We start from the raw sequence: 72089 nt of genomic DNA on the forward strand, positions 1-72089 counted from the left end.
GAGGAAAACTCTCGTTTTAGTGACAGTATGAAAAGAAAATGGCTTCACTCAGTCAAAAAATAGATAATTTAGGCTGCGTGAAACCAGGAGCTACGTTTTGATTTGTTGAGGATACTGTTACAGTTTTATTTCTGAAGGGTTCATGCATATGAGCCAGCAGCTGATTAGCCTAGCTTGGATTTGTCTAAAAAAGCTAGCAGCCTTTAAAAGTTTTTTTTAAAAAAGAGAAAGAGATGTTAAATTTTGCTGATTTTATAAAAAAAATTATATATATATATATATATATATATATATATATATATATATATATATATATATATATAATATATATATATATATATATATATATAATATATATATATATATATATATATATATATATCTAAAGTAGCTCTGATTTTGTCCTGTTGTGTAAAAGCAGCATCATTCTACCTATTTTTGTTAATGAAAAACCATCTTTTTGCTAACGCAGTTAGCACTTAGCATGATTGCGTTTGCATAGAGCTAACTGAAACATAAGGTAGCAGCTAACTTTTTATGCCTTTGTTTTTTGAGTTTAAGTTCTGTCTGCCAGGCGTTAGCTTAATTTTAAGCCTTTGTTAAGTACTGAAGGAAATATTTGGACTTTTAACTGCTAAATTCTCAAATTTTCCAATTAGCTACATGCTAAAGTTGTCTACCAGATGTCTGATTTTGGGTATGGAGTGCACAGTGGGTTTTAAGAGCCTTATCAATGATAACTATGAAAGCAGTTAGAAGATATTTCAAAAATATATTTTAACAGGGAGTTCTTCCTCCCCACCATCACCAACTGTTTTGCACATATTATATCTATTGTAGGCACTGCAATATATATATATATAGATCTATATCTATTGTAATTATTTGATTTTTGGGACTTGTGTACAGTGTCATTATTTCTTAGAAATGAGCACTAGGCATTATTGTATTTTAGTGTGACCCAGTGTGATATCAGGAAGTTTATGTTGCCTGAAAGAGCTGCCCATTCAGCAGACTGGGAAGCTTTGGGCTGCTCCACATCAGCCCCCTTTTGGCCTGTGTTCACTCACCCCAAGTCCATCTGCATAACTGCATCTTTCATGAGCTGTGGTCAATGCCTAATCCATACTGTATGGGAGTGTGTGTGTGTTCAGGTGAACTCCTGCATGTTCTCTCCTGGTCACGCGCTACATATTTTGTCTCGCTGTGACCCATAAAGCGAAGACTCACATGTGCTACATGGACAGACACAAAAGCATTAATGCGGGACAGAACTGTGCAGTCTATCATAGAGTAATCGTTCAGGTCAGCAAATAATGATCTCTCAATCGCTTAGCTGCGAATTAGCACTCTCACCTGTGTCTCTTCATCACCTTCATGGCTCCTGCTAGTGGCACCTTGTTTAAACCCAGTCAGTATCAGCAAAGAGAAATGCGGATGCCGGCAGCAGGTAGAAGACCCCTGTAGTTCTTATCAGGTAAAGTGGTTTTTGATTAGTGTTAATGGCCGGGACTAAATAGCGTTCAGCTTTTCCAGCAGCTATGCTTGTTATTCGCGAAAATGTGTGTGCGTGTTGTGTGTCTGTGTGTTGTAGCTCAGCTCAAGGACATGCTGGCAGTTCATCAGGTTGACAAAGCTATATCTGCTCTGCATCGACGAACAGGTTTTATGTCTGTGCCTGACCCTAAACTTACACCATCAGGTTGCTTCTAGCTATTTTGAGAATGCTGCTGGATAGTGTTCTGGACTGCAAAGCATCTCCCCGCAGCAGCAGTGTCAGTGTGTCAGCACCGCCTCAATAAGAATGAGGCTTTTCTCGTTGTGCACGCTCCAGAGCCACGATCCACTCGTGGCCTAGAAAGACAGGCTTGCAGCACCCGCCCTCCAAAACGCTCGGCATCTGGTGCAACAGACAGCCTTGCATGTTAATGCCGAGTTAATATTATTCTTATGAACTGCGAGTGACTTCGCATGTTAGTGAGCGCTCTCTCTCAAATTTATGTCACTTTCATTAATGCCGCCGTCTATTTCACGTCACGAGCACGTCCGGGCCCATGCACTCCCCCACACACACACCCACACACACACACACACACAGTACAACCTCGTGCACTCAACTCAACGCTGGATACACACGGTTGTATCCAGCGCACGCCTTTTTCTCCACAGAAGCAACAGAGAAGAAGAAAATGAATGTCCTGACTCATTTATCACATAGCCCCAAAAGTACAGATGAATCCAGTGATGAAAATCTGTCCTGAGAAATGTCAGGAAGATATTAACTCCAATACATCAAAGAGGAGCTGCGGTCTCTGAGCTGACTGCCAGCCGATGCTCCCAGCCTTTTTGGTTAAATAGGCGGTTGGGGGGGATGGGGGTGCACCACACACCACACACACCAGCACCGATGTAATTTTTGCCAGCTCTGACCGTTTGTCACACAGAAACGAGTAAATAAAGACACAAGTCACTTCCGTCCACAGATTAACATCCGAAATGATGCAGAGCGAATTTCATTAGTGCGCAAATGCCATTCTTTAGATCTGTCTGATCTCAATGAAGTGTGAGAGAGTAAGGGGAAAGAAAAGAGGGGGGGAATTGCCTTTTCATGTAGATTTCACTAATCGCTTCCCTAACAAAATACGGCAGACTTGTACTAATAAGTAAGTTAAGGCTCAGTGGACAGATAGAGTGAAACACGGCACAGAGGCTAATGGAACTGAGAGCTTTCCATGCCTCCATGGGTGTCTTAATTGTCAAAAAGAGGAGATTCTCAGATGAGCATTTCAGCCCTCGCCCGCTGGATTGTGGGAAGCCTAAATTGGAGTGCGACTCACTGGACTTGTTTTAAGGCAGAGCTTCTCTGGTGTGTGCGAGGCGGATCAAATCCCTTATCCTATGTCTGGAAACGGTTCCTGTGATTCACTCCTGTTTATTTTGCAGCCAGCGCCGGCACAGTGTGAGCTTCCCATGCAGCCAACGGGGACTGCAGTAGGCTCATATCAAAAATCTATAACTTCTGCTCTTCTGTGCTTTTTCATCTCGCAGCGAATGTATTGTGAGCTCATCTGTTTTTTGCAGGGCTCCTCTGGTTCATAAATATTCATCCCCGCAACGTCAAATAGGTGATTTATCTGAAAGCAAAAATATGGCTTTTTTGGCACCAGCCAGCTTGGATTTGTTGGCTCTTGTCGCTACTGTTACCGAGGCACCTTTATAGCAAGTTATGTTAGCATCGCACCTCTAATGCTAGTTGTTACAGCAGTAGAAATTCCAACCGCTGCGGTTCATTAGTAGTGAAACCGGAGTGCACTCCATGAGAGACGGAGAATGCACTTTTAATCTAAAAAGGTCAATGTGCATGAGCTATTTTGGAGATTCACTGCGAGCTTATAATTGGAGGCCTGCCTGAAGACAACTTGGAATTAAATGAAGACAAAGTTACCGAGCGTGTGGTTGGCCTTTGATGAGAATCGGGGAGTGAGGACCCTTCATTTGCAGCCTTTAATCAGTCCAGTGAGATCAGATTCACGTGTGATTGTAGGAGAAGAGAAAGGAGGGGAGAGAAATGAAATGGTAATGAGTATTGATTACCTATGTGCATATGACCCTTTAGTCTCCCCTTGCATTCTTAAATCAACCCAAATTATTGAATTTTCTAATTTCATGCTCAGAGAGAAGTAGCCGGCAACATGAAACTGCCTCCACAATGAACCATGCGCCCATTGGGGTCTGAGCAAATTATAGTGAAGAGAAACAAGGCGTCTTTTTGTGCAGAGGCGTGGGCGTGAACCTGAATTAAACGCGCCGCTTTTAAGTTATGGATGATAATTATTCTGGGAGGGTCTGTTGGGAGTAAAGGTGATTCAGGTAGCTTTTTCTTCAAATTGCATTTCACGTCACGGCACTGTCGCTAAGCGATGGCCTCAGCACAGCCATATATGTATGTAATTACTTGCCGTTAAGTTGGAGGGAAAAAGGTCCGTTTAGGCTGGAAAAAGAAGCCCAATTACATGTATACACAATTAATACACCCATGGGAAATTGAAATTTTCTTTCAAATGATAAGATTAATTCCTAATTATGGCCTCACACACACGCGCACACACACGTGCACACTCACACAAGGCCTCACGCAGCTAATCTACTTTAGTAATAAGCTAGTGTACGCTGAAATAGTGAAGAGAGAAGTGGACAGCAGCTGATGGAGGGAATCCGCGTCATAGTGGACTCAGTGAACCGGGGCACAGCGCAGGCCTGACGGTCCTCTGCTGCCATCTGCTGGCTGTAACGTATATCATGGTTGGTGCAGCACAGAGGGCTTTTAGGAGTTTCTGTTTACCTCCTCCATGCCTGCCATCCCTGCATTTACTGAAGAGAAAAAGTGCATAACAACGATTGGCCCGTCAGTGTGCCATCCCTCATGATGTCCTGTGATCAGTTACAAACCCCATGTCGATGCACGTGTGGTTAGCTGGCACCTTGTAACTGTTTTCAGTCTCTTTGAAGATGCTGTATGTAGGTGCAACCACACGTGTGTACTATCGATTTGAATTACTTTGGCTCTTTTTGTGTCTCCCTTGTTGTGCTTCTCTTCATGCTTATATTTGCTTCTCTGTAGATTATGGTGGATTTTTCCTTTTCTTTGTATTTCTTTGTAGTTTGTCGTTACTTTGCATCCTTTATTGTGTTTGAACATTTTGCTTCTCTTTACAGTTTGCCTCTTTTTTATCTTGTTTTTCTATTTGTGGTGATTTTATTATGTATTGTTTGTTTATTTTGTGTAATTTAGTCTAAGGAGCTTAGAAAGAATGGTAAAATGGTAAATGGCCTGTATTTGTATAGCGCTTTACTAGTCCCTAAGGACTCCAAAGCGCTTTACACATCCAGTCATCCACCCATTCACACACTGGTGATGGCAGCTACATTGTAGCCACAGCCACCCTGGGGCGCACTGACAGAGGCGAGGCTGCCGGACGCTGGCGGAACCAGACCCTCTGACCACCACAAGTAGGCAACGGGTGAAGTGTCTTGCCCAAGGACACAACGACCGAGACTGTCCAAGCCGGGGCTCAAACCGGCAACCTTCCGATTACAAGGCAAACTCCCAACTCTTGAGCCACGATCGCCCCTAGAAAAGCGTCTGGACTTCTTTGAGTTGCTTGAAGACGTTTCACCTCTCATCCGAGAAGCTTCTTCAGTTCTAGGGTCAAATTGTGGAAAGTCCCAGATTTAAACCCTGTGGGAGTGTCTCCCAAGAGGGACATGGACCCCCTATTGATCCTCTACCTAATCACACGCGCCAGGGTGTGAAAACGGGTGTAGGCGCATAGTGAAACCTGGCCCAACCCTATCATGTGATTTCCTGAGGTCAAATGGCCCAGGATGTGAGTGGGCGACTGGGTGACTGAGAAGTGGATGCAGACATTGTGTTAATTTCATTAGTTATTACAGTCGACACTATTGCCTCACAGGAAGGAGGTCCCGGGGCCTTTCTGTCCAGGTGCTCTGGCTTCCTCTCACAGTCCAAACACATGCAGGTAGTGGGGTGAGGGGAACTGCTTATCTAAATTGGACATAAAGGCTTAATGTGACCGTGATGGCTTTGTGTCTCTGTGGTAGCTCAACACACTGGTGTCCTGTCCAGGGTGTGTCCTGCCTCTCACCCTTCAGCCCCTCCATGACCATGAATTGGATGAAGTAGTTTGTCATTAGGTTAACTTTGCAACAACAAATATTTACACAACTAATGAATGGCTCATTAATCTGACACTCGGGGCCACGAGCCTGCTAACTGGCTCCACTAATCTTCAGGCTTCACCAAGAGTCAGTCAACTGAAAGCGATTTTGATTATACAAGCTCTAGTTAAACCCCAAAAATGTCAATTAAATGACTGGAAGAAGAACTGTAATAATCCCAGATGAAATAAAAGGACATCGTTTGATGGAAAGTGACAATCGTGACTCAGGCACATCTCAAGTATGATTTTATTCTGTGGGTCTCATATACATCTAACTCTGTTGGTGCAATATAACAGACAGCTACTCAGTACAGCAGTGCCTACATTTTTAATATATCCACATTTACAAGCAAAAATAATTTTTAAAAGATAAATATTAGTTTCCTTGTTAAAGCACAGAATGGAGTTCTCTTGGCTTGCAGCAAAACTATATTGCATCAGTCTCATATAAATATGCTTAACCTCACACTCGTTCTAAGAAGATACGCACTGGTTTGTGCTGCAGATAAAGTGCCTACTCTGCAGCTCTGCAGTCAGAGAATGTCGAAGCAACTCAAGACACAGAAAGTGCAATTTAAAAACACTAAAAAGATCCAGGGCGACGAGGACACACAGATGCATGGCAGGACAGCTGTGTGTGTGTGCATTTAATAAGAGGAGGAGAGAGGCTAGACTACAGTTGGTGAGTTTTTTAAAACAAAACTGAGAGGAGCGCCACTAAAGGGAATGACAGAAACAGAACATGAACACAGCATGTGGCCAGAAAAAAAAAAGTTCATGTTGTAACAGGAGCTCATTTACAACACAAAGACCGACACCTCACAAAATTTCCATCATACACAAAGACTGAACTCAGACCGTCATACAGCGCAGGCCTTCACATGGCCACCGAAGCGTCCGAGTCTTTTGGTCGATTGTGTACGACGTGCTCGAGCTGTCCGGAGTCGGAGACGTCGTAGCTCGTCTTGTACTTAGCCAAGATCTTCATCAAAGGACGCAGCTTCAGCCACCACTGCTCCTTGGGGATCCTGTGACTGCACACAGACGAAGAAACGTCAGTGTCAGCGTTTATTTCGGCATTTCTTTCTCATTTTGGACTCCCGAGTTCTCTTTTGGACTAATCTCCCTGTGTCCCAGCGAGCTACTGTGATACATACACAAAGTCAGTCTCATCCTTGAGTTGGACCACAGGCTGGAAGACCAGAGTCCTGCGGCGCATTCCCAGCAGACAGCAGGAGTCCTCGGCGTTAGCAAACACTCGGCCTGCACACAAACACTGAATCAATCAAAGGTGCAAACACAGGAAGTCCCTGATCTTACAAACATGCATTAGGGTGGAATTAAAGCCACTGGAAACCCAAACCTACAACAGCGTTCCAGCTGTACCTTTTAGGGTCTATACAGTGCCGTTATTTTGGAACTTTTTGATCACTAGGTTTACACCTACACCTCTGTGTGTCAGTGATTTAAAAGCCCACTGATGAAAATGACTAGTGTCATTGTTTTTGTTGGAGAAACAGTGGACTACACTGGTGATCAGGGTTACCCTCACATCCCCCCAGAATGTGCAAACGTGGAGGTGGATAAGGATAACTGCTTCCCTTCTTAAAGTCGGGGATTTTGTTAGTTGGCACCAGAAAAACTAGTCGTTTCATTATTAATATTTTGTTAATGTATAAAGCGAGTTAACTGTAGAGTTGAAGCTGCGTCTATGTAGCCAACCACCAACAGCCACAGCTGCCTTACCAGCAGATGGCAGCAGCACCCCACCCTCCCTCTCTGTGATCGGTAGCTTTAAAGAAGATCAATCACAGCAGAACATACGACCCGATGGCCAGAACCGGACAACCAAAGGGTCCATCCTGACCTGCTTTTGCATTTTGCACCTTTAACTGTATTTTAATCAGTTTTACAGGCCTGTTACTGTGGCTTATTATACGCCACAGTAAGAAAACAAGAAAATAAGGGAAACTTCTTCTGTATTATCAGTAGTCAAATTTCTTTTTTAAGTCTCTATTTTGTATACGGTAAAAAAATTCAGAACTTTTGAACTTTTCAATTCACAAATAATTTCTGTTTTTTAATTACAGTCCTTTTTTTATTAAAGTGTAACCCCAAGTGAGTGAGCTCAGTTTTTAATGTTTTTGGACTTTTTTGTCTCCGAGGACTCACCTAAACTCTGATACCATTTATAATTGTTATGATTTTGGCTAAATTCCCAGTGGCTTTCACATTGAGAGGTATCTGGGGTGGTTCACAGTGATTTATTTCTACTAGCTAGTGGCTATCTGAAACATCATCATAAATGAAACAGCTGCAGTGTGGTTTAAGAGGATGAGAAAACTGAAGCACAAAGAGGTGTTGATATGGAAGCCATGAAAAAAAGCAGCTGAATTGAGATAAAGCACCGCACACTACCAAGAAAATGTGAGAAAAGCAGGAAAAAGAAATGTGCGTGTGGCTCACACAGCCCATGCTTGCACATTTCCATTTCAGAAAGGACCTGGAAAAAGCACTGCATGGTGGCTGCCGGTAAATTTGGAAGGCATGGGCAGATTGCATCCAACGTGTGTGTAACACAACAGTGAAAATGACACACAGAAACACACACACACACACTGGGAGTATGGCGCTAAAATGAAAACACAGGATAGGAGCTAAATATGTAGATGGTCATGGAGCCAGCATGAAGAAGAGGATTTACCTTCATCTTATGTCATCCGAGTGTAAGAGAAATGGACACAAAAAAACAAAACAAAGAGGAGTTTTAACTTTAATGGCGGCCTTAATACACAAACAGTGTACAGGTCGGTTGTGTCGTATCAGATGAGGAAGTGTGTCGGTCCTCATTAAAATGCTACATTGATGAGTGTAAATGATCAATAATTCATTTTCTTTGTGAGGATAAACATACATCAAAATGTCAGACAGAGTGACTCCATGACAGATCTGCTTCACAACGGCCACGCCTCTGCAGGGAGGGAGGATCGGCTACCGCGGGTCTAATTACAGGCAATAGGAACATTAACCTTACCTTGTCTGAACGTCTCAACCAGCTTTTTGGAGACCCACTGCATGGCCTTGGCTGAGATCTTGGTCCCAAAGTTCCGGTCAAATGGAGATGGTGCTCCTCCCTGTGGAAAAAATTAAGAGTTTTCACTCATCCACCAGATCTTTCCCCCCTTTCTTCTTAATTGAACACATGTTTGCTGATGTGGTTTGCTAGCTGTGCTATCTTTAAAACAATCCACAATTCTATTCCTTTGCTGCATTTCATTACAAACTAGATTTTCCTCAGAGATCATCAAAGTTTTGTGTGTTCCAGTTTTTTTGTGCTAATCTCAAGATACACAAATCCAAAATACAACAAAGATCAGCCATGTAAACTGAGAACATGCATATTCATGATACAAATATGGAAAATTGGCACTTCTGTACTCTGGAGGAGACGTTACCACTGATTATTTATACAATGGGAAATCAGCCCACCTGCTGCATGTGTCCCAGCACATTCTTCCTGCAGTCAAACACCCCCCTGCCTTCTTCAGAGTACAGCTGATAGATGAAGTCTGTTGTGTAGTTCTCATTGCAGTTCTCATTCCTGACAGCCACACAGTGAAAGTGTTAGCAGAGGCACACTCACGATGTGTTTGGTTGACGCTCACGCTAGCTGGACGTCATCAGTGGGAGCCGGATCGTAAAATGTCAGCACTGTCAAAACTGTCGACTTCACCACAACATTTGTTTACTACACAAGGAGCTTCGAGTCAAACACAGAGGGATGGAAATGCATGTTTACACTGCAGCTCATTACAAAGAGATGCTGGCTGGAAATTTAAGGTGACTGTCATTTTCTTACCTGAGGACCAGACCTCTCTGAATGCTCGTCTTCATTTTCTCTGTCAAATGTTCAACATTGGCCTGTGGGAATAAGTAGTGCATGTGGCTGATGTTAACACATAGGTGGCTCTGTAAGGTCTGCCTTAGAACTAGAGTAGGGTGACATCTAGTGGATAAAACCAGGAATGACATGTAAAGAACTGAGCCTGAAACCCAAAGGGGACCTATGTTGCTTTACCTTATTTACTGCCATATACACTAACGGCCACTTTTTTAGGTACACCTCTTTTGCCTTCAGTGCTGGTACTAAAGTTTTCCAAGAAAATCCCCCGACACCATTACACCACCAGCAGTTAATGTGGTGACTTTATGTATATATATATATATATGTATATATATATATATATATATATATATATATATATATATGTATATATATATATATATATGTATATATATATATATATATAGTACTATTCTTAGTTAGCGTATTGTCTGTCTTGTTAATGTTTGTTTATAATGGAGCACTGTAACATAAAATAATTTCCCCCAGGGATCAATAAAGTATTCTGATTCTGATTAATGCAAGGCAGAATGGAGCCATGCTTTTATGCCGTTTATGTCAAATTCTCACCCTGCAGTCCCAAAGCTGTAGCAGAAATAGGCTCGACAGCCCAAGCAACATTAACTGTTGCTTCAACTTGCAGTTGTAAGCTGACAGCAGTGGAACCTGCTGCTGTAGTTTGACTTGTTGTGCATCCAGAGATGTTCTTCTGTAAACCACGGTGGTAACGAGTGGTTATTTGAGTCACTGCTGTCTTCCTATCAGCTCAGAGCTGTCTGACTATTCACCTCAGACGTCTGGCATCAACGAGGCCCTTTCACCAAGAGGACTGCAGTGTGTCTGGATGCTTTCTTATTCTTTGATCGATCTCTGTAAATCCTAGAGATGGTTGTGGGTTCAAATCCCAGTAGATCAGCAGTGTCTGCATGCCAGATGCAATGAGTAATTGTCATGTGATTGGCTGATTAGATATTTGGATTAAAAGGAATTTAAACTGGTGTACCTACAAAAGTGGGCATTAAGTGTATATACACTATAAATATAACAGATTCCATCATTATTATTATTATTGAATGTTTTTGTTTTCATACAGGATCGTTTTCTTTTTGCTGCTGTTTGTTTTGTTAGAATGTTTTATTTGCTTGCTTACTTCAGTGTTTATTTCGGAGCATTTATATAACACTGTTTGTTGTTCATTGGACAATACGAAAATAACTGTAATAAGGGGAGAATGTCCTTGGAGAGAGAGGAGCCAAAACTGTTTGTTTGTTTATTTTGGAACTGTGACTCATGCAAAGCTACTTCAGTCCAAGAATAAAAAGCTGGTGCTGAAATGACCATCACAGGTCTACTTTAAATAATGAATGCATACTGGTTCTGTGGTTGCGTCTTACCTGCAGTTCTTTGATGTCAAACGGCTCCTCGTAGATGTAAGCAGCATCAGCCCCTGAAGCCAGGCCCCCCACCGTGGCCAGATAGCCACAGTAGCCTCCCATAGTCTCAATAATGAACACACGTCTCTTGGTCCCACTGGCTGATTGCTTGATGCGATCACAGGTCTGACACACGCACATGAGCTCACAAAGTCAGTACACATTCAGCACTCATGTGTCAAAGCTAACCTCTGTAACCCTGAGCTCATATTTGTCCATCAAAGTAAACATAGAGATTAGAAGTCATGAAGTGTTAACTTAAGACTTTCCACACAGTAGAACAACGTATTTAGCGAATAGCTACATTTCAACAACAGATTCATCTAAATGCTGCTTTCACCAGACAGACTGGATCCTGCGAAAGACGACAGAACACATCAGATGGTAATATTAAATTCAGAATTCATATGCAAACACTTGGTTAAATTCTATGTGGAAACATTTTTTTTTCCTGTGCTAGATTTTTATTTGGATAGCCCAGTGCTGACAATCAGCTAAATATGAGATAATCTAGCGTCAGTTTAGAAGTTGCAGCAGTGGTAAAAATATAAAAATATGTGTTACTGTGAATTCACGTGCTCTGCAGAGAGCCTGTCTCCCAAAAATGGGAAATCGTTCTATTGTGTATCCTTGTGCTTTTAAATGAGAATGTGTTGAAACAGCACAGGGCGATCGTGGCTTATGAGTTGGGAGTTCGCCTTGTAATCAGAAGGTTGCCGGTTCGATGTGTGCAGGCTTGGACAGTCTTAGTCGTTGTGTCCTTGGGCAAGACACTTCACCCTTTGCCTACTGGTGGTGGTCAGAGGACCTGGTGGTGCAAGTGTCTGGTGGCCTCGCCCCTGTCAGGGTGGCTGTGGCTACAATGTAGCTGCCGTCACCTGTGTGTGGATGACTGGATGTGTAAAGTGCTTTGGGGTCCTTAGGGACTAGAAAAGTGCTATATTTTTATAGCTGCTTCCAATAAATAAACTCTTGCTTTAGCTTTTAACAGGGTTAGCTCTAAGAAGTAACATTTGTAACAAATCTGTTTCTCTGCATGGACACAAGCTAACAGTTTCCTGGAGCCCTCAAAGTGCTTCAGCATATCATATATTTAATGTTAGAAAACAACACTGATGTACTTAAATGTGCAGAATTTTACTTCATGCTTTCATGTATGATTTAAAAGAACTGAGAAAGTTGTGCACCAAAGTTTTCCATCTTTCTCAGCTGTTTTGATGATGTGAGTGGGATCAGTAGGAAAACACTTTTTTCCAATTTTTCGCAGCAGCACATGAATGCACAGTTCATGTTTGAGTTAGTGTTCGGGCTAAGTTTAGTTCATTGACTTTTGTTGCCTTTACTGTAAGCTAAATCCAGAGAACATAGTAGTGTAGCACCTTCTGTAAGCAGACAGTTTGCTGAGTATTAGCACTGGACCACAGTTTTATCTCTTGCACTTTCATATCATGCCTCACGTTCGGTGTCTTTGCACAAGCATCTTGAACAAAGCGCTCAAAGCTCTGCTGGCGGCGGTTTGACTGCCTTACCTCCACAATGGCATTGAGGGCTGTGTCTGCCCCGATACTTAGATCGGTGCCGGGTACATTGTTACTTATGGTGGCAGGCAGCATACACATCGGGATGCAAAACTCCTCATAGTTGGCGCGAGCCTCATACAGCTGCAGCAGACTCTCAAACGCCTGAAGCAGCAGTATACAGAAAAACGACCGGTCACTTAGAGAGAGAGGGGTGAATCTCTCTCAGTTTGCAAGAGAGTATCCCGCCATTCCGGCATGTTCCGTGTGATAGCGGCTATGGCTTCCCTTTGGCAGAAAGGACGGGAGGATGGGATTGTGAACAGAGTGGTGGAGAAAAGAAAATAAGAACAGGAAGAGTGGCAGAGCAGAGTGGGGAACGTGTAATCAGAGCAGGAAGTTGATGTGCAGAGAGAGAAAACAGAGGGAAGGATGATAAACAGGGACAGACAAAGAACAGATGAAGAGACAGGACAGAGAGATGTGTGTTTGTTGGCTTCAGAATCTGCTCCACGGTGACGCGGCATATAACAACCACATGACAGCCAGATCTGCTTATATTCAGCAGGACAAGCAGGGCCAATCGAGTCTGCATACACAGCAGGAGGACATGAAGATGGCCAAGCTGCGATTCCAGTTTGAAACAGCACACGTTACCTGAACTACAGGCTGTTAAGCTTGTGTTCTGGCGATGTGTAGACGTCAAAACCTGCATGCAGCCAGCCACTCATCATGACGTGTCAGAGGACACTATCGCAAACACACAGACAGGGAGAAGGGCAAGCAGAGCAAAACATGGCGGCCACAACACGTGTGCACCTCACAGCATGCCTCCATGTTGACACTCGCTTACTTACCTGAAGGGAGCTTTACGTTTACCAGTCACGCCTCACGGTGCTGACATGACTCACTTTGTCTGTCTGAATTTCTAGTTTTTAGGGAGGCTTTTTGTGCCACACGTGGCTGACAGATGCCACCGTTACAAGAATTTCTTCCGAATGATCCCCTGACAGGCTGGTGACTGGTAAAACACAACACTGTGGGTTTTTTCCCCTTGTTGAAACACAGCTGGCTGGCTTGTAAAGTGAGCGGATGTGTTTGTGTTTGTGTGTCTGTGTCATGTCTGTCTATTCCTGTTGGCAGGCCCCATCACTTACAGTAGTGATGGCGTTCAGAGCCGTGTCAGCGCCAATGCTGAGGTCAGAGCCCGGCACATTGTTGGAGACAGTGGCTGGGACCATGACCATGGGCACACAGAACTCGTCATATTTCCCACGAGCCGTTAACAATTCCAGCAGTGACAGGAAGGCCTGCAGGGCAGAGCCAAGTGCTTTAGTGTCTGCGAGGGGTTTGGAAGCTTGGTCTGGAAGAGAGGTGCTACTTGCCACAAAGGAAAGGGTAAGACATAAGTGGAGGGTGCCAAGGGGAGGAGCCAGGTCTATCACAACGGACAGCAGCGAAACAGACAGGTACCACTCCACATTCACCCTCAAAAAACACACACGTACATCATACACAGGATAACTCATTTACTTGCATTCATCAAAGGAAAAGTAAAGCTGGTGAGCATCTATACAGGAGTGCGTGAAATGGCTGAAGAAAAGCAGGTGTTCTCTGTCTCCAAATCAGATCAAATCGAGTCAACTTCAGTTAAATAATCCAAATACATCATGTTAAGGAGTCTTCTTTCTCACTATATAGCTATACATATATATCATATACCATTTAACATTAGCTACATATTAGCTTCCAATATTGCAGTTCTGCAGCTCTGCTTTTAGGCAGAGAATTGAATTTAAAGCATAGTTTTGTACACAGCTATGCATGGAACCATACAGAGGTGTGCTGAAATGAAGTGGGATAAGGCTGATGGAAACATTATACTGTTTACTGTAACATGTCATAAATATTCATCATTTAAAAGCTTTTAAGCTTGTACACAGACTTAAAGATGAGAAGCATCTACTGACAGATTCAACAAGTTAAAAGCAAAACGAGCAGAGACAAAAACAGAGTCGGAAACTTACCTCGAATCCACCGATAATCAGCAAAGCATTTATATTGTGCTTTCGCATTTGCTCGGCAATTTTCTCCACGTGTTTTGCAGGAAGTGTTCTGAGGATTACAAAATGAGTATTATGAAAAAACATTATGGAAATATACAAAATCATTGAAATATAAAGTGCATGGCTGGGAATTTAGTTTCTTAAAGCTATCTATGAGGAAACTCTCTGGATACACTGGTACAGTGCAGATACAGACGCCATCACCTTTGTAGATATCTCAATTTAATCATTATTTTATAAGAAAAACTGAAGACTCTTTACCTTTTTGTCCCCAAGAGGGAGCCACCCTGTCCTGTCCAACCTCCGACATCACCCCATTTCACCTCCTTAATCTGATGGTAGATGGATGAGACAGATACGTTAGCTATTACTGATGGGTGGAGTCGTTCACAGGATGCTTTTATTTATTTTGTTTTGTTTTAAATGTTCTAATTTAGTGCTCTTCTAACCTGCAACGAGCTGAAAAGCTCCAAAAGCTGGTGCCTTTTTCTTTCTTTGTTGTGTTAAGAGTTGCACAGAGACTAATGAATGTAGTCCCAGTGTGGAAGCTGTTTTCTCCCCAGTTTATTTTCTTAAGTTTGCATCTCTCTCACAGTTGTGTATTTTCTGTCCTATCCTCCTGGTTCTCAGGGCAGACATTGCAAACACCAGAGTTAATTTGCTGGACAATCTCTTTCATGTAGCAGCAGAAACTAACAAAGCGTGTAGCAGAGAGTGCTTGAGTCCTGAATAACAGAAATCCATTATTCCCTCTGGTCTAATCTTCTTGGGGTCAGTAGGCACAGTCTGAATCCAGGTCTCACAGAGGATGTTTAACTAAGCGGTGACAGTGGAGACATTCTGATAGAGATAAATGATCCGATTGTTTCTTAAGTGCTGTTCACTGAGCCGACCCCACACTCTGAGCGGTTTCGTCAAAGGAGGCTAGAGGAGAGAAACTAGTTATACCAGTCAAGCAACAAAGAAACGGTATCACCTCAGATTACATATCAGTACAGGTTTTCATTGTTAAAAGTCACACAGGTGCTGCTTGCTTTTACCCTGTATTCATAAATCCTGTGACTTTGTGGTGATAAGTAATGTGAGAAACTCTTTGACTTATCAGTACAGAGCTGTGTTTCTCAGCCCAGGGAGAACAGTCTGTTTCCCCCCACTGGATAGTTGTGGTACTGCATCGTTTCGACTAAGCCGAGCAGAGTGAGCATGAGGAAATTGGTTTACATTAATCTGGACAGATTATCCCCCGGGTTTCTCTGATTATGCTTTAGTGTGACTGTGCACTGTCTGACTCTCATCAAGCTAAGCCAATTCTCTCTGACATATTGATTAAAAAATTGGAGTCACACACACAGAAGATTTTTATTAAGCCTCGAAATTATGAATGCATTTAAATAACATGAAATCTCATTAGTTTCTGGCCGATTACAATGACATGCAGTAGTGCAGCAGCAGTGCTACAAGTCTCACCTGTCCTTTGTAGAATCCCTCAAAGCCATCACTGACGGCAAACATCTTGTGCCCCTCAGAGATGCCCACCCTCACAGCTGAACGGACAGCAGCATTCATGCCGGCTGCAGGGGCCCCGACATTCAGCACTGCCACATTGAAGTTGCTCTGAAGACATAAAATTCACAGCAACAGGTTATCATACGTTCTGGCTCTGGAATAATCCCACCAAATGATAAAGTGTGTTTTTGAACATGGATGATCACGCTCTACAGAAGAAATCAATAAATGCTTTCTGGGGTACTCTCAGCCACATGCTGAGCTTACAGTGGTCATTATCACAGAGGCAGAGGGTGGAGTCAGACCCTAAGGCAAGCTCCACAGCATGGAGTCTGCCAGGCTGCCGCTACACTTCGCTGATTTTCAGTGTAAGCTACCTCCTATGGAGCTGCAGCTCCTTGCAGGGATGATCAAGTCCAACCCTCAGAGGGGGAGCCAGGTGTGATCTAATATCACTGCACAGCAACAGTGGCCCCATATGAAGCCCACGCTCACTAAACCTTAAGGCTTCACACTAAACAAGAATAACACGGGTAATTCAATTCAATTTTATTTATATAGCGCCAAATCACAACAAAAGTTGCCTCAAGGCGCTTCATAGATACAGAGAAAAACCCAACAATCATATGACCCCCTATGAGCAAGCACTTTGGCGACAGTGGGAAGGAAAAACTCCCTTTTAACAGGAAGAAACCTCCAGCAGAACCAGGCTCAGGGAGGGGCGGGGCCATCTGCTGCAACCGGTTGGGGTGAGAGAAGGTATAACAAGTATTGGGTAGAAGTCAATACTTGTTCTTATTATGTGCACTTTTTATCTTTTTATTAATGAACAGCAGGGAACCACTGACGCATATGACTGCTGAATACTAATGCCCTCAGCCTGATGTCACACACCTGTCTACAGGACAATGGTAATAAGGTTACTCCCTCAGAAGGTGTGCAACGCAGGCTCCATAGCTCAGTGGTTAGAGCACTGGTCTTGTAAACCAGGGGTCGCGAGTTCGATCCTCGCTGGGGCCTGGGCAATACTTTCTTATTTGTTTTTGCCTCCACCTCTAGATAAATAAAGTATATGGATTTTGTTTTGTTTTGTCAAAGACAGCTCTTAAAATAGCAGCAGCAGCTGAGTCATTATTTGTTGGGCAGAACCTTAGGCTGACTTGGCTCCCTAAAAACAACCTGCTCTACAGGTATTCTGTGGGGGGAGGGCTCTGTCCTTTTTCATTTCTGTGTGAGTGTTAAGTGTGAGCAAGCAAAGCTGACACCATCACTTACAGTCGGCAGCTCGGATTCTGGTTTACGATGAGCCAGCAGTTTGTATGTCTTCAGGTTGTTTTCAAAGCTCCTGCAGAAAAACCAAGTACAGTGAGTTCATCTGTTCCAACACTTCAATACACAGTAAACACTTCAAAACTAAGGGAGGTGTATTTGAAAATGAAGTCCATGATCCTGATTCTTTCCCTCTTTCCTCATCCTGCTGAACACTGAGTGTAAACAACAGACTGATGGTGTTCTAAAATAGCACCTTGATCCACTTTCCCTGTGTGCACTTGACTGAGTGAAGTTCAGGTCTGTCGGTCATACCTGCCCCGAAGCTTAACGGCCTCCTCAAAGCGTTTCTGGTCCATAGCTTTCTGGACCTCTTGAGTCTGGAGAAAAAAGAAAGGAGATTGTTTCATTGCTTGAAATCTGCATTTAGACACGGCAGCACAAAAGTACTTTTTCAATTTGTTTAATCTACACGATTTGGGAATAAACATCTGCATGAAAGTCTGTGATCTTTGAAGTGTCACAACTGCTGCATGGAGGAGAAACTGCCCTGAAGTGTGGACAGAGGAAAAAATAACATGTCATTGTGTGTTTGGGCAAAAAAGGTGACTAATATGTCACCTCTAACATTTCCTGCTACATAACGTCAGTGAGGTCTTCACTGTGAGCTCTGTTAAACCCAAACAAGGAGTGAGAACGACAACAAAGCTTTTTTGTGCATTTCTATGGAGGCACACATCATCATAAACAGATAATGATTAACCAGTGGCTCCACCTCAAACAATGCACTTCTCTTGTGGACACTATTGCCACTCCAGACTCTGTGCTGTCTGAAATCATTACTTAAGCTCTTTGTCTTTATGGACTCTGTCTGTCTCTCCTCGGCTTCTCTGGTTTTGTAAATATGTGTGTGTGCGTGCCTATTGAATAAGTGAAGGTCTTGGACTGTTTCCAGCACAGAACAGCACTTACCATCTGCACACACTCCATCAGCGGCACGCGCACCGATGTGTTCCCACACAGAGACACCACACAGGCCGGCGTGTTGGCCGTGGTCTCCAGAAGCGCGAGAACAGCCTCGACACCCATACGGCTGGCCTGTATGTGAGACGCACAGATTAAACTGCATCTTCCTCACTCATCGTTTCTATGCCAACACATTCTTCCCCTGCTCAGGGTTTCTTTTGTTCTTTTAAGTTTTATTTACTTTAAATCTAAACTTAAACATCCATCATTCTTTTGTTTTCATCTTTAGACGTTTTGTAGTAAACGGGAAGGGTTCCTGGGATACACTTGCTCGTGTGCAGAGCCACAAATCTGTTAATATGCTTAACGTAAAACCTGAGGGCAACGCTCCTCAGACACACGCGGGATTGAACAGGAAATGTTCTGGACAACTCCTCAAAACAATACTGCGGACAGGGAACATTTATTCTCAATTCTCAAAAGACCATCTATTGAAATTGTGAAAATTAAATCATTTCTGATAACATAATGGCTTTTAAAATTAGGAATAACACTTTAAACACTAATAAATATGCTGCTCAAAAACATAAATGTGCCTATAAACTGCCAAAATAGTCAAAAATGTCAGTTGCAACAACCTCACGTGTTAAATTTAATAACATGGTTTATTTGACAGGCCAAAAGCAAAAGATACTGCTTGGAAAAAAAATGAATCCTTTTTAATCAGAGTAAAGCATCAAGTCAGTTAAAGTTGTGGGTATTGATCTGGTCAGTTAAGTAGCAGAGGAGGTTGCTGATCAGTTTCAGCTGCTTCGGTGTTAATCAAATTAAGAACAGGTGCAAGAGCATGGAGGAGATCCCAGGAGAAACTTAGTTACTCTAGGAGAGCTGGACGGGGGCGTAGAAGGTCCTTAATCCATCAGCAGGAGTGTTGTCTACTCCTTTGTGCGAGGAGGAACAGGATGAGCACTGCCAGAGCTACAAAATGACCTCCAGGAGAACACCTGTGTGGATGTCTGTGACCAAAAACAAAAACAGACTTCATGGAGGCCTGAGTGCCTGATGTCCTCTGGCTTCCCCTCTGTGTTCACTGCCTGGCACCGTGGAGCCCGACTCACATTTGCCATAAATACTAAACCAGGCAGGGCTACCACCGATGCCCTGTGCTTCTGACAAATGAGGACACGTTCACCCTGAGCAAATACGACAGACAAGAAAGGATCTGGAGAAGCCACAAAATCGTTCAGCATGACTGGTTTGTTGGTGGGACAGTGATGGGCTGGGGAGGCATATCCATGGAAGGACGCACAGACCTCAACAGCTTAGGCAACTGCACCCTGACTGCCATTAGGTATCAGGATGAAATCCTTGGACGGACACTCAGACTGTCCAGGAGTTCAGTGGCACTCTGGTCCAGCTCTGGGAGTAGATTCCCCAGGACATCATCCTTTGTCTCACGAGGAGCTTGCCCCGTTGTCAGGAATGCTGACGAGATTGTGAAGGTCACACAAACTACTGAGAACCATTTTTAACTGCAGTAATTTGATTTTTAGGGTGTCTACTGGAGGTTGAAGTTCATTTCCATCAAATGATCTGGCATCATTTAATTCCTTATTTTTAAAACAAATTTTATTTAACCAACAGGCCAGAGGCAACGTAGTTTGACAGAGAAAAATTAATCCTGCTTTTTGAGCACGTGAACCCAACAAATGTTTGATATTTTGGCCTCTAAAGTAATTCAACATTTAGCAAAAAAACATCAGAGCACTGGCTCATAAGTCAGGAGGGTGGACCTACCAAGATACGGTCAAAGGCAGATGGGGTTCCTCCTCTCTGCACGTGTCCCAAAATTGTCACTCGTGTGTCGAAACCCAAGCACTTGACCACGAGCTGCGAGGAAAAGAAAAACAAGTTTGAGCAGATGGCCTGGCATCACGTCATCAATATTCTCATGAAAATAACAGCTGTTCATTTAGCTAATGAATCCTTAAAGAGGCAGTTCACCCTAAAATCAAATGTCTGTGCTTTCCTCAGGCCTGTGCTGCTGTTTATCACCTATATTTGCTTTGGTGTGAGTCGCTCAGCTCCAATTAGTAAGTCTGTTTTCTCTTGAATATAATGCAATCAGATGATGTTTGCCAAGTGCTGATCAGAGAAGCAAAAAATTAAATAAATACATGCATTTAAAATAAACCTCACAGGTACATGCATTCCACATAACGACATAACTGTTAGTCGGTTAAACAAAATAAATTAAACAATGTGCGTGTGTGTTGAGGGGGTTCAGTGTTTGTTTTTTTAAATAAGCAGTCAAATGCTGAGCTTTTTAAATGGATTTTGAGCACCACAAATCGACTGAAGAGAAGGCAGACGGCAAAGTCATCTAGATGAATAAACAGCACAAGATAAATAGGACCAGAGAAAAGGATGTTTATGGGTGAAGTGTTGCTTTACTGTTGTCTAAATTAATCTAATGCATATTATATATACACTAATAAAGGTATAACTGTGTCACTAATATATACAAAACAAAGGTATATGCAAAAACACATGTAAACAAACTGGCACGTCACAAACTTGAACATCAACACGATCTGAAGCTGAAGAGAAGGGGAAACAACAAAGCACAAGCAAGCCGTTCTAATTTTTCAGTCATGTTAGAAACGAGCTTTTAATTTGAAATCAAAAATAATTACTTTAATAAAAACAGAATCTCCAAATAAAAATGTTAGTAATAATTATATAATAATATCATCATGATTCACAATTTACAGTTAAAAAGCCAATTTGTAAGGAAAAAGAAGGCTATGTGTGAAGCAGCTATAAGTAAATGCTATAAGACCTATAATAGCTGTGAGGTTTAGAAAAGGTGTCTTGCAGTGCTTTGGCAGTACAGTGTGGTGAAAGCCCTCTTACCAATCTAGCAAGTGTGCTTTACAGAGCATTCCAGAAACACAGCAACAAAGCCACACCAGGGCAGCAGTACAGTAGTAGAGGTCATTCAGGAGGGAGTCAAAGCTGGAACTGGGTACACTCTGTACTTACATTCTTAACATATTCAGTGGTAATGGATTTGTTGTTACGATCAATCGCCCCTTCGGCTACAATTATGATATTCAGCCTTTTCATCCCTGCTCGGTTCTACAAGGAGGGCGTGGTGGAGAAACAACATGACAGAAAAACTGAGACTGTGGCTGTGACGTGGGCTTTCAGAAGCACGGGGAGGGAGCCGGACGACGACGGCAGCCTGGGAGCACAGGACAGATTTGTTCACAATAAAAGCCTGGGTGTCACCACGGCTTGTGTTCACACTTAGTTATCAGGTGTATCCTGTCTTTATTGCTGCTTGTCCACACTTTGTTATTACGGGACTGAATGTGGATACTGTAAGAAAACTGTAACCAAAGATTTTGGCGGTGTGTAGCTCAGATGGCTGGCTTGCATCAGTCAGGTCTCCGTGCTTCTGGCTTCCCCTTTCTTAACACTCAGGTACTCACATCCTTGACAAAACTAGAGGTTATAGGCTTCCCGTGCCTGTCAATGGCTCCCTCTGCAACTATGATTATGTTCAGCCTTGTTCCCCTGGAACGGGTCTAAATCATAGAACATTGGCATTTTTTTCAAAGCAGAAAAAACACAAAATCTCACAAAAGTCTTTCGTGATTTAAAGTCTGTGTAGAAAAACAAAGAAAGGTTTGGAACAACATGTTGTCAGATTAAATAAAACATTACATCTCATAGAACAGCCCAGTAATACTACACTTCACTGAGTAAGTCTGACTGTGTTACCGCGGATAGCTTCTGACACATCTTCTCCTCCCAGCCATCCTCTGGAGGCATTTCAGGGATCAGCACCCAGTCTGCCCCGCAAGCCAGGCCGCTCACCAGGGCCAGGTAGCTGGGAAACACACACAGGTGATAAAGGTCTGTGTCTCTGACTGAGAATTGATGGTTCTGGATCTGCTAAGGTTTATCTATTCTTACCCACAGTGTCTGCCCATGACCTCCAAAACAAATGTTCTCTGGTGACTGAAAGATAAGGAGAGGAAATATGATGTAGGAACGCTGATGTACCCGAGAGCAGGTGTAGAAGATACCATGATAGTTTTTTCCTGCGTTAAACTTTTCTCAACTTCAAGGTGAGTGATTGAAACAGCTGCTGGTAAGAGTGAAGGATTATTATATTTGAAAGGTACCCTGATAATTAAAGCCTGAACTAGCGACTGACTTGTCACATATGCAGCAAACGTTCACACGTGAAGCTGCTAAAGGTGCTTATGTTGACTGCTCACCTCTGTGCAGTTGTCATAATTGCGTCCACCACCTCGATGATTCTGTGCAAAGCCGAGTCGGTGCCAATTGTCATGTCAGTTCCACAGAAGTCGTTATCGATAGAGCCGACCATCCCCACAATGTGAAGCGCAGAGTACTTCTGGACGGCATCGGCCTCAATCGAACCTGAAAGGAAAAGAAGCTTAGAGCAGGACTGGGCTTTTGTCTGAGTAACCACTCTGAGTCACAGCTGCTCCTACAAACACAAATCTCTGATATTACTGGCAGGAGATACGGCTTCTCAGTATGGCACCAAATGACTCCAAGCTCCACATGCTGTGCAGAATTGTTCTCAACAGTGTAACCATGTCCTCAGAATATATAAACTGCATTTTGTCTTGATTGAAAATAGGAAACACAGAGCCATAAAGCCTCCACTACCTTGCTCCACCAACTCATTCAGCAGCCCGCTCCATTCCTCCTTGAAGAGGTTGGCTCCCGTCAGACTGCCGTCTCCACCGATCACACACAGGTTGGTGATGCCGTGCTGCACCAGGTTGTGGGCAGCCTTCAGGCGCCCCTCATGAGTGCGAAACTCTTTGCAGCGAGCGCTGCCGATAACGGTCCCTCCCTGGTGACGATAATGGGCACGTTTTAAAAGTGTCTCCTGCCCATATCACATGGTTATTCTTTTGGTTTGAACTCCTGTGTTTGTTCTTCAACAGGAAAAGCACCACTGATAAGACACCGCCTACTGCGATGTTAGAGGTTGTAATCTTTCACCACTAAACAGCCTTATCGTCTGTGTCACATGACTTACATGTTCCTCCTTTGTGCATTGCTTCCTGCAAGATAAACCTAACTTTGATAAATACATATTTCAGTGTTTCTCCACACTTTTATATTTTATTTATGGTGGGTAAAGAGGGCATGTGGATGCATTAGTCACGCCATAATAAAAATGATAATAATTCCAATTTATAGTAAACGTCTCAAGCAGAGGTGTGGACTCGAGTCACATGACTTGGACTCGAGTCAGACTCGAGTCATTAATTTTATGACTTTAGACTTGACTTGAAAAAATGTTCTAAGACTTGTGACTTGACTTGGACTTTTACACCAATGACCTGGGACTTGAATTGGACTTGAACCGGTTTACTTGAAAAGACTTGATATTTCACCCCAAATATAAAATTTAACACGCATATTATATAGAAAGTGTGCACCATTAATTCAATTCATTCATTCATTTATTCCAACCACACTCCGTACGTATGTGTGCGTGAGCTGTAGCACAGCCAATCAAATTAACCAGATTTTTTAAAAAAAGAAAAAGAAAAACGCTCAAAGATGCTGCAAGTAGCCTATGAAGTAGTCAACAAAAAAACGAAATGCAATATGCAAAACATGCAAGAAGAGAATCACAGACAGAGATGGAACAATTTCAACTTTCTCCGACAGTTGAAGTTGCATAAAGAACAGTAGGTGGTCCTTCTCTTCAAGGACTTCAAGAATTATTCTTGGAGCTAAGTTTAATTGAGGTGCAATTTCACAATTTGTGTATATTTTCTAAGTTCACTATTTTGTCATGTGTTGAGAAAAACACAGATTTAAAAATCACATGGTCTAATATTTATATTTAGCATAACTGCAACATTCTTTTTTTTTTCTTTTTTTTTTAAAGACTCAAAAGGACTTGAAATTCAAAGTTTCAGACTTGTGAGTTTACTCTGACTTTTACACCAGTGACTTGAGACTCGACTCTGACTTGTCTGACATTACTTGAGACTTGACTTGTGACTTGAGGATAAAGACTTGAGACTTACTTGAGACTTGCAAAACAATGACTCTGGTCTCAAGAAATAAATCTGATGTGAGGTTAGGTTATTTATTTATTATTAAACATGTCAATATGAAGATTGTTCCTCTGCAAAGTGCTTTGAGTAAAATAAGCTGCTTATCTAGTAAGCATCCCATCCTGCAGATGAACTCTAACTGCACTGTCTTGAACTGCAGCTGGTGACAATACTCCAAAGTCGCCTCTGCAGCCTCGGTGGACTTCAAAGCAATACATCAAACGGGTCTCCACTTGCTCCAGGTTCTAGTTAGAATGGTTCCTCAAACTCACAGAGGACAACCGGAGTAGCACAAGGATACTATCCCCAGCTGCAGTTCAAAACAGTGGAACTGGAGTACATCCAAATGGACGTGATCCTCTCTAGAGAAAGCAGCTGAATAACGCTGATTACCATCACAACAGTAGCCTGGTCAGAGAGCCAGGAAGAAAAACGATACAGGAAGGGCCAGCCAGAGTTAGCTTACTGAAGATGATGAACTTGCAGAGTGAGAAGATCATAAATCAATCACACATCAAGGCGTTCCTCCACACAAATAAAAAGCTAAATGAGTTTTTGGACAGTTATTAAAACACCTGCCAGCCAATCCAAGTAATGTTTCCATGTGGGAAACACTGCAGTCCAAGAACTGCAAAAGTACTTATTACTTTCAAATGTTTCCGATATAAGCCGGGAGCCCACAGGAGAGAGAACACCTGCTTATAAAAACCTCACTCTGTGTATGTTACATGTGTCTAATACAGACCATAATAATTACTCACCAACTGTAGCATGCTGGACACACTTTCCCATGTGGCTTCCTTTATGTTATCCCCACCATCCACCATACCTTGATATCCCTGATTACAGAGAAAAAAAAAAGAATATACATTTAACATTTATGCCTAAAATTGTGGCTTTAACTAATTTAATTAGATATAAATTACATGTAATAAACATATAAATTGCCCATGTAACTCTGTTACATAAGTACAATATGAAATGTTACATTTAACGGAATCTGGGCAAATGAAATTTACTCAAGTAGTATACATTCAGTTTATTTTCCTTACTAATTATTTATTTGAATACATGACCATTTCATTTCTGTTGCAATTTCATGGTTATGAGGACAAAGAATCATCTTTCTGAGTGTTGCACGAGCTAAGCAAACAAACACACACTCCAAATAACCTCTGGCTAACAGCCCAAAATACAACGCAACGACATCCTATTGTCATCATGACTTGAAATAATCAAAATATTTCCACGTAATTCAAAACCAATGAAATTTACATCGTTAACTATAAGACTTGTGCATCGTCATACTGTGCTACCTTAGCTGGGTGCAGGGTATTCATATGAGACATCTAAAGCCTCAGTTATGTAACATCATACTGTGAGTGAGCAGAAGCCACACGTACACAGATGTGCTGGGATCACAGGATGAGCAGACAGAGCATGTCTCTTCCCAAAGCTCTTTTAACATCTGCTTCATGAAAACAAAATAAACATCCCTGTATGATACCGGACCCCTGGCTAGTACTGTACACAAATCCAACCATTAAAGTTGGGCTTAAATGTCCTCCAAATACTTTATAGTGATTTTCCTTGAAAATGCTACTATAGTCCTAAAGATAAATTTATGGCTCACCTCATGAATGAAATAAACCTTTGCCCCCACATACAACCCCATTCGAACCACAGCACGTACAGCACCATTCATTCCTGAAAGAGAAAGAGTTAAAAGAAGAAATCTTAATCACAAAACAACTTTTTTTACAAGGTCAAACTTTAAACTATAGAGAGGGAAAACACGTGTGTCTCAACTGCACAAAATTATTGTAAAGCCCCAATTTGTATGGCTCTTCCAGGGCTTAAGCTACATGGATATTTATTTAATCTGGGTGCAGCTGTAAACTTTTATTTATTTATTTTTTATGAGTATTTCTATGTCCTGGATGTGGGAGATAATGTGTGGAAGCCCAGCCTTTGCGTGTTTATAGTGTCTGTATGTCACTTGTGGAATTTTTTTGCCCCGTCAGAAAGCCCTGCCATGTTTGGTCAAAAAGCTTTCCTAGCTCCTCCTACAGCTTCTCTGAGTCTGAGTGAAAATACTAACCAGTAAGACCATGCTCTGTGGTTTTAATGTCAACGTCGGGGTTAGCTTCAACACAGATGGAATAAAAACGTAAAGCTTTACCGATAGGAAGGAGGAGGATGGGAACTTGGCTAACTGGAAGAGTTGTAAACAAAGGGAAGAAAGGACTGGGTTTCCTTGTGAACCAAGCAGTACTGTTACTCTGCAACACAAAGGCTCAGCCCACTCGGGAAGCAGAGGACACAGCAGTGTGGGAAGGGAACAAATTAGGAGAAGACCTCTGAAATGTGTTCTGCTCATGAAGCCGGCAAAGCATCCAGAATTATTAGAAAAGGACCAACAATACAACCCAGTGTATAATCCATGGCACGCTGTCCTTGTTACATAACTACAATCACAGGGGCATCAGACATCAGAGTGTGGTGAAAACAGAGGCAGAATATATGAAAAGATCTTCGCGTAGATATCTCAGCTGGTTTCAAAGTCTCTATCAAAGCAGAACATCTCTTCTTCTGCGTGACTGACTCTTTCTCCTGCTGACTGACTGAAAGCACTCAGCCAAGGCTACACAATGTACTCTGACACTGATGCACGGTCTCAGTTAGTATGCTGCAGACTCGCTGCTTAACTCTTCCAAACGCTGCGTGTTTGTTCTGCAATTAAGTGGATCAATTCACTGCTTCTGAATAACCACATTCACTCTTTGAGCTCCTGAAGGATGGAGGTTACACTATAGAACACCTGGTATAATTAATAATAATACATTATTAATAATTGTTCACAAATGCACTTACATAACCACAACAGGTGGTTTCTGAGAAAAGGTCAACATTTGTCTAAATTAGGTATTGAAAATGCTAAAAGTGGACACAACTTTGATCTGACCATGGCTTCTCAGGGTAATATTGGAAGAATATCTGGATCAATAAGCCAAAAAAAGTTGAAGTGCTTTCTGACTATTTTTAAAGCAGGATAAAGAAGTTTTTTCCCCACTAAGATACAAAGCTTCTTACTATTTTTGTCAAATTACAATTTACAGTTGGTTTTTTAATAACTTTCCATGCAGCATGAAAACAATAAGAAGAAAAAGTGTTTTAAAATATCCATATTTATTCATGTTTTGCTCATATTCCACTTTCTACAGCTTGAAAGATATCAGGATGGATTCACTCTCTCTTTATGTTTCCTCTACTACACTGGTCACGTGTAGGCCTAACAATACGTTACATAACTGGTAAAAATAACCACATCCTGTCTTTAAATAAAATCATAAAGTTTCGACTTTTGTTGTTTAATTATAAGATGATGTAGCTCATTCGGATCAGCCGGCTGCCATTACAATGTGGCGTTACACGGCAGTAGTAGATATACATGTGCTTAAGCGAAATTACGGGATGAGCCGGTGAGCACATGACCCGGGTTTCCTCTGTGACGTATAGTCGACTGAAAGAGACGTATATGAGTTATATGCTGCTCATCACGTAGACAGGATGCCGGTATCCCACAACCGCTGGCCTCCACTGTGCTAATAAAAATCCAAAGTCTCTAGTCTCGCTAAAAATGAACACGACAGAAACGCTGTGTAAGAATTTCCAACCTGTGCGCCAGTGGCCTACACATCCACCAGAACCAGCTTTTAATGGTTACACAACACAGCGCCCTGCACTCGTGCGTATCTGGCTTCTGCACAACCTAAATTAATTGGGAATCTGCGCTAATTAAAGGCTAACACAAGCCCGTCAGTTATAATGCAATAATAAACTGTGAGGAGGAAAGCAAACCGCGCGGCTCGACCTTGACGCATCCGTCTGAGCCGCTGGGTAATGTCACACATGCCTCTGAATCAATGACAGGATGATGCTGTTAGCGACTTATTAGGATGCGCGGTGTTAGCATGCCGGCTAACCGTGTAAATAGCACATAACATCACAGCCTTACTGTACCACCCCGCCCCAATAAATAAAAGGCAGGCCGACTTGACAGGCAGTTCACTATGACACGGCTGTGTATCTTCGCCCTCTGCGGGCCTTTCCTCACTGATACGATGCTTCACACAAGTATCCACAAAAAGTGTAACTATATACTCTACCTTGAGCATCCCCTCCGCTCGTCAGCACCGCAATGGCTTTGCCCGCTCCCGACAGGTTCTCAAAAAATATCTTCTTGCTGTCCGGCTGCGCCATTTTCAGTGCAACTCACTATATAAATATAAATAAATATGTGTTTCCTGGCACAAGCCGATAAAATAGAACACCGACAGTACGGAACTGTGATAAAATGATGAAGGGCAACAATCTATGCCCTCTGCCTATGTACAGTATGCCCGCTTTGGTCTCCTTCTCCTGCCTGTTCCGTATCTGGTCGCTGATTTGCATAGGCCGAGCGCGAGCACAGTTATTGACAGAAGCTCGGGCCAATCAAATCATAGTTCCAGCAGCATCCGTTCGCTCGCAAACTAATAAGAGATGTGTGGGCGGGTCTATCATTAGAGGATGCCGGCGAGGTTTCAGTGAACCTTAGTGAGGAGGAAGCAACAAGTTGCGAAAGTTACACACAGAAACACCTGAATTATACAGGGTAAAGACGAATAAATCTATTATTTTTAAATCAATACTATGAGTAGTAATAGCAGTAGAAGTATTTTTATTTCTATTTCTAGGCCTAGGTGTTTTTATTGCAGTAAATGGTTTGCTCCATAATCAACATTTTGGTAATCCTTCTATATGTGTTTCAACTGTGTACATTTTATAGTATTCTAAATCTATATTCTTTCACTGTTGCTGATGCATTTGCCCAACCGTGTAAGGCAAAACAAACCTTCCACAGATGCACTTATGCCATTCTTCGTAAAATGCATCGTTTACCCCCCAGGCTGACTCTTTTGTGAAGTGTATTCTTGTGTGGTGATCACTGCTTAAATATCATATTTACCTTTGCATCGCTGAAACTGTGCGCTTTCCTTCAGGCCGAAATCCTTTTACATTGGAGCTATGACTTCCGTTCAAGGTCGTTTTTTATGAGCCACTGATTTTTGTTACTACCTTTATGCGTGTATGTGTATGGGACTCCTAACACTACACAGAGTAAGGTAGCGTTGACTATTTAATATTTTTCACAGATAAACACAAGAATGTAAAACTATGAAACACGCAATGAGGAAGGTTCCACTTTGGATCGTTGTCTCCATCATGTGGCCTTAAGGCCAAACTACAAGTGGAAAGACATTGAATTGTATTTTTCTCGTATTTGTTGAAGACCATTGCTATAAAACGGAAGTACTGTGCATGCTCTGTATTGGTCTCAAACAAAAAGTGTGAGTAAAGGTCTGTTTAGTAACATATAACATCAAAACCTGAGTCATCAGCAGAAAGAAAAAAAAATCAGTCATTTTGAATTATTCTCATGACACAGCAGACACCGCTGAACTACCTAATTTAATTATAGCCTACTTTGCAATATGATTTAGAACAAGCAAATGAGGCTACTGTGCTTTTAGTCCAGAATCACCCTATTATCAGAAAACTGTTTTTCCTGCAAACTCAAAATCGATTAAGAAGAAAATAACATACTGATATGCATGAATGACAGCCCGTAAGCTTCAGGAACTACATCCAACGACATATAAAGTGATGCTGCTAGTGACACTGATAGTTGTGCACCTTCTTGCCTCACATGTGTCCCCCCAGTCCCCTTAGACACTCCTACATCTTCCCTGGAGAAGACGCTGTTCATTTTTGTGTTAGTTCCAGTCAGTTATGAGAACTGTTTCAATTTGATCACACCCACTGTCCTGATCTTCCTTTTTTTTTTATCTTCGAGTGGAGGGAATTGCTTCCTTTACATTAACAAGCCTCTCTGCCCTCAGGCACTTACAGCCATCATATGGTCTCACTCCACGTGCTGTCGAGACAACTTTGGTGGAAACTGTTGAGATGACTGCCAGCTGGAGGCCCGATGTGGATCTTTTATCTGAACTCATCATTCTTTGCCGTCAGCTTTTTGCTTCACATACCAACGAAAGCTCTGTATCCGTCAAATCATGTCATCTGCTACAGGATTGGTTTATCGTCAGGCCTCAGCTGTAGCATGAAGCAGACGACGACAAAGAGCTTAATTTGTGTGACAAATAAGTGCAACTCTTACACACAACAAATGTTGTCGTTTTCATTTCTCCAGCACATCATATTGTGCGCGAGGTAACATGAGTACAGCCTACTGTAAATATCCATTAGGGCGTTAAGTGACATGTAGAATTTCTAAGATTTCAATTACGCGAATCTCTTGGAAAAGCTTGAGAAACACCAGCATTATCAGTCGTGCATGTGAGCAGCCTAAAGAAAGGCCTGCTGGCTGGCAAACTGCCATCAGTGTTGTTTTCTCACCGTAACTGTATAATAAATACATGTGCGGACTTAAGTTACTCACTCCCACAGGAAAACCGGGGCTGTCCATTAAAGTCTGTTAGCTTCATCCCAGAAGCACGTAAGCAAATTGATAGTGAATGGAAAGAGAATGGTTGAGTAAACTGAGCCGAAGAGACATAAATGTGTCCACGTCTGGTTTGTCAGAGGCAGCCTGCAGGTAAAACTCCTCAGACTGTAGGAAAAAGCTGCTCTTAAAACATCACTGCAAGTGTTGGGAGTGTTGGGACTTGTAGAAAAGCAAGAGAAATGAAAGAATTGAAAGAAGTTGGATTTTTCATTTTTCTTTGTAAAATGTAGAATTTTACATCTATTTGTAGTTTCTTGTGTTTTCTTATCATTGTTGCGTAGCAGCCATTGCCGAGGTGTTTTTCCTCTGGGGTATTCTGTGCTGAAAAAAAGTGATTGTTGTATTACCAGTTCATTTTCTACTTCCAAGAGCAGCAACCAGACACCGGGGGGTTACGACACCAAAGAGGAAGTTGCAGTTAACCACAGATTTACTCTTGATTGACTTATTTATTTCCTGTATGGGCACGGGGAGAGAGAGCCAAGAGACATTTTGATTTTTACATATTAATAAACATGACACAGAAATGTAAAAATGTGCTATTTATTTGAGTGTGGAACACAGAGATCTTTAAAAACTAAATTCATATACAAGAGATTGTCTGAAACATGACACGCTAATGATCTTGGCCCAAATGAGCTTGATGGTAACATGTTATGCTCAGAATGATAAGATAACAAGTCAAGAACTCAATCTATAATCTAATTCGATACAATAGTGAGATTACATGTAACGTAAATAAAGGTATTGTGTTTTGAGGTCAAATGTTTTTTGTACCTGTCCTTGTGTTGGAGTTCAAACAGATGTTAGAGAAAGTGTTCAGCTCTGGATCCATTAATTATCCACATCCATTCAGCTCAGCCCAGTTATTTTATTGACCTCTGCATCAGCCGATAGAGGAATTTTACAGTGTGTTGATTCAGACAGATTCAGTGACACACTGCCTCACTGAGTATGGATGCTTTTCATCAGCTAGCACTACAGTATTCAGGCCACAGAAGGGTTCCCTTGCACTAACAGGTTCAAGAAGACAGCACTTTTCAGTCACAACTAATGCTGATCCTCCACATTTCTTCTTGCTGATCAGATTATAGCTCGTATAACTGAAGAATTTCTAAATCGCTGAAAACCAGGCAGACACCCACAGCTGGAAAATGCCCACCAGCTGCAAGTGGCCACTTTAGATTGGCAGCCATGCTACATGGTACAAAAAGCAGTTGCTGTAGAGTGGCTGTAGACTATTACACAAACGCAAGAACATAGTGTACCCTTAAAGCCTTAAAGCATAATGTTCCCACCCACATGCTTGACTATGTGGAATGTGTTCTTTGGTCATACTCAGAATTCCTGGCACAAAGCTCGACTTTAGTTTCCTCTGATCACAGCAATTTCTCTGAGTCATTTTAAAGTTCACTGGAAAACTTAAGGCAGGCCTGTACATGTGCCTTATTGAGCAGGGGAATTTGTTATGACATAGCATTACCATGATCCCAACTGCCTTCCCAGGCTCCTCCCATGTAGTTTTAGGCTGATCCACTAGCTTTCCTAAGCTCATCCTCACCCCAGGAGGCAATTGAGGCGACTGGTGCTCATTTCTTTCATTTCTGAATACTGCACCAGCAGTTGTCACCTTCTCCCCAAGCCTCTTGCAGTCTTGTAACTTCTATATTTACATTTATAACATATATTTATAACTTTTTTCAGAATTTTTGGATGATATTCTGTTTCTCTTTATTAGCATAAAGCTACCATAAACATTACAGACAGTACGTGGTGTCATCTTCAGGTGACATGAATATCACCTTGACAAATCACTGTGAAATGTCTACTGGTGTCTGAGATGTTTCCAGTCTGGACCAATTAAAATGTGCAATAATATACAATTTAACGGGACTATCCGGTAATCCCCCCCCCAGCAGAGGTCACTCATGACACCACTACACCTTCTCAGCAGTTGTCTGTCCCTCACACAGAAACTCACTCTCTGTCAAATTACATTTCCTCCTTGTAATTTTACACCACAAACCTCATTCCTTATTGCCACACGGATCCCCAGGGAAATCCAGTGCCAATTTAGAGCAGGTTTGTGCAATATAGCCTCGCATTGATTGTTTGTATATTGGCTGCAGGTTGTCATTCAGATTGGTCCTTTTAGTTGGAATGAGGTTTTAGCAGATGTTGTGACCCAAAGAGACAGAGCTCAATCTATTTCCATCCCAAGAGGCGAACTGCAGTCTCCAAACCTGCACTTGCCTGCATGGAAAAAGTTCATTGTTGTTTTTTTTAATTTAAAAATTTTAAAAAATATACGATTAGTTTCACTGCAAAATTCACTTGATTAAACAGTTTTAATTAGCAGTCCCCAACCTTTTTTGCACCACAGACCGGTTTAATGTCAGACAATATTTTCACGGACCGGCCTTTAAGGTGTCGCGGATAAATACAACAAAATAAAACGATAGGACCGAGACAAAAACTGTGGTGTTTTGTAAATATAATAATAAACGCACATTCACTGTGTAACTTCATTAGCAGCGTCCTCCTGAAATGTTCCAACAACATTGAGAGTAACATCCTCCTCTCGGCCCCTTAATGCTCTCTGGTTGCTATGGTAATGCGTAAATATTTATTTCAAAATAAGACACATGACTACAACACAAGAAAAGACCCAGGAAAACCGAGAAAACCATAAACTTCAAACCCGAGCCTCAACTCTTGTGGCCCGATACCAAACAGCTCACAGACTGGTGCCGGGCCGTGGCTCGGGGGTTGGGGACCACTGGTTTAAACCATTTGCTGGACTTTTTTTCTCATTTAAATATTATTGGATCCTGTCATTGGTGCTAAAAAGTCATGGTCCCTCCTTAGACATTCGTCTGGGGAGAGAAGCTAGTGACTGTCCAAGTTCCCAGAATTGTTTTCCTGCTACATATACTTAGTAGTAGTAACACTAAAAAGTTATTGCTAGTAATATGCAAAACTAATCTGGTTGATTTGGTTCTAATTTGTGCTTGGACGACACCAACGCTTTTACCGTATGCAGTACATCAGGAAATCACATAATACGGGTTGAAATTGAAAGTGTTAAAACAGTTCTGCCACTAATGAATTCAGCTTATTGCATCCCTATATAAAGCAGTCATGCACTTCCTGCTTTTATGATGTGGCAAGGATGCCTTTAACAGACACATGCAACAAGGATGCTGTTTGAGTTTCTTCCCTTCTCCGTTTGAAAGGCTTGTTTCTACTTTAAAACAGGATCATGTAAAACACACCGGACAGACATTGTGAGCTAATGGTCTGTTGAAAGTAGAGAGCCATGAACGATATCCTCTAAGAGGGGAATATGATTGTGCTTGTCGTCCTTGTCTGGTGACGTGATGCATCATTTAGGCTGATGCATGAGACTCATTAAGATATTGTAGTGAGATGCCTAATGGCAGCCTATTTCACAGCTGATTTTCCAACGCAGAGTAACATACAGTATACGAGCAGTACTTAACCATGCTGATTATTTCTTCTTCTAAAAAGAAATCAATTGACAATATTGTTACCACCACACGTATTAAAAAAAGAAATCATCTGGGGTTAATGGAGGTCACGTTTGGCATCAGCACACATTTGCAGCAGCATAAAAAAAAGAAGAAGATGTGAAAGAAACAAAAAGAATACAAAGAGATGGTTTATAATGTTAGGTAATAGCGTAAAGGTGGTGAACTGATTTCTTTCCCTTTCTGATTGCCACATGGGAACAAATGAGTGAGCTGCCAATCTGCTGAACTGATTTCGGGGGGCCTCAGGTTGCTGATTAGTGAAATGTGGGAGGACAAAAAGACGACTGTGAGCGGCGCCTACCCACAATCCCTCACTGCTTTTTCTGATTGGGCTAATCACCCCATTGTCCCTCAGAGCTCCGAGTCTGGGATTTTTAACGGCAAGAAGAAAAAGAGCAACTGAAGGAATCGCACAGAAAACTGCATTTCCTTTTTTCTTTTTTCCCCCCAAATCCTCCCACCATCTCCTCTTTCTGCCGTATCAAATCTTGCACCATTACCTCCAGTTTTTCCATAACGCCTCATGTGTCATCCATCTAGCTCACTTTAATGGCAGCCTCATAATTATTTAGATGATTATGTGTTGCAAGCCATTTAGCATGCTCAATGACACATGTTTAATTTATTTGCTGCAGCAGCTTCTCATAGAGGAAAGAGGGGAAAGAATTGAAGATGGCTGCTGGTGGTGGTGTAGCGGCTACAGTTGCTGCCGCCGCTAGTGAGGCAAATCCAGTGCCAAAATTGTTTGATAAATTGCAGCTGTTGATATAATGCGCCATGCCACATCAAAGAGCTAATGTGATACAAATAAGGTATGGTTTGTGTAGCATTGCAAGGCAACATTTGCTCGGGCTAATGGCGTGTGTCTTGGTTGACCAGTCAACCCACATAACGGACTGCACCATTGAGCAAGCTATTAGGACACATAATGGACAGAGCAGCCTGGTGCCGAGTGTGAGGTCGTTTCCTTCTAATCCAGCTGAAGGAAAATACGCAGAAAGCTCATTCTGTGTTTGCTTCTATTTTAAAGAAAATCTCAATATTTCCATTTTACTGGCAAGAAAAACTGAAATTAGAGCTGGACACACTTGTCTGTAGAGCTCAGAGAAATATTTGAAAATATAGTTTTGGCATTTAAGCTTGAGAGATTTGACAAATGAAGGGGAAGTATACAAAAAAGCACAGGAGCTGTGACTGTTCGAGTGCCTACATGCTTCTGCATGGCTGCAATGATGCTAGGCAGCCACTAGAGAGTAGTACATCCCCGCTGAAAAGGTAATAGGTGGCACTGATTCTCAGAGGTTGGTTTGGTCTCTAACATGAAATTGCAAACAATATAATTACTTCATTTAAATTTGTGGATTTGATTAACTTATACTATTTTCTGAAGTTTTAAAACTTGAGCTATCCATACGAAATATAATACTTTTGCCTTTTTACTTTTTATCCCACGTATTTGACTCAAGACTGTGATCATTATTTCAGTCATGCTGTGTTGAGACTTTGGTTCTTGAGGGTGTGTATATATGTGAGATGAACAACATCTCACCAAATGCTGCACATAGAGAGTTGTCTGATTGTTGTTAAGATTTTCTCTCTATTAATGTAGATGCAAAACCTCAAAATTTTGCCTAAATAAAGCATATTTTTCTAATTTCTAGTCAAAATATCATCGCACTTGAAAAAGGGACACAATCTGCTACACAGTAACATTTCAGTGCAGTATAGGAAGTGAAAAAGTCTTGAAAACATATTGTTTTGAGTCATATCTCACACAAAACAAACCTTTTCTAGTTTTCATGCATTTTTTAAGCTCCTGTGTTATTTAAAGAGGAATCATCTTGTTTCAAGAAATAGACGTAACTGGAACGACAACATCAAATCTGCTTTACGGAGAACTGCAGGTTAAAAACATGCCCAACATCGGATTATTATGAGTCTTAGTATCTTAAGTACAGTGTGGTTATTTTTCTTACAGTTCAAACAAACCATGTCAATGTGACGTTGAAAAAGAGGCAAAAGCTGACATTAAGTTTCCTTCTCTGTTGTGTTGTGCTGGACAGACTTTGCTTGAGTTGTGATTTCACACTTTAGAAATAAAACTGAACTGAATTGAATCAATAATATTTACTAACCTGTGGTGTTGTGTGGTTTTTCTTAAAATTATGTGGCGTAGTTTGGTTTACTACAATATGTTAAGTTCATGTAACTTATCCTTCTTAAATACAACACGCTTAAATATATTATATAAAAATACCCAACACGGAGAACAAACTTATTAAAAATGAATGCAGCTGAACTATATTCATTATATTTGTATGACTTGAATGTTTATGGCCTACGTGAAGTGATCTGTGTACAAAGTTTAACATTAGACAGTTGCATGCTTGCATTCATAGAGAAGGAATGGATAGAAATAAAGGGTTTTGCCTACAGGATAAAAAAAGACTAACATTTAAAATAAGAGCATTGCCTATATGCTGAAACATTTCTGTAAGAGATCTTAAAGTACAAAAAAAGTTCTCCCTGAGGACCGAGTCGGGTCGATCAGCACAGATTTATGCTTGCGTGGCGCTGAGCAGCACAGCTTGCAGACACAATGTCGAGTGTAGTGTGCTGCAGCTGGGTCTTGACGTGCGCTGAAGTCTGTCACTGCGCTCCAGGAGCGCTCTGTCATCTCTAGCATCTGCCGTGACTTCTTGTTGGAGAAGCTTCTGGAACAATCACAGTTCTCTGGTTGTCAGCACCTGGTGTTCCTGTCTGCTTCCCTGCAACATGTCACTGTCACCCAACCGCACGCATTTCACCGCTCATAGCCACGAACCAAACAAGCATGCTATTGTCGTGCACTTCTCACTATACAGACACTCCTGTATCAATTAGTGCCTTTTTAAAAATCCTATTTACACAGATGGTTACTGGTATCATTTAAGACTAGCTTTCATGTTTGAAGTTCTGCTGTAGTGGAATTTTCCAGCTGTATAATGTTGTTTAACAAAATCTAATTTCTCAAATGCAATTCAACAAGAGTATTCACAACCATATGCCTTGGTGTTTCGTACTGACCCAGAAAGCATATGGACCATTTGTCAGCTCCACAGCGTACCTCTTGTGTTTGTGTGGTTGATTGTATCAAACGTGTGCACATATAGAAAATATGCTTCTTTCACAGCTTATGTTACTCTTTGGTGGTGCTGCAGCCTAAGATTAAAGAGGAGCTTTTGTGTTTGTTTGGTTCTCAGCACTTCAGACGGCAGACGTTTTCAATTGTTTCTCAAAAATATGATACAGTAACCTCAAAGCCTCTGGGCTTGATTTCAAGGTTAGTGAGTAAATGTGAAATCAGCTGTGCTATCAGTGCTGTTCTTTGAAATACATGGAGCAAAATTGTACAAATGTATACTTAATTTCCTTTCTTTAATTTCTCACAAGGTTCAATAAACTCTGTGTTTCAAAAGATTTAAATTTTCTGGCTATTATTTTACGCTTTAGACTTTCCAGGGCATATAAAATAAATTTTGTTGTTAGCAAAAGCCGAAAAAAGTTTACTGCTGCAGGAAATTCTTATAATTTACAGGTGTGTAAAGTCCTTAACCAATTTATTATCTTCATGTGTTGTTTTGTATCTGTATCATGATCTCCACATTAAATAAGTTTGTACATTTTATGTTTACAACAGTTATGCTTCAAGTGCAGCAAGTACCAATCAAATTTGAAAAATGGTAGGTTCAATTTAAGTCTGAGCTTCACAGTTTAATATAATTCCATAACTTTCATGATAAAAACATGCATTTGTCAGACACTTTAATAAGTACACCTGCAAGTACTAGGCTGGACCCTCCTTTGGCTTAATTCTTCATGGCACAGATTTAACAAGCTGCTGGAAACACTGCTGGCTCATATTGAGATGATTGGACCACACGGTTTCTTTTCACAAAAGTTTAACATGTGGGGTGTTCAGAGATGCTCTTCTGCATGCTTTGGTTCGAACACATGATTATCTGAGTTACAGTTGCCTCTCATCCTCTCAAAGCAGTCTGGATATTATGCTGATAGAATTAGGATATTTCCATTGCTTGTTAGGGTTTGAATACAATGCTATAAACATTTCTTACTATTGTTATAATAACCACTGCTTAAAAAATGTATTAGGCTCCCTGTCATAGAAACAAGAAAACACAAATAATCTAGAAATCTTAAAAAACAAAAAACTTGTTTAAAACTCAGATTTACTTAATTTCCTGAACCCTTCTTGCTTTTATACCCACATCTGAAAATTATATATTTTTAGGATTAAATACATCATTTTGATTAAAAAACTAAAGGAATTAGTCACATTCTCTGAACATTCATAAAACAATTGGCTCTTCCTGTACGGACTGGACAGTGACATGGACTTCCAGAAGTGCCCCAGCTACCCACCTAACCAACATAAGTTCTTTAAACAAAATTAAATAATAAGTATGCAGAAGTAAATTACTTATCCAATAAAATTTTGACCGGACAATCAGGACAATCATATTCAAAAGAAGACTGATGTTTCCATCTGCACTAATTTATGTTTGACACGGCGGCTGTGTCCCAGGACCCGACTCTTGGGTTGTGTAAGGTGGGACCAGCACAAAACAGAGCACCTACCAATCCCAACAAACACAACACTGATGAAATCAGATTCAAGACAAAAGGAGGCGGGTTGCAAAGTGGCTTGGAGTTGCACAGCAACAGCAGGCAGGCTCAAACGGCTTAAACAGTTTATGTGAGACAGTCAAATGAATGGTGTAGAGCTGAGCCACTGCCTGAGATCAGCTGATCTGATGAGACTGTTGCCTGCTTGAACCAACTGTATACTTAACTGATTACCACTAAACATAAACATGATACGCTATTAAAGGTGAAATCATGTGACATGGCGGTGTGTCGACCTGTATGAGGCCTGTGAGGTGACGCTCCTGTGACCCCCGGGTCAGTGAGAATGAAAGATTCAAGACTTTGATTATGAATTCCTTTCACTGTGCAGGAGCCCAGTTACAATAGGCTACTTGTCCTCAGAGACAACACCCCGTCCTTTCTAACTGTGATACAAGCTTAGAAAGGACAGGATGGTAAATAAGGAAATATCTGAGGTAAGAGATGTACTCACTTTCCTACAAAGCAGTTCATTCTGTGGCCTCGGGATTCTTCACGATCCCAGTTCGATTCAAAGTGAATTTACACTGTTAAACAAACATGTTCCGCCTCCTTCTTCACCAATTTGGCCATGTTTGATTTAGGAGCTTGCGTATGTACTCAAAAATACACACCTTAAACAGAAAAATGAAGGCTGCAACATGCTGAATAACAAATCCCAAACCCTGTATGTATTTTAACCTTGTTAAAAGTTCACAGTCCTTTTGTTTTCACCCTGTAACTAAACAAAGATTTTGTGAAGTCGCATCTTTTTCTCATCACCATTAATTAATGATTAAATGATGATTGAAAGATCCCTCACCTGACTGCGTATGGTGATGTATTTAGTCTACTGATTGAAGTCTCTCAATCAGTAGCTAAGTCTGTAATCAACACCTGATTATAACATGCAAACATACAGTGGGACCCTCCCCCCCTCCCACATCCTAAAAATCATCTCTCCATTTATTTCATTTAATCAGCTAATGGTGTTAAGGTTGGCAACTGTTCTACCTATTGTATCCTTCCATTCTTTCGACTCCCTTTTTGTCCTTAGAGCCTGAACCAACCCATCATCGCTCCATCCCTCCATCAACAGACAGATCAAAGCAATAAGTTAAAGTCTGGTCTCTTTGCCATCATGTTTTGTCTCTGACTAATGGTGACGTTTAGGAGCAGTGAGGGCTGTAAAACACCCAGATAAAGTGAAACTGCATCCAAGATGAGTTAAAAAAAAAGGTATTTCCATGACTAGCTGCACAGATTAGATTCTGGGACATTCGAATGAGTGACATCAAGTTTGTGTTTAATGTCAAACAGGGAAGCTGAAGACCTGACTGCTACCTGTGAGTGCAATAGTGATTCAAGAGTCTTTAAACAAGCAGAAGAAGCGTAGCTACATAAATTAGGTATGGCACGTGTTACTACTGGCTCTGTACACGGAGCTTTTTGGGTATCATTGTCTGCTTGTGTAAGTATACATCAAATCCAAGCGTATTTTTTGGAAATACAATTGTTTGGTGTCTTGACAGAGTTAGAGGAAAAGATTGATACAGTTCTCAAGAAGCTTGAACCAAGAAGGATTAGCATCAGGAAACAGCTAGCCTGGCTTCATCCAATTAACAGTAATCCTAAAGCTCAATTCAGGACCTTGAAATGCTGGAAAGATAAGATAGCATATTGGCCTGTACCAACAAGGCCTTTAACTAAACACTCATATTGGTCATTTTGAGTTCTTAAAACACCAACAAAGATAATGTAAGGAAGCTGAAACTATCAGCAGCCTGGAGTTTTTTTTATTATCTTTTTTACTCGCGAGTTGATTTAATTTGGTCACAAAAACGGCATTTTGCAGCTGTATCTCCAGGTAACAGTAATGGCTATTGTAGTGGAAACACACTGGAGTGCTTGTTATGGATTAAAAGAATCATGCTGTTAGTTAATTTAAATCTGTGAGGGGCTGTTGCACCTGTTGCATCATGACGCTCATGCAAGATTTACATTGTTTTGGTTTCTTTCTCGAGTTTTATTTCAACCATTCTTGATAAAACGTTTCCTAAAGTCCAAATGTCCATGTGATTGACACGGTGTGTTAAAAATACCAACACACAAGCTAAACCTCCTGACCTTCACCACCTGGAGCTTAATGAAAATCCTGCAGCAAAAATACTCCTGTAGTTATTTGTGTGCCGTACAAAGACAAGGTTTGACAATAAGTGCTGACAGTAAAATCAGCATCACTCAAAGGAAAACAGCAAATTAGACTTCAGCTATGTTTATGTGAAGATTATATAAAATACTGTGCAAAACAACCTTAATGTTACCGCAATATAAACACAAAGTCAGATTGAGCAGCCTAATTCTAAATAAAGTATTTTGTGATACTGACTTCCTCTGTTAAAAAGTCAACACTTAATAGATTTCCAATGCAAATTCTGTTTCTGGTGTACCTTGGTGATAAGATCATCAAACAAACAGACACCCTCAGTCCAAGTGACCAGTTAGTATTTAAAGAGACTGAAGGAGCAGAAGAAAACGTGTCCACGTCCATGTTTTCCTTGAAGCTTGCCAGCTGTTGTGTGTTGTGTTTGTTGTGAGGAGTAAAATAACTGTCAAACTGTTGGACTGCAAAAATGGGCAGAAATCCAGCCGATGCAGTTCGATCTGCAGTTAATACAGTGAAAAATTGTCACAATATACAGAGAACCACCTGAGCTGCCACCATTCCAGCTTCTTCTCCAAGAACCAAAGGTTTACACCGATCAGGAATAACATTGTGATCACCTGCCTAATGTTGTGTTGATCCCACTTTTGCTGTTAAAACAGACCTGATACACTGAGGCATGGACTCCACTAGACCCCTGAAGGTGTGCTGGGGTATCTGCACCAAGATGCAACAGATCCTTTAAATCTTGTAAGTTGTGAGGTGGGGCCTCCATGGATTGGACGTGTTTGTCCAGCACATCCCACAGATGCTTGATTGGATTGAGATCTGGGGAATTTGGAGGCCAACTCAACACCTCAGACTTATTGTTGTGCTCCTCAAACCATTCATGAGCCTTTTTTGCTTTAAGGCAGGTGCATTATCCTTCTAAAAGAGACCGCAGACATGAGCTGATACTGTTCCCAAAAAACGGTGTACATGATCAGCAAAAACGCTTACATAGGTGGTACGTGTCAAAGTAACATCCACATGAATGTTTCCCAGTAGATTGTCCAAAGCATCACTCTGACCATGCTTGCTTGCCTTCTTCTCATAGTGTATCCTGGTGCCAGGTGATTCCCAGGTAAGCGATGCACACACATGGCCCCCAAAAAACCAAACAAACAATGGGTAACTCTGATTCTGACAACTTTCTATCAGAACCAGGATTAAGTTGTTATTATCCGTCACTATTGTTAACTTGTTATTAACAGGAACTTGTTTGTTGGATTGAACCACACAGCAGCCTTTACTCCCCCACGTGCATCAGCGAGCCTCGATCCTGTCACTGCTTCACCACTGTTCCCACCTTGGACCACGTTTGATAGATACTAACCGCTGCAGACCAGGAACACCACACAAGAGCTGCAGTTTTGGAGATGCCCTGACACAGTTATCTAGGCATCACAATGAGGGTCAAACTCGAACTTGCCCATTGTTTGTGCTTGTAACACACAGAGGTGGCAAAAGTACAGACAACTGTAGTTAAGCAGAAGTAAGGATACTTGTGTTAAAAATACTCCAGCAAAAATTGAAGTACTGAATCAACTTCTTAATAAGTAAAAGTGAAAAAGTACAGACTTCTAAATGTACTCAAAGCAAGAAAGTAAAGAGAAGGACAATTCTACCATCTATTTTTATGCACAGGTAACTGGACCGTCTACTATATTAATGTAAAACAAAAATAATATCAGTACATGAGAATACACATGTTATTCACGTCTAAATTCTAATTGTAATGAATGTGCTCCCCTTGAATCTTTTATTTAGGACACATGCAGTAAAAGAATTAAAAATAATAATTTTGTGCTGCCTACATGGCAACAGAAAAATGAGAAGAGTCAGGGGTTAAAGTGAGATTCAAAGTGGGGGAACACGAAGATCTGTTGTAGTGGCTTAACGTGAGGAAAATACTAACAGCTCACAATCATTTGTAATGTGAGCTTCTGTAGGTTTTCTTAGTGTACATGCTGTGATCAGCTGACCTGCTACTTTTTCTGGATTTACACACCTGAATTCAACAAGATGTCAGCAGATGTTTCACAGCTAACACGACACTGACAGTATACTATACACTGTGTTTATACCACACAGTTGTTAGGATGCCTGGGTCGTTGACCCAGGGTTTTTGAGTTTATTATATTATTTATGGTTTCTTAAGTTCTGTCTTATGGTTTATGTCTCTGTGTTCTCTAGTTGTTGTCTCCCTGTGTCCAGTCAGAGTCTGTGTCTGTAGTTCAGTCTGTGTTATGTTTCCTGTTTTATTTTGAAAGTCCATGTCTGATGTTAATGTATCTGGTTTTGCTTCCCCTTGTCTCGTTAGGCCTGATTTGCCCCACCTGTGTTTCCCTCCTGTTGTCCATTCCCTGATTGCTCCCTCTATGTATTTAAGCCCTGTGTTTCAGTTTGTCATTGTTGCGATCTACCCTTATCTCGCTGTGTGTAAGTTATTTGGAGTCTTACTTTTGTTCTGTTTCAGTGCAGCATTAAAGCTGTTTGAGTTTATATTTGTCTCTGAAGTCTGCACTTTGGGTCCTTTTCCTGCCAGCACACAGCCGTTCCATAACAACAGTATAAAGTTGGCATAATTGAATTTGGTGAATGAATCTAAGCGTCACCATTAAACGTAAATTAATCTCTGCTACACTTGATGTAACCTAACACTGACCACCACAGCCACTCTGTATCAATCCAACACCGAATTTACTGTGAATTCACCACATTAATGCAAGCTAGCCTGTTTATTCTGCACATAACTACTGAACAGTATTTTCATTTCAAATTTGAATAACACAAAAACAGCATAGCTTAGTTTGTTTTTGCAGGATGTTTCACAAAGTGAAAATCCATAATTATAAACACAACAGGAAGTGTCATATTGTTATCATTTAGGCATGCATGTAACGACATTGCACTTCTTTTGGGGGGTTTTCTAAAGTGAGAATTATTGTGATGGCAGTGTAATATCAGCATATGAGCATCACAGCGTGTTTTCAGGGTTTAAACCACCTGGGTGGTGTTTCCAAGAATTCAGCTCTCTGTTCTGTAAGAATCAAGTGCAAGTCATTGTAATTTTCTTCATGAAAAGCATTTTAGTGAGATACTTAGTACCTGACAGAGGGAAATGAGACTAGGGCCAGTGTTAGTGGGTTTTTTCCAAATGTGAATTGACAGGGCGGAGGTGGGTGGTTAAGTTCAATCCACTATTGCTGATGAACAAGCTGATTTCTATTAACCTGCAGCCTGCAGATCAAACAGACTGTTCCATGCTGCTGCTGAGAGAGAGAGCACGACAGAGAGAGAGAGAGAGAGAGAGAGAGACTCTGCCACCAAACTTTTAAGACACAGAAAGTCTGCTTAATGGGCTGGAAGATTCTTCCCATTTAGCCCTGTGCGGAAATAAAAGGAAGCTGGTCGGTGCTCAGGAAAAATGGCTACTTCCAGTTAAGTCCCCCAGTGGATTGGAAATTAGGAAATTATAAGCAGAGTGATCAATCACAGAGGAGTATGTGCTCTAGCATGAAACGCCCCAGTATTCTCCCTGATGTAAGAACGCAGAGTCACTTCCTGTCCTATTAGTTCAACCAGATGGAGCACGTTCCCCACGTTATTCCCAGACAGATAACAGGAGATGCTTTCATGATCTGCCATTGTGGATTTTTTTAAGCTCTTTCTGCAGCCGGTAAACACAGGATGTGAAAGTAATCTGTCATATTTTGTCTCAAACGTGTGTGTCCCCCCCCCCCCCCCCCCCTCTCTATTTGTGTTGATTCTTACTTACAGCACTTCCTGTTGTGTCCAGTCAGACATGAAACCTACCAGCAACAAACAGCATCCAGTGCTAAAAAAAGATTGGCGTTTTATCTCCCAGCCTCCCCGTGTGTGACAGCCAGAGCCCCAGAGCACGAGCAGGCCGAGCCGGGAGCGGCAGCGGGACGAGATCAGGAAGCCCCGGAAAGGCGAAGAAGTGGAGCTGATGGTGGAGGGGTGGAGAGGAATGTGTCGGCTATGGTGTTCCGGGAGGGTTGGAGGGGAAAATATTGATGCAAAGCAATCATGACAAACAAGATGCAAATTGTCACCATAAATAATCAAATGTTTGTCACAGCTGACAGTTGGGAATGTTTGATTGATAGTGAGCCAGAGGTATTAAGTGTCTGAAGCTGCGACATGTAGCTCCTCTGATTCGAATAACAACAGAGGAAAGAAACAAACAGACAAAGTGAAGCTGATGAAGCAAAACAAAACGGCAGACGATCATATGAGCAACACGTTTTGATTAGATATGTTCACATTAAAATTTGGGAAGTGAGTACATTTGGGATCCGGTGAGTTTTTCGATGATTAATTTATGTCTAATTTAAGCGGCTGCACTGTCGTGGTCATTTTGGCGGTTCAAACTAACCTCGCTTTTTTTGTTTCACTTATTTTTTATCATTATGTAACTCTTGTTGGCAGGAATGCTTCATTAGTTGTGGGAATGTTCAAAAAATGCAGTGGGAAAGAAGTGTGCAAGGCACCACTGATGGAAACTACACAATACATGCCAAGAAAATAACGGAAACGTTGAAAAAGAAACTTACAGAGCATGTTGGCTGGAACCGCAGACAATATAAAAGATGGATGTAGCTACTGTAACGTCACCCACTGGCTTAGGAAGTCCTGTTTTGGAATGTCGAGATAACCATTTTGGCCGTTCCCATCCTGGTTGTAGACAATTGGATGAGATGATAAAAGACTTGTTAGCTAATAAGGGTAAAGTTTAATACCAAAGATAATCCTCCAGTTAGCAAAAAAAAAATTATCAAGATTTCTAAAACAGAATATTTTCTTTTTTTTCAGTTTGAGCAACAAAAGAGTGACTGAGCTCATAAACTCAGCAGGAAAGTCTTTACATTGGTGAACACAAAGCAATTTTCCCATAGATTTCTATAGGATTGGAAGACTTTTTGCAATCCCAGCTATTGCTATCTGGTGGCCAGTGAGTGGGCGGTGGAGGCCAGGTGGAGCGGCTCGCCGTCTACCGGGTGCAGCCTGCATCCCTCCATCATTACCACTGTGCAGAAGGAAATGGAAAGTTTGAACTTTTTGCCTGTCATCGACATCTCTTATGAAAGGGGCATTTTGAGTAGACTGCCTCTTCAGTTTTCATGCACATATTTATGGATTTTGACCTGATAAAATACACTGAGAAGCTGCGGAGACCCACAGAATGTGACTGAATGTGGCAATTTTCAGATTTTGAACTGGCGATGGAAACGAGCAGGGGAGAAGCAGCACATGCCTGACAAAATTTAAAAAGTTCAACATTCAGTTCAAGAATTACTTGGACTAACTGTTGGACTTTTGGATTTTGAGCTGTATTTCAAAGCCCTTATCGTGCTGCATGTGCACTAACTCTAATAAAAGGGCTCAGAATTGCAGTAATATTAGGAGTAACATCAGAAGTGCTGCAGGTTGCCTGCACACTGGGCACTGAGCAGTGATGTGGGAAATGTCAGCCTCTGCTGAGACTTCGTGCTCTGCTTGTTCACCACCCATGCATACCACCCTGCTAATGACCTGCAAGGCCAAACATACCAGCGCTCTACTCCTCGCATACACTTCCCCTCACATTGATCGTTTTACCCTTGTAGGCTCTTACAGATTTCCAGTGATTCATTCTAGTCATTATTTGTCATCATTAGATGTCTTTAGATGAAATAACAGTCGATTCTTTGGAGCTCAGCTCAGTGTGATATAGCAGCCACCATGCTGTCGTCACATTTGTCCAAAATTCTCTGTTAGGGACTGGCCTGGAAAGTTTATGAACTAATGTTTTGATGGTTTTGGTAAGAGGGAGAGTATTAATGTTGCGAAATGGGCCCTGTGATGAAAATATGCCCTGTGATCAAAGATGTGGGCAGGAGAATCTTTTATATAAATTGTCTGTACGGGGCGGAGATGAGAGGTGAGCAGGAAACAGAGGGAGTAATGGGCAGAGAGCTGAGAGATGCCTGCAATGGCTATAGGATCAGAGAGATGAAGGAGCGTACATACGTGTGTGGGTGTGTGTGCGTGCACTGCAGCCTGTACAGGGAGCTGCAGTGGCGGCTGTGTGCTGATCATTCATGATGGCACCTTAGAGGCCATCCTGTAAGGAAGAAAAATGAAAACTATTAAAGGCTCACTGGGCTATGTTGGCTTTGGTGTGTCAGCAATTATTGGCCGGGGACAGCAGTCTTTAGGTCCTCAGATATAGAAGAGTGGGAGACTGTGGCAGAGAAGGGAAGGACACTGCCCGGTTACATACTCTACTCTGATCTATGCTGCAGAACTTTCTTCACTGCGTGGCAACAGTGGCACAAAGGGGCTTTTATCTGTAGTTTAGGAGTGGTAATTTAGCAGTGAAGTAGTCATTTGCTTTTATGTCTGTGTGGCTTTTTCCGTGTTGTTTGGCTCAGTCTTCTGAGTTAAGCAGCCGGAGATGCTGTGGAGTTTCTGCACAGCTGTCAGTCAAACAGCGTGGGTGGCACTGTGACCTCTTTTCCTTGGATTCTGTTGAGTGGCACCTTTTTTTTTTTTGTTACCCCCCTCTCTGTTCATCTGTGCTGTTTTAACTGTTCACTTCTTTACCCATCTATTCCAAATGCTTCCAACTTTCTATTAACAGCTCTGTTGTGAGTGTTCACAAGATGACATGCCATTATATTTATACTGTAACCTTCTTCTACTCATGGCAGTCACCGGCGTTCACACCACATGCACAAAGTGTGACATCGAGCAGAACAAGTTTGTTATTTGCAGTGCAAGTGCACAGCTTGGCTTGATATAATTACCGGAGTTTTATTTAAATTGAACCGCACATTTGTCTGCCTCTATGGTGCGAATTCAAGGTCAGAGGAAACAAGTTCTGGCTGGGTTTTTTTTTTATCATGTAATAGGCAGATTGGAGTTTTTCATGCTGTTTTCATTCTATCTGCTATGATTCAAGTCCCCAAAACTTAAGAGGAAGAGTATAGAATGAATAATAGGGATATGTGAGGGCAGGTTAGTGTATGGTTAAATTAGTTTATGATACTTTGCTTGCATGAAGCTAGCCTTTCTTGGAAGTGATCCTGAGCAGGTCTTTGTGAAGTTCTTGAAACTGCATTTTTTACTCATTGTCAATCCAATCCTTGTACCTGATCCATGAATCATTCAAGAATAAAAAAGGCACTTAACCCAAAGGAACTAACAGAAAACTTAGCAAAGAACCCGTTTTACTTCCTATCTTTAGGCACTTTGTTACGAGCAGCCTGTCACAAAAACGTAATTTGCTTCCATTAAAATTGCAAAGAAAACCAAAGATAACACAGCTTGACAGACATAAAATTGTGTTTTGCATGTTGAAAAAGCACCATCAGATTTCAAAACACTATGTAATAGGCTTTGGAAAGCATCTATGTGGCAAAGGCTTCCTTTTTTCAGCATATTTCAACAACAGAAGACTATCAGTCAATGGTTGGCCTCCCCAGAGCCGGGACTTTAACAGTATCGAGGGAAGAAAAGCCAACAAACATTCAAAGAAGAGCTTTGAATGTCCTTCAGCAAGCCTGGAGAACTATTCCCGAAGACTACTTGCATAAGAGGTCAGGCTGTGTTGAAGAAAAAAATGTGGTCAAACCAAATACTCACTTTCAAGCTTCTTCGAATTTTACAAACTATTTTTCTTTTCTTTTTTTTGCCTTATTATATCGTATTTCCATGTATATCTGTACGTTTCAATCGATCATCTAACGCATTTCCAATTTTCCTGACCAACAATAAAGACTTTTGTACAGTTGCACTGTTAGTTTTGTAGAGTGATTAAATAATGTAATTTATTATTAATTAAATTCCATTAAATTTTTCATAAATACATCTTTGAACATATGAGTCAATTGCATTTTTTTAAAAAACGATTGCTTCATGTTTATGAGGGTGAAGACTCTTTAAACACAGATCGGTTTTGTGGCTGCCACAGAGGAGGCTATCTGTCACTATTAATAATCATGCCAACTGTATTACATAATTCATTTACGGTGTTATTTTAGCTGAAACATTCGTGTCTGAATGAGGGGGTACCAAGGAAAAACCACAAGGGTGCCACGGCTGAAGACTAAATCATACGAAATGCTGCAATTCTTTAATATTACATTTTCACTGTCATAAAATAAGAAACAACTGCTGGGACATGCATTATAAATCACATAAATGAAGGTCACATAGTCCATTAATGCATAGCCTGCTGGTCATATTCACAAATTGCAGTATCTCACTCCTACCTGCTGGTGAATTTGGTGTCCTTGCATTTGCAGCTCCTGCTGGAAGACAGATCCTCAATGGTAGAGCCCTCATTACTCATTACAGTGTTTGAGGACGCGGGGGACCACCTGCAACACTTATAAATGACTTGCTTGTACAGTTTGCCTAGGGCAGAGCTGTTGCCGGGCCTCACCAGATGGCCTGTGATCGACTCTCGTGTGGTGCAATACACACGCGTCCATCGCCCAAGGGTCCAGTTTACTTTTCACATGCATTATAAGGCAAAATAACACAGTACCTTGTGGGTAACTGTGTCTGGAGCATTTCCCTTGGTAAATAAGGTAACTATGTAATTTCATAGTATCCATGAATCCCTAATCCAGGAAGTTCCAAGTTCCAAAGTAAAATAATTTACTCATACAAAAAGTTGCATACATCTAATTATTATTTATAAGGTAAGAGGCTCCCTTGTTTCTTTTTAGCAATAAAACAATTTGTACTACAGCTCTCTCATCTTCTTAAAAATTTGTATTCTGCAGGAAAAACAAAGGTAGACACGAAACACCAATGGCATGTTTGTGACAGTAATCCATGCCGGAGTGGGAAGGTGATGCAAGAGGTCATTGAATGTAAACGCTGCTGTTATTCGGGTAGTGTTAATCCCTCGGGCATAGCGACTGAGCATGCATCAATCACAGCAGTGTGTGTCCAGAGGTGAGCCAACAGGCATTAACCTTGAACCAGGAGTCAGAGTCTGGCTGCTCTGCCCCCACGGCCACAAGACAGCAAGCATTGTGTCCACTCGCAGAAATACAAGCTGGAACTTAGCCAAAGTTAATGTGAAGAACAAAAAACACCAGTGCTACACAAACCTGTTTTTACACTCGCTACACTCACGGACTCTTCATTAGGTACACCTTGCTATGACCGGGTTGGACCTCCTTTGGCCTTGGGAACAGCCTGACAAAGATTCAACAAAGTGCTGGAAAAAACTCCTCAGAGATTTTGATTCATGTTGATATGATAGCCCCACACCCACTATATCCATGATGGGACTCCACCGTATCTCAAAGGTGCACGATTGGCTCGAGATATGGTGATTGTAGAGGCCATTAGAGTACACATCAACAAACCAGTGTTACCCTGCTCAAAGCAGTCATCAGAAGATTAATACACTGTGGTCATAAAGGGATGGTCACTCACATAGACTGGGGCATTCCTCAGTTGGAGCCCCTCACCATTGCACCACCACCAGCAGCCTGATTTGCTGATACAAGGCAGGATGGTTCCAAGGTTTCTTTGCTTGTTTACACCACATGTGACCCTAACATCTGAATATTGGAGCAGAAATTAAGACTCCTCAGACCAGACGAAAGTTGTTCCAATCCCTTATTGTCCAATTTTGGCGTGCCTACTTAAACTGCGGCCCAAATTTCCTGTTTGTAGTTACAGAAGTGTCACCCAGTGTGGTCTTCTGCTGCTGGAGCTCATCTTCTTCAAGGTTTTTGTGCAAACCTCGAGTTACTGTTGTCTTCATATCAGCTCAAAACAGCCTGGCCATTCGCCTGTGACCTTTGGCATCAACAAGACAACAAACACTGAATATTTTCTCTTACATGTGAGAACAGTTTATTTGGAGCCTGCCTGCGTTTTCACACTCAAGCACTGCGAGGCAAAGAGCGTTCAAACTTTTTGCTGAACTTTGAGCTCTGAGAAAGTTTTCCTGGTAAATATTTCTGGATAAATATATGGAGGAAGAATTTTGTGTTCAACCCTCAACCACAATGTTTTTATTTTGTATTCTCGTATTCTTCAGGTTGCATATACTCAACATGAGTCTCACTAGAGTTCTTGGACTGTTACAAGACAAACCACTGCTTTGTTAAATAAAAAACGTAATTCTACATGAAAACCAGCGGTAAAAGGAACACATTCAAAAGCATGGCATGTCAACCAAATTTCACGTTTTTAGGTCTCTCATGGGCACTTCCATTATAACTTCACACCTACAGTTTAGGGACGTGCTTCGGAGCAAATCAGACTTAATAATAATGAGAAGGACTTTTCAGTACAGGAAGAATCATGCTCTACAGTTTTTCTGTTACAGAAAAAATACCAGTCTCTTTATGCCTCCAATCGAAACAGGCGTCCCTCCCCACAGGGTTCCCTCTGTTGCCATCTAAAAAAAATCAAACGTATACTGTGATTTGATTTTCTAATTCATGTATGTTTTTTCAAGAAAAGCCATCGCCACGTTTTTAGTGATCATTGCAGACTCAACAATGTTTGACCGTTTTGTCCTGCAGATTACATTTTTCTACCCAGAGAACTTTCTGCCTTGTGGCTATTTTAGAAAAGACTAAAGCGACTTTATAGCTTAGATCTAATCATGCTTCCTCAGCAAGCAACATCAGATAGGCTCCCACACCTTATCAGTGTAGGAAGGCAGAGGAATCATTTCAGGAGGGAGGAAAAAGAGGAATTCATGGCTGTAAAAGCAGAGGTTCAACAATTAGAGAAAAAAAGTGGGGGAAAAATAACAAAAATACACCTTGGAGGCTTTTGTGATTGGAAAAAAAGGCAAAAGAGGAAATGAAGAAACAAGGAAAGACTTCAAGAGCAGATGAAGGGGATAAGCCCTTGAAAGACTGTTTGATTCCTCGGATTGTCCAAAAGCTTTTGATTTGAGCTCTTTCTAAGTTACATGGTCCTCGTCAGGAGAACATTAAAATTCAGTAAGTCTGTTTAAAGATGAATATTATTAGATTTGTTTTTTATTCCCTTTTATCCGACTAAAAGGTAATACAACTAGATTTATTTTCATTGCATTGATATCAGCTATAATGAATTTATAATGAAACCTTGATTTGTGGTATTTTATCATGAGTTTAAAAACAAATCATGTAAATACTGGTGTCTTTAAAAGATAAAAAGGTCTACTTTAGTATCTCAGAGTTTTTAAAATTGTTTCAACAAGTTTAATTTAATACGTTTAGCATATAGTTGGGTCTGGATCAGGTGACCCTGGATCCTCTCTCAGTTATGCTGCAACAGGTCTAGGCTGCTGGGGATTCCCATGATGCATTGATGCATTGTCTTTTTCACCTTTCTCGCTCACTATGTGTTATTAGACCTCTCTGCACTGAATCATACTTGTTATTAATCTCTGTCTCTCTTCCACAGCATGTCTTTATCCCGTCTTCCTTCTCTCACCCCAACCAGTCGCAGCAGATGCCCTCCCTGAGCCTGGTTCTGCCGGAGGTTTCTTCCTGCTAAAAGGGAGTTTTTCCTTCCCACTGCCGCCAAAGGGCTAGGGGGTCATATGATTGTTGGGGTTTTCTCTGTATATATTACAATATAAAGCGCCTTGAGGTAACTGTTGTTATGATTAGGTGCTGTATAAATAAAACTGACTTGAATTAATTCACGAGCTAGTGCTCTCATGTTTTGTTGGGTGACCAACAAAACACGAGTGTATGTGTATGCCCAACAACACAGACCCAATATACTGAGTACACCAGAGTTGTACTTGTGTGCTAAGCAGTGATGGAGCATGGGAGTACGAGGTGGAAAAGCCAGCCTTGCATCTTTTCAAACTCCACTGTAAGATCAGAAACGTCACAGCAACGCTTGAGGGGCACAAGATGGTCAAGCAGTGCACTTACCACGTCAACACCTCCAAAGATAAAATCTTTAATGCCAGCATGTTCAGGAGGAGATGTTATTAGTAGTGTTCTGCACATCCACACTTAAAGCTCATCACCTAATTGTGCAATATGCTCCACCGAACAGCGGTTCAGGACTTTCTTCTGTTTGAAGCCACAAATATTTAACAAAGATATGTTTGTCCTGAGGAAAAAAGCATTGCAGTCAGCGTTCCTTGGCAGTAGTGATGAGGCAGTAATATTGGGGATATTTTTTAGAAGACTTACTTCCAGTGTCACTTTAAATGACCCATTGTGAGTCTATTGAAACAACATGCAAGAACTATGCCAGTGCTACCAAACCCATTACAGATAAGGGTAGGGACAAAGCAAACATGCATAGCAAATGTCATCACCTGGTGATCACTTGGTCATATGATGATTATGTTTAAAATCGCCTCTACTCCAACCAAGTAGCTGCTTAGAACAAATAGGTTTTGATGCCTAAACCAGACAGGTAGTAACTGAAAACTAAAGTAAAAAAAAAAAGTTAATGCAACCATGTGAGGTTATTATGGACGATATGCAGGAACTTCTCTGTATTAGCAAAGTTTAGAGAACAAGTAAATGAGACAGTGACAATTTCTTTGGTTTTGTTCCCTGATTGACAAAACTAAAACTGCCCACATAAATAATGTATATGTCAAAAAATACAGAAAACAGTCAATAACAAGACCAAGTTAATGAGCACATTTCTGCTGTGAGACCGTGCTACTTTATCCTAGAGCATAATCCCAGCCCACCAACAGTTTCCAATACGCATTATAAATACATGTTTATGTAACTGGCGACCTGAAAAAGATGTTAATACATATGTTGCTTTCTGCCAAAATATAAACGCTCAGATGACTAAACACAAAGTAGTACAACATTTTTTCCTCACACACACACACACACGCAATTATGCATGCTCCCAATGTGCTACAAAACCAGTCAATATCACTAAAATGTCACAAAGCCTTTCCATTTAATGCACTTTTTTCTCATTAAATGAAAAGGCTAGAAAATGTTTATTTGCTAATATTCTGTAAATCAGTATTTTTGGAGACATGCTTTTCACATACTTGGCTCTTTTGAGTTGCTCTTTGCTGGAGGGGTTTTCTTGCTCTTACTTACACATTAGGATACTTCAGATGTGTCCCTTTAGAAAACTCAGACCAAGTTATGGATTTTACTTGCTTCTAATTTAAAATTGTTGCAGTGTCCCTGTCATGTTAGAAAATTCTTCTTCTGCCAAGTTTTTCATGGAGCCATTAGTCAATCCTATCTCACACCAGCCTCCACCTCCATGTTTTGTTTTTTCTTAGCTGGCACAGTGTGGTAATTCTAATTAGACCCCATCGGATCCCAGTAAGTTTGCTTTGGTTGCATCTCACCCAAGAATGACCTTCTTATCTCAGGCTTTTAGTGACTTCTTGAATTTACCAGGTTTTTTTATTCTGCGTAACTTTTTGTGTTACTTGTTCAAGAAAGCACAGTTGTTGTCATAAAACGAGTAATCCATCCTACTGTTTATTCATTACAAAAATCAGTTTATAATACTTTATCACCAAACAAGTGACATATCCTTCTGTGAACACTTTAAAGCCACATTCACATACCAGCTACAGTTAGCCAGGATAGCAGTTCCTGCATCTCACATGGCGATGAAAGAAGCATCAATATGGCTGCACTGCTCTGAGTTTGCTGTTTGATGCTTTACAGCAAACACTTCCTTACAGATAACCGGTAATCCAGATGTGAAAATTGTAACAGAAATGGGAAGAAAATTTCCTTGACATAGCAATGATGTTTCCAATCTTGGAGACAATTAAATTAACATGATCGGTGCAAGACAGGAATTTAAAAGCCAGAAATTTAGTTTTAGTGACCTCCTATAACCTCACATTTACAGACAGGTGAGTGCATTAGCAAGAACACCCATGCTATCAAAGTGCATTAAGTTTCAATCATTTTCACCCATTTGGTAATGCTATGTATGCTAGTACTAATTGATCCATGAAACCAAAGTGGAATCCACAGCAAACATGATTATTTTGTCATTTTTAACAGCATATAGTAGATACTGAAAATAAAAGCAGTCCTAAATATCTTCCTTGTGGAGCACCACGTTTTATTTTGTTACCACCTTTGAAAATATTTGCTGTGTTCTGCCAGAGGGGAAAAACTCAAGTCTGAGATTAGCAACTATAAGCTGAGACTGAAGAAGACACTTGGATAAGTGACGAAACATTTCTCCCACTGAAAACGTCCAGATGAACAGAATCAACCTTTTTGGAAACTAGAATATTGTGGCAAATTTCATTCAAAGCCAGTGTAAAATCTGGGAAAATTGCCAAAACTAACAACGCAGGAACTCTAGCAACACTTAAAAGTAAAGAGGAAAAACTTTATTAACTGGCCTTCATCAGGGTCATAGTAACACATAATACAATTTATGCTTAAATAAAGGACAGGAAAGGGAAAAAAAATTCAGATTAACCAATCACATCTTCATAGGCAAACCAGCTGAGTTATAACAGGTTGGTATTGGTTAATAGGCTAATTGGTTAAGTCACAGCCCAAGTAAATACTGGACTAAACCATTAGAGATGGAGACGGTGGGACACACACACACACACACACACACACACACACACACATAATCCCCACCTATCTTAACATAATGCATGCGAGAAATACATAAAAGGAAAGAGTGTTAAAATTGTACAGAAAAATAATAAAATGATTACAAAAGAAAACATTTATTAAAACAGAAGTCAGTGCAACAGTTTGATTGGAAAACAAGAACATTTGTGAAAAGGTCCTCATTTACGTCTCTAAAATGTAGACTTAAAACTAGAATGCTTCTCTTTTTGCTGATAAAATAAACACATAAATATCACCCATCCAAAAATAAGCAACAGGGCAAAATAACTGGTAAAAAAGTAAAATCATAAAAGGTACAGTTCACAAAAAGTCATTGATAGAAAAATCCTCATTCATACCTCTAAGGTTTAGACTCATAAAACGGAATAACCAAAATTCTCCTCTTTTTTTTTTCTCCAGAAAATAGCCAAAACTAACATGTGGAATAAAGCAGCATTTATAGTGCAGTGAAGGTGTGACTATGACATTAATGCCAAAATAATTAAAAAACAGACTTATGAACATAAAATGCTACTGTGAGGGTTAAAAATGACCCAGCAGTTCAATCAGGACGTAGTTTAACAGGAGAAAGATTTGTGTTCGCTGATGTGGCCTGAATGTGTTGCCTCAGTGTCAGTTGTTGAATTTCAACTTTATTTATCGCCGCAGCGACAATGTTGCATCAGTAGCCGTCGAATAAGCTGCTGTGAACAGTTTGCCTCTTTGAAATGCTAAACGAGACGGAGGTACAAATTAGCCTGCAAATGCTCAGTGCATGTAATTAAAGGCCCCAATGAATTCCAATAATCAAATGGGCCATCTTCGGAGAAAACTATTACAGGAGGATTATTAGTGTAGCAGGTTTCACTAATCATTCAGTGACAGACAAGCTAGCTGGCACGCACACGCGCGCCCACGAGGCCACACTCGGACGCTCATGTATAATTACGGTCACAGACACCCCCAAACATCCATGTAGACAGAGCGGTACGCCCATACGCACACAGGCACAGACAGTCAGTCAGACCTATTGATGTCAACCTTTTGCTCTCAGTTATCATCTGCACACAGGCAGGCTTCATATTGAATCAGAGGGACAGGGTTAAATAAAACTGGAAGGCTTTCACTTTCAATCTCATCCAGCCTCCAACTTACATGCCTCCGCCGAAAGACTGGGAGATAGAGGGCCTTTGGATGTCAATGCGCAGAGACAACACACTGCATGTGGGCATCTGAATAACCTAAACTAACTTTTAGAGATACGCAGACCAGTCACCCCACATAATACCACAGATATAGAAAGTACAAACAACGTAAACAAAGTCTGTGTATTAAGTAGAACGTGAACAGGCTCAGGCAGAAACACAATGCTTATATGTATATATCACCAGCCCACAAGCTCCAGAAGCTCGTAGGAGAGTAAACTAGTACGGTAGTGTCGCATATCGTCCAGACAGACAGAATGAAAGTTATAACTGTTCGTTGTAATGAGGAAAGTGATAGAACAGCTGATAATGCGATGCCCACTGATGCTTGTTCTTTACAGCAGTGAAGTATTTACTGCATCAGATTTAACCACACACGGGCTCGCACACAATTTGTTAGCTGTCAGCCCTCTGCAGCGCCAAAGGACCCTGCGAAAATTAATCAGTGACATTAAAAAACAGACCAAAATGCGTCACGCTTTGATGCAACCCAATGTGTTTATTGATTAATAAACGGTCAAAGGATTCCATTTCCCAGATATACTGTCTCTGCCGGCTCGGCGCTGCCGAAGAGGCTTTTTCCCTCAGGACAAATGTGTTTCAGCTGAGCTGATCCAATCCCTTCTCCATTGTTTTTATGTACCTCTGTTTAGCACTCCCCGGGCTCCACTGACTACCTGTCTGTTTAGAAGCCTATAAACATAAATCAGGCTTGTTATAGACTTTTTCATAAATTCCTCACTATAGAAGAAAGTAGCTCTAACCGATGGATCAAACGCCGTCGAGGCTTTTACTTTTATTTTTTCTGCTTTTCTGAAATGAATTCCTGTCCTGGCAGTGTTAAGAACATTATTGCTATCATTAAAGCGCTGTTGAAAATCTGTGGTAGTAAGCCAAGAGCCATGAAACCTGGCTATTGTTTTCATGTCCATACAGTAGATTTAAAGTACTGGATCCCTACCAGTTTGTATTGACTTTGCGGTGAGGCTCCAGTCCCTGAAAGACATTGATTTACAATTTATACAAGAAAGCTCAGGCTCCACTTTCTGCTTATAGACAATAGCAAACGGTAAACACCGCTGTTCTGTCATGCATTGAAAATGTTCATACGCAGCACTAATTCCTGCTTCTTGAACTGTAAAGGTCAATCACACTGACTCTTTGTATTCATCAGTACCTTCATCTTAAAAGTAACTTTGATTCCATCCAAATAGTTGATTTGTTAGTCATCATAACTCTCGATTTTTTACCCCACTAGTCTTAACCCCACTCAAAGCTTTGACCTCTGCAGCACACCAGTAGAGAGTCTATGTCACCTCTGGCACTCCCATTTGTCCCCTCACTGCACTTCAGTGGGAAAGATAATTACGCTTCAAATGAAGCTCCCTTCATTGTGTTGGCTAATGTTCAAAGCTCCCTCTTTTCTCGCACACAGTACAATGGTTAAGGTCAATGGATCCACACTCACCTCTTATTTACAAGATTCATGTTTATCTAATGCAAAATCAATAGCTCAGCACCAGGGAGAAGTTAGGGCTCGACTAACAATCGCTGAGAGCTACTTAACGGCACATCTGCCAGCGCTTTAGTGGGCCATAAAGGAGAGGGATTGTCGTGGACTGGCCTCAGCGGTGGTGTTGGAGTGTGGTGTCCTCACACGGCAGAGGGGTGGCTGCGTTCATCTCTTACGTCTAACAATCCTTTAACATGGATATAATAACTGTTTTTTTATTGCTGTTTAGATACTCGAAGGAAGCAGAAACAAGCTTTGACTTTTTTGGTTGCTATAGCGGTCTTAAATTCAGATGACCTGTTGTTTTAAATGAATGGTAGCAGCTTCACTGCCCACTCACTCTTGATTTGACTAATGGTAACCGAGAACTTTAAAAACAGCTAAAAACAAAGGATTTCATTTACTGCAAATCATGGTTCTGCTGAGGGGTGTCAAACATAAGGCCCGGGGACTGAAATCATCCTGGCAAAGACTCCAATCTGGCCCACTGAATGTCTTTGAAAAGTGTGGCAGAGAGAATAAGTTTGGACTATTAACTGCATGTTTTAAAACTTTTCCTCAGCAGTTACCATTCATACCACACCAAAGTAATTAAGTAACAATTAATTAAGTTAAGTAATTAAGTAAAAGACAGAAAAGTTCCTGTTTTTTCTCAGTATACTAAAGAAATATCAGATTTTTACAGTGGTTTTAAAGTTAAAAGGAAACATTTAAAAAATCTTTTTATTTTATAACCATCCATTCTCTTCTGTTTATCCTTTTTCAGGGTTGCAGGGGGCACCTATCACAGCTGTCTTAGGGCGAGAGGCGAGGTACACCCTGGACAGGTCGCCAGTCTATCGGAGGGCTAACACATAGACATAGACAACCATTCGTGCTGACATTGACTCCTGCATTCACACCTATGGGAAATTTAGAGTTTCCAATTAGCGTATCCCCACTAAGGCCATGTCCACACTAATGAAAACGCATCTTTTTCTCTCCGTTTTGGTCTTCCGTCCACAATGAGACGCCGTTTTTGGCCAAGGGTAACTGAGCTTTCTTTTCCAAAGCGGATAAATTTGAAAACGCCATTTTTGCGTAAACTGCGTAAACGGAGGCTTTCGGAAATGATGATGCATTTTAGTCATATGATGCAGTCATGTGACCAATTAAACAAAGATAGCGGAGGGCATTATACAGCAGTTGTTTTGTTTGCTCTCAATTTTGACAGCCCTATTAAAGATTAATATCAGTCTGCGCGTTTTTAGACAAAAACGCCGTTTTCAATTTATCCAGATTAGTGTAGACATAGCCTAACACGCCTTTGGACTGTGGGAGGAAGCCGGAGTTTATCATTTATAATGCTGGCAAATTTCTGTCAGTTACCACAGCAGCATTTCTTATTATTATGTCGGAAAAACTGAGACACGCTGTTCACTTCTCTGCCTCATATTAACATATCTCAGGGATTAAATGTGTAGTTAAACATCTGCACACTGAGAGGAAAGGGGAGTTTCACTGCCCCGGCCCACTCAAGTAAGCTGCATGTGGCTCACGATGCAAAATGACATTGACATTTCCTTATTTATATGTATTGAGTTTAAAAAGCTTGTCGTCCTTATTTACTTTCTATTTTTTTAAATCGCAGACATAGAGTATAAGGGTTGCAAAACAGCACTGAGAGGAAATCTTACCTGTTTAGAGTAAGTACAGTAACAGTAACTGTGGTCATTTTGATGTCAGCATGAACAAGCTTTATAAATTAAGAAGTGTGCACGGCTTGTGACATTGTGCGATGCTGACAAATGGCTGTGTGCTGCAGTAAAAGTTCAAAAGACTAACTGACTAACTATGATACTTCATCATGCAAAACTCTCCCTTGACATGGTGGTGTAATATCCTCCAGACCTGTAGAGACACCTCCACCTTATTTCCTGGTTCCTTGCACTTTGAATAGATCAGCACTTAGAAATCTGCCTCAGTGGCTCTGCTCGGGGGCGTGCATCATTTGGCCCCAAAATTCACTTTTCCCCACCAGTAAGCACTATCTGTCTCGCACCCTCATGAACCCAGACAAAGACCTTGCCATCTGTCAGTGTCGTTCGCCGCAAAGTGGCTGCGATTAATTGAAAAACAATGGCGGGGCCGAAAGGGAGGGTCAAAGCAATATGCATCGTAGCCTCGCGGGGTCACCTCCTCATTTCCTCGTCGTCGAAACGCCTTCTCCTGACATTAGCCGCAGAGATGTCGGAACACGTTGTGCCTGTTTGGTTTAACATCCTCCCCTCATTTGGCAGTGGGTATTATTGGGTGGACAGATCCAGGAGACTCTTATCTGTCTCTGTCTGTGTCACTGTAACACAGTGCTAATCAATGCTGAGGGGGATAACATGGAGCTTGATCCCAGAGGACTGGAGGCTTCTTCTGTGACAAAACTCTACATGAGTTATGACCACCCAGAAAAACCGCTGTGAGTGATGGACACTGAAGCACAACGACGAGAATAAAAGATACATGAGGTTAGCAGTGAATGCAAGCGCCCAGCGGGACAGCGATACCTCTGCGCTGCGGCAGCCCGCGATGTTATTTTTAATCCCGAATGAGTTTCGAGCACCTCATTCTCCAAGTTTCAGCTCTCCTGCTGAATGAATTTTTCCTCTTCTGTGCAGCCTCAGCAGATCGAATCACCCTGCGCGCACACGCTTTCAGGCTTGACTGAGCAGCTTCTCGCCCTCGGTAACCAGGTGAAGTGACCCTGTCTATATGCAGACTTACAGCCTGACACCGCCGTTTACAGCCATCCAGTCCATTTTGCTGACACCATATTGCGAGTCACATCAAAGCGACCAAGCGTCTCCATCACTGCCAAGCCAGAGTTGGTCATCTTTATGCAGCCACCAGAACTCGCGATCAATCTTTTACTGAATGTTTGGCTGATGCTGCTGCACCAAAGTGAAGGAAAAGTCTCCAACTGAAAGATAAAACACTGCAGATCACTGACAGCCATTTATACACTGTATAATCAGCATATATACTAGTTTATAGCTACTCACTACAATTCACTCATACTCCACAATCATTTGTATGAAATGAATAAAAGTAGAGAGGGGGTTGCTTTTAGTTGCTAACAGTTCATTATTTTGGTTGCAAGACTTGAAACTTTACTTTTTTTGCTTCTGTGAGCAGTCGTTTGGTGGATAAATACAACTGTACTGTATGCGGACTACTTAACAACAGATAACCTGTAAACATAGAAGTAAAGAGTAGTCGTTTTGCTAAATGCTAGTGCAGTTGTTACCTGCTAACAGTAGCAAGTTAGCTATTTAGACATATTGCATCTGTGATAGACAGTTACAGAATCTAAAAGAATCATCAAGCTAGAGTCATATTTTGATCATCCTGGATCACCAAATAATTGTGTTATCAACTTCTATTGACAATGTGACATTAACGTGTAGGGTCAGACATGCATGGAGGCTTTTCAGTAACCACTACTTGCACTCGGGTTGACAAAAGCCTCCGTGTGATTCAATTCAATTCAATTCAATTCAATTTTATTTATATAGCGCCAAATCACAACAAATGTCGCCTCAAGGCGCTTCATAGATACAGAGAAAAGCCCAACAATCATATGACCCCCTATGAGCAAGCACTTTGGCGACAGTGGGAAGGAAAAACTCCCTTTTAACAGGAAGAAACCTCCGGCAGAACCAGGCTCAGGGAGGGGCGGCCATCTGCTGCGACCGGTTGGGGTGAGAGAAGGAAGACAGGATAAAGACATGCTGTGGAAGAGAGACAGAGATTAATAACAGATACGATTCAATACAGAGAGGTCTGTTAATACATAGTGAGTGAGAAAGGTGACTGGAAAGAAAAAACTCAATGCATCATGGGAATCCCCCGGCAGCCTACATCTATTGCAGCATAACTAAGGGAGGATTCAGGGTCACCTGGTCCAGCCCTAACTATATGCTTTAGCAAAAAGGAAAGTTTTAAGCCTAATCTTAAAAGTAGAGATAGTGTCTGACTCCTGAATCCAAACTGGAAGCTGGTTCCACAGAAGAGGGGCCTGAAAACTGAAGGCTCTCCCTCCCATTCTACTTTTAAATACTCTAGGAACAACAAGTAGGCCTGCAGAGCGAGAGCGAAGTGCTCTAATAGGGTAATATGGTACTACAAGGTCATTAAGATAAGATGGGGCCTGATTATTTAAGACCTTGTATGTGAGGAGCAGGATTTTGAATTCAATTCTGGATTTAACAGGAAACCAATGAAGGGAAGCCAAATTGCTTTGGTTATTCAGCATATTACCGTGGTGACCCAGAGTTTGCATGGAACGCACAGACTTGTCTCCAGATGCTCACCAATTGATCTCAAAGGGTTAGTGAAACTATGAAAAGTGTGACACAAACCAGAAACTGTGACTGGTTGCCTTCAAAGTAAAAGTTGTGCCTTTTGAAGCATGTTGGCTGCAACACTGAGGAAAAACTTTTCCTTTGAGAGCGAATGTTCTCCGTTTCCAGCTCGCGTCACACTTTTTCAGTAGTCAGTTAGAGAGTATTTGCAGGCATGTCAATTTGTTCAATGCCAATTACAAGCATTCAATTCAAGCTGTAACGTCAGTTTTTCATTTCTCGTGGCTAGCCAAATAACATCTGTTATTATACTGAAGCTACATTCACTTGCACACATGTATATTTGTGAACTAATTTTTTTTTAATTCAGTTGTAGAAGCAATAAAGCTGTTTTCTGATTTTCCCACAGAATTGCAAATCAAAACCAGTAAGCCATTCTCTGATGGAGAGTTTATTTGAATGTTTAGTAGATGAAATGGGAAAATTGCATCATATACACTTATTTAACTTGGAGCCTAATTTTCCTTTGACTTCACACGGGCTACAAAGGGATTGTGGTCCGTAAGCCATTCGATGCCTAGATCTGATCTACACTATATGACAGTATGTGAATAAAAAAATGTTTTTAACGTTGTTTGTACAAACAGTACAGTGAACATTTCAGGGTGAATATTTAGTTATTTAGTTTATCAAGATTTGTTTATTCAAGGGTATCTGGGTATTTGATTATCTGGTTCCACCTGATTAGTACTCTAAGCAGGAGTAACGGGCAGAACAATTATATTATCTTCCACTAGAGGGCAGTACAACTACCTGCTCTAATTAAATGGGACGTCAAATGCCAGTAAAACAGAAGAAGACGAAGAAGAAATTATAATAGTCTAAGTGTGAGACCACAGCGCGTAATAGCAAAAGATAAATATTTAAAAAGAAAAAGTAGTCAGTCTGACCTGAGTTCTGGAAAAAATTGCGACCCAGATGAAGGCCCTAGCATGAGTAGTGGTGAGAAGAAAGTAAAAAAGGTACACTGGGAACAAACCGAGCCAATTCCACTATATCTGGTGCGCAGGGAAAAATGATCAATATGCTTCTTGTGACACTTTTGTTATGTGGTGTGCTGTGTGATTTTTCTAATGTGAAATATGTGCCAGGCTCCAAAAGGTTGTGAAACACTGTCTTATGGATCTTTACAGAAAGCACTGCACTGCAGCAGTTATCACAAGTGAAATTAATTTATGAATTTCTAATAGTTAGTTGGTGAAGTCACTGTAAACAAATCATTCACTGGGGCTTTCTATATAAGTAATTTATAAATTGTGTTCAAGGCAAGATGATCAGTATTGTCAGATACATTGTAGCTGCTGACAGAAAATCTGTCTTATTTTAAAGTAATGCAAAGAAACATAACAAAACACTGTCATGCATTGCTGTATGCTACTGATGCCACCGGGGTCGTGGAAAACTGAGCAAGGCAGAACAAAAACGTGAAGAAACGTTCCAGTCGTCAGCCCAAGATTTTCATCACATCCTCTAAATCAATCTTCCATTTCATTTCGAGACTTCAGCATGTCACAGCGTTTGAAAATGAGATCATCTGCAGTTATGTAGACGAGATCACAGCAGGCAGATTAGCAAATCGATAACTTATATTCCTGAAACTAAGCATGAATCATGTCCATGAAAAATAATATCAGCATCCCAGCATCATTGCAGCCAAGATTACATTTCTGCACTTGAGGAAACAATGAAAAAATGAGAGGCAGCCTCTCATCTATAAATGGCCTTTTAAAAGCTTTTTTCTTTTGTAAGCTTTTTTCTTTCCCATTATTTGACCGACTGTATGATTTTTCATGTCATTTTAAATCATTCCCGATTCCGCTTTTAAGGAGTTGCGTTGACCCATAATGGTTATAGGCAATAAACGACAGGTACCCAAGAACTAGTGACACTTTCAGGGTTAAAGAAGAAACTGTAACGTATTATAATGTTTTTTAAAAGAAAGTTTCATCTTGATTACACATTATATATCACATCCACTTGCTCCCATGTCCTCTTTTAAAAATATCCCATCGAACCACATTTATAGACGTCTTTAACTTCCTTCATTGCCTGTCATGAAAGGATTTTGTAATGTATTTCTGCTACTCTGTAATTAGCATTAAAATTATTCATCTGATACTTGTCAGAGTGTCGACAACCAGTGGTTATGTCAGGCACTGTTCTAAAAAAGATGGCAGAGGGGCTCAATTAACTCAGACTGAACAAAACCACTGTCTCCAGTGCTTGATGCGTGGCCTAATACCGCATGATTTGATTATTCTGCACAAGCAAACACATGCAAATTGCATTTCATTTTGAAGTTGTTAATTTCTAAGCGTGCTGATTAAGAGTAAGAATCTGTCAGATATCTTTCAAGGTATTCATGTGGATTTTTAAATGAGAAACATGAAAGAAAAGTTTAATATTTTTATCTTCCTTCGGGGAAGAGAGCTTTAATTTAAAGACTAAAAGTATGTCCGGCCAACCTGCTGTTTTTGGTGCTTTTCCTCTTAAACAAAACCAAAGAAAGCCAGCTGGGGTTAACCTTGGAGCCCGTTTTACAGACTGAAGGAGGATAAAACATGGGCCGACCTGGTTGTTCACTCTGCCATCCAAGCCTTTGTTTTTCTCACAGTGTGGATGGCCATCTGTCAACCTTACCCAGAGAGAGGCAATGATTTTTGCTCGCCTGAGTGAACACCCAGGAAAGCAATATTTCACATGTTAGCGCTGAAAAAAGACCCGTCTCGGGGGATTTTGCTTACTCGAGTGATGTGCTGGTGCACATCAAGAGTGATAGCACTGCCTCGGTGATGGAGCGGGATCTGCACAGAGTCTGGTTAACTAGGAGGCCGAACTCACCTAAAGCATAGGATGTTGCGTGAATCCACTAGTTGATGATGTCTCTTCAAAATACAAGTACTGCACACGTGACTTCTTAGGTTACAGTCCCATTTCATACTGTTTGCTCATTAGTACACCAAGTGTTCCCACATCAGAATCATTGGAGACCCCGTGTTGATCTAAACGTGCTTTCTATGTCTGGAGCTGTTTGGAAACTGCTCATTTTGGTTAACTGCGCAATGCACATGTGCATGAGCATATTTTACATTTTATAGAGTCTAGTTTTAGGTAGGGCTCTGTTTGTTTCACTGCTGGTAGATAGGTCCACCAATATCAGTCGAGCATCTATAAATATGCAGCTTGGAGGAGGACTCCTGAAGACTGAAGTTTCCTGAAGCACCACTATGAAGCTGAGTTTTGCAGCTTTCACTAGATTTCTCAACATTTGTCACCAGTACATTTGAATACAGATATAAATGTTCTACCCAGGATGCATTTCTACCAACTCTAACTTAATAATAGTCTTCCCGCCTGTTTCAGATGTAGTTTTAATCCTAATTTGCAATGGTAGCATGTTAAGATGCTAAGCTTAGATCAAAAGCATGATAAATGTTGTGCTACGGCCCTAACATCCCCTGCTAATGCTGCCGTAGCCTCTTATTTATAGACTGCCATGCATATTTACCAGACCAAAAAAAGCTCACAGATTGGCTATAGCTCAGCTGCATGGTTCAGACACAACCAGGGGCTACAGATTCATCATATAATTTAATGATGTCATTATCTAGCGAAGGTGTTTTCTGACAAGTCGAGTTTAATTTTAACATTTGAAATAATAAATGAGCTCCTTACAACAGTAAGTATGTACTGGAGATGTGCAAAGAAGTGTCCTAAATCCACAGATACCTTATTAAAAAAAGACTTTCTTGAATCAAGGACTCTGACCGTACAGTCAGAATGGAAACACGGTCACGTGATATAAATTAGTCATAGACACGAGTCTTTAGGAACCAAACTTCAAATTTAAAAATCTTGATATTTTAAGATTTTGCACACTAATTATTTAGAGTTATTTTATTTTTTTTAAATTAACTTTAAGTCCTTTCATCTGATCTACATTTCACCTTTACTCTTGAACTTGCTTAACCTTAAGCTCTTAGTTTGATCGTTTCAGGAAGTAGTCTAATGACCTTGGAAAGAAATGACAGGCATTTTGGGAATTATGTCAGGAAGTAATTCAAGTCACTTCATTCGAACCAAACATTCATGAATACACAACTTGGATGATGATGATGACGCAGTAACCCAAGGTAGGAATTTGGACTGGGTTACAAACTATTGAATATGTGAATGCAGCGACCTGAACGACTCGAGACTTATTCAAAAAGTCGAGATAAAAGAGATGAAATTAATTTGATTTGAATGTGTTGTCATCTAAATTAATTGGTGGTGTCTTCTTCCTTTCATCTAGTAGTTTACCGATGGTAGCGCAGACGGTACATTAAAGGTTTAAAATGTTAAGAGTTCCCTCTTAACATAAAATATGTGAAACACTCAGTTGCTTCTAGTCTTTAAGTTTTCAGTGCCTTGCTTTAAATAATCTCCCCCTGCATGTGAAGGACACTTTAAATATAGCAAAAAGATTTCTCTGTTTTCTGAGCTGAGAGAAAATCTGAACCAGAAGATTTTCTGCAGAGGTTTTATTGGGGGAAAAGTAATTCCCAACCCGAAAGGTGTTTTTAAAAATCATCTGCACTAAAGTTTTGAATGGCAGCTGTGAATGGCAATATTTTAAGTAGTTTCAGCTTTACCCAGACTTTACCGACTTGGCAATGGCGGTTTATACATGCAAGCAATATGAGTAATAAATAAATAAATACAAATACTTTTTATCATCTGATTCATCAGCTCACTGTCAATTGGAGAATTCCACATAATACTGTTCAACCTGGAGAGACGGCAAAACTGAATGTGGAGATTTCCAATATCCCACCCCACTGTGCATGAAGTCAACATCAACCCGGCCTCCTCCTCCAAATCTCTGGCCTTCCCTTCATGAATTCAAGTAAACTGCTTGAGGAGCAGATTCTGACTCAGACATTTAGATACAAGAGATTGCATGTAATCACTTTCACACGCATCTGCAAAGTCACTTTGTGCAATGGAAGTGAAAATTACTTAAAAGTGGCCAAAGTACAAAGAGACCCGCCAAAAACCAGGTGTTATCATGCCTAAGCCGTTAGGCCTTGTATCTTGTAGCCTTGTATCGAGGGATGCAATTTGTCAGACGCAACTTCTTTTCAAGGTCGTAGTCTACAGTAGAGCTATAATTCAACCATTATCTAATTAAGGAGGCCAATGATCATTTGAAAGGAGTAATGAAGTATAGAAAACGCCTACGTCAGACCTTATTAGTGCCAAGCAGGACACTTTAAGAAGTGATGAGCCATTAGCCAAAAGGATACAACTAAATGAACAGCTAATTAGCATCTCAAAAGAAACTTAAAGAGCAAATTGGTGAATAATTATTGGGACATTTTTGAAAATAAATATTGTCACCCATTCAGTCATGCAACAAACCGATCAGTGGAGTTGGTAATATTTTGGTATGTTCAGCTGGATAATGAATCTTCCTAATATGCATGCAGATTAGCTCTAATTAGGAGTGGATTTTGTAAATATATGTAAATGAAACAGATTTTTAAGCTGATAAATATTTTAGCAGACAAACAGTAATACAGCGTATTGACGGATTAGCTTGTGTACAAGGAAGTGTGCTTCGCAAACAAACAGAAGGTGATGGAAGGACTAACTTCCAGTTGTCGAAGCTTGTCAAATTGCCTCCATTTAGCAGCCATTCCATCCACAGGCATGTAATTGTGTTTCTGTCATACATTCCCTCTCCCCCCGTACGAAGCTTTCGATTCTGGGTCTTTATCTAATTTATGCATCTCGTGAAAGTACAAGTCGGAATTTACAGGCGCTGGGCTAATGGCATTCATTAACCTTCGCTACAGTGAAATGTTTGATTGGAATATGGCATTTCCTCCTTCAAAGAGATCTTTCATTTCCTTTGCAATTCAGATACTTCAATTGAGTCATTAAATGCTATTTTACTTCAAACGTCCAGTTTGTGTATGGTAATAACTATACCTCATCACACTTAACATGCACGCACTGATGCTGGCACTGAGTCGAACACGTGTCATGAACGAAAGCAGACGGGGGTAAAATGCATTTAAAGACGGGGGTCACAAAAGCAAGCATTTACTTTATGATGACAGTTTACGTCTTACACTCACTGGGCTGTGTTTTGAATATCCGGGCTTGATTAGGAACAATGCATCTGGAGACATAATTGTGTCTTATCATTAGGCTGATCTCTGACTAATTATAGCTTATAATAATGAGCTGTGATTATGAGACTAATTATGAATTCCACGTGTAACGTTGCATGATGGTAAAATATTAAGGAAATAAATTGAAGAAGCTGACTTTGGTGACTTTTAAAGAAAAAGAGCTCGTCTGTTTATAGCTCGTAGATCAAATACTATTGTGACGTTCTAAGTAAGGGATCAACCTTCCTTTGCATCTGTCCTCACAGATCAATATTTTCTAGTACATATATATAATAATAACTATATTAAAAACTGTGAAACAATGAGCATTATTGGTTGTTTGAAAATCAGTTTTTGGTTGTATTACATACTCCCACCTACATAGAAGAGCCACCTCGACAGGACAGGACTCGGTCAATTTGCATCTAAAGGACAAAAGTCACTCTTTCGACGATGCCAGTGTCCACATTTTGGACAGAGAAGACAGATGGTTTAAAAGAGGAATGAAAGAAGCCATTTATGTCCATTGTGAACGACCATCTTTGAACAGAGGAGGTGGTTTACGACACTGTGTGTCATCTATAATCCAGTTTTGAGATCCCTTCCTCAGGAAATCACATGATAGTGTGGGGCTAGGTTTCTCTTTGGGCTCACCCGAAACCTTGACTGATTGTGACCCATACCCGAGATATAATCCGGTCGTTAAGTCTGACGTCACTAGCCGTGTCTGGGCCTAAACTCCGCTGCAGGTCCATATATCAAACGATCACTATGGCATTACTGAGAGTTGAAAAACTGTCTAAAGTCTTTCATCTTTAATAAAGTGATCAGCGTTCTGCTCTACCAGGTGTAACAACTGAGTTTAACATCCAGGCCTCCATGAAAACAGAATTTATGACGGATTTAACGGAGTTAGAAGTTAGCAGGAAGTTAGCTCGCTAGCTCCTATCTAAATACAATATAGCATGTCCTGACTGCGGGGTTTTGGAAACAACTTAAAACGTACAGCTCTGTTATCACTTCCAACATAAATGAAGACAGAAAACTAAACAGCAGTGACGTTTGTAGGGTTACTGAAGTTTGGCTAGCTGGTATATAATGATGTGCTACGTGACCGCTAGCGACACAGCTATGTTAGCATAATATAAACAAGCTAACTTTTTTTCCACTCGATAAAAGTTAACGTGAGTGTTCTCGGTGGTCAGGAACAAATGTAATCGCATGGCAGGATGCTGTAAAAGGACCAAACTTCAGCCAGGAGAACAACTGAGATAATCCATCCACAATATGAGGTTAGTCATTCATATACTGCTGCATGGGCTGGGCTGTAGTTACATCCTAAGGTTTTAAAAACTGAGCTTAAATAAATTATTATTGGTAATAAAAGCCGAGGGAGGTCAACAGTGATCACTGACTGTTTTAGGAGTTTTTTGAGATTAAATAGAAGAAAATACAAAACATTAAACATGTTAACAACACAAAAGCCATATTAAACGCAGACTACTTTAGGCCAGGAAGTAGGATTCGTCACATCATCACTTAATAACCGGATACCTATTTAGTTTTTATCAGCTCGTGGTTCTTTAAAACTCAAACAACTCCTGTTAGTTATATCAGTAAGTGGGCTGCAGCTATTGAAAGTTTTGTTTTGCGCTTAACAAGAAATAGCATGCAAAAGTGGTCACTAGCTAAAGAGCTTATAGTAGCATTAGCAGCTAAAGTAGCAAATACTTTTCAAAACAGTTGGTAGACACTAGCATGGCTTTAAAAGAACAAGAATGTTCACAGAATCAGAGAATGAATGTCGGACTTTTTAACCTTAAAAATTAGCCTACTCCAAATGAATGCTAATGTTGCTAGCTGTTGCCTTAATGCGTAAATTAAGAACAGTTTGCTAGCCAGTTCACCATATTAAGTACAAATGTTTGTAGCTTATAGTAGCATTAGCAGCTAAAGTAGCAAATACTTTTCAAAACAGTTGGTAGACACTAGCATGGCTTTAAAAGAACAAGAATGTTTACAGAATCAGACAATGAATGTTGGACTTTTTAACCTAAAAAACTAGCCTACTCCAGATGAATGCTAATGTTGCTAGCTGTTGTCTTAATGTGTAAATAAAAAGTTTGCTAGCTAGTTTACCATATCAAGCACAAACATTTGTTATCCCAAAGTGGCACAAAAATAAATCTGTTATTTTACGTTTCGAATCCCGTATTCACAGGGCCAGAACAGATTCTTTCGTTTTCTCATCCTAAATATATCTAACAGGATGTTGTAATAAAACACACTTTAATAAAGAATAGAAAAAATATTAGTTATTTTCATCCATTAGTTGCTTCTGTTACAACAGCTAATCTATATTTAAGTATAGACTGATGATAGTGTCATAAAATTCTACACAGGAACCTGCTGAATCAGCATTACATGTCTGCACTTGGGCCTAAATGCTTCTAAATACCAGAAGACACCTTTGTGCCTGTAGCTGCTGCAGCTTTCAAACACTGCACATACATTTACTGAAAAGTCAGAAGCTCATCTTCGCCTGTTTCCCTAAAAACAGTCATCTCTCCATTAGGCTCCTGACCGGCCTGATGAGAAAGTGTTTCATTCAAGGGCGTTTTGGTCACGGAGTCATCCGTGCTGTGTCCCAGGCGGCCGATTGCCTCCAAAGTTATCCAAAATGTCCGGCTCTG

The 72089-nt window shown here is 40.9% G+C and overlaps 1 protein-coding gene and 1 non-coding gene across 6 annotated transcripts; one reads left to right on the top strand and one right to left on the bottom strand.

The window, feature by feature from the left end:
* Nucleotides 1-5970: 5970 nt before the first annotated feature.
* On the bottom strand, nt 5971-28974 carry pfkpa (phosphofructokinase, platelet a). Of its 5 annotated transcripts, XM_085172468.1 has the most exons (23): nt 28700-28974; nt 26164-26237; nt 25292-25369; nt 23116-23305; nt 22695-22860; nt 22387-22431; nt 22192-22300; nt 21448-21543; nt 20200-20292; nt 18409-18534; nt 17752-17816; nt 17443-17512; nt 16129-16275; nt 14923-14993; nt 14623-14710; nt 13753-13905; nt 12608-12760; nt 11040-11204; nt 9601-9662; nt 9231-9342; nt 8776-8875; nt 6899-7004; nt 5971-6775 (listed from the first exon to the last, which is right to left on the bottom strand). In XM_085172468.1, exons 1-23 carry the CDS (start codon nt 28791-28793, stop codon nt 6619-6621), a joined length of 2520 nt encoding a protein of 839 aa, XP_085028594.1. In that variant the 5' UTR covers nt 28794-28974; the 3' UTR covers nt 5971-6618. The 5 variants fall into 5 exon arrangements, with proteins under 5 accessions (XP_085028594.1, XP_085028591.1, XP_085028593.1 ...); XM_085172465.1 differs by lacking the exon at nt 13753-13905; XM_085172467.1 differs by lacking the exon at nt 12608-12760.
* trnat-ugu (transfer RNA threonine (anticodon UGU)) lies at nt 17115-17187 on the top strand. Its single transcript has one exon. It is a non-coding gene; the product is annotated as a tRNA-Thr (tRNA).
* Nucleotides 28975-72089: the final 43115 nt, after the last annotated feature.

This window comes from Neolamprologus multifasciatus, chromosome 9, assembly GCF_963576455.1.
Source record: "Neolamprologus multifasciatus chromosome 9, fNeoMul1.2, whole genome shotgun sequence".
NCBI lineage: Eukaryota > Metazoa > Chordata > Actinopteri > Cichliformes > Cichlidae > Neolamprologus > Neolamprologus multifasciatus.

Excerpts from the sequence above, each read along its gene's own strand:
- pfkpa (XM_085172468.1), bottom strand. The coding sequence starts at position 28,793 with ATGGCGCAGCCGGACAGCAAGAAGATATTTTTTGAGAACCTGTCGGGA. Across the intron at positions 22,861-23,115 it reads GAATGAGTTGGTGGAGCAAG|GTTCGATTGAGGCCGATGCC; the intron begins GTAGTGGAGGCT and ends TTTTCCTTTCAG. Across the intron at positions 9,343-9,600 it reads CAGAGAGGTCTGGTCCTCAG|GAATGAGAACTGCAATGAGA; the intron begins GTAAGAAAATGA and ends TGTGGCTGTCAG.